We start from the raw sequence: 62424 nt of genomic DNA on the forward strand, positions 1-62424 counted from the left end.
TAATTATGACTATTATTTAAAGGTTTCTTCATAAATACATTTAGATTTTTTATAACCCCTAAAATATAAACCTGAGCTGTTTCAGATTCTGACCTCTGACCTCAGTGACCTGGCTGTGTCCTCACTGCAGCTCCCTCTTGGAAGTACGTCTGCTTCTTGTCTACCCCCAGTGTTGACCGCCTGCCCTTGATATCACGTACTGTACCTGAGGAACAAAAAAGGACAAACACTTGCCTTCATTTAAGAAGTACATTCATACAGAGGTAATCTATGGAAACACACTAGTTCACCCTTTGGGAGAAATCAGTTCCTGTGAAACATTTCTGTAAATGAACATCATGTGGAGAATGAATGAAATGAGTTCTTCAGGTGACTCAGCAGTCCCACACTGACAAATGAAATCTAGTTAAACTATTAAGCATATTTGCTCTTCTGAAATCTGTGTTAAACAACAACAAACATAAATTAGTAACAAAAATACAGCTGAGAATAGGCTTTACAAACCACCAGCAGCCATAATGCTAAATTTTAATCTTCAAATGTTTCTGAGCCGTCTTCAACCTGCTTTTAACACATTAAAGTCCCACAGTCAATGCAGCCTGACTCAATCCTAGATGTTCAGCACACAGAGACACAGAGGTGCCGTTTAAAGTTTAGTGTTAACTTGAGTCACTGATCATTTGCAGTATTACAGAGTCTGGCAGTCTTTGCATGATGTCCACGTCAAGTTTCTAGCTGACTCTCAGGTGTGACAGGTGTGCCAGCAGGAAAGAGTAATAATAACCTGCATCCTGAGGTTTTTCATGCAGGATTAAAGGAGCCAGGCTTTGTTCACACAGCTAGGATTGTATTTTACACTGACCCTGGGTCAGTATAAGTATCATACAGTTTAAACGAAGCACTGAAACTTGCACATATTTATTACAGATGCACTGAAGCTAATCGAGATATTTGCTGTCAGTCTGTGGCTGCGATTAAACACTTTACTGGAAACTTTATTAACCAGTAACTTCATCAGTCATGACAGAAGCTAATATTTCTGTGCTAACATCGTTTAACCAGTAACAGCTTTACTCCAATATAAGCTAACGTTTACACCGTAACTTTAAGCTAGCACCATAAAGACGGTAAAACACGTAATAATGTCTACAAATGCATCTTAAAGCTGTTATATTAGCACTCGGTGTATTACTAACATAACCACATTAACATTACTGACACTCGCTGACTTTTAATAGTCATTCTATAAATGCTGTCCGTTTAAATGGTCTTACCTGTAAACACTGCATATCCACCGGATTCCAGCCAGAGTGGATTCTGGAGTCTTCCACGCTCCTGTTAGTGATCCTCCATCTGGATGGATGAGAACAACCTTCTGAACAATCTAGCAGGAGATGGCCCATATCTATGGGACTGGTTTGTGCTAATGACGCCCATTGTATGGACTGATAACAGCCGAAGCGGGTGAATAAAGTCACCCAGTAGCTAGCTGTGCCATTACCCAGCATACATCACTCCCTCCGTAAATGCAATAAACCATACAAAAGTATTGTTCTACCTGTTTTTCAGGTAGTTGTTTACATTATATAATTTATTGTGTTCTGTATACGTCACTACAATGTGATTTGGAAAATGTCTAAATATACCGACAAAAGGCACTTCCGCGGCAATCTCTTCAATCGGAGGACCCTTCACGTCAATTCCCGACGCGAGAGGGGTACCCTGCGCGTCCATAAGTGCAGCAGAGGGAGCCTGACCATGCGTCACACGTTTGACGAGTTGGGAGTGAGAACGTGTTGAATCAGTCAGTGTTTATTCAGCAGTCAAGGACATCAATATTTGCATAGTATTTTTAATGACATGTAGTGCACATATGTTTTGGGCAAAAACATTTTTGAATATTAAAATACGAACATTTTTAACATACAATTGGCAAATTTATACTCCTCCCCCTTTGTGAGTGTGGACGCTTCATCTCTTTGCTCTCTAAATGCTTTGCTTCTTTTATTGATTTTTACCGATTTTTATGCTGATTTTTTCCCTTTTTTCCATATGAGCTTACCTGCGATAGCTTCTGGACACTTATAGATCATTAGGACTAAAGTGTTCTTAACAGAAACAGCAACATTTTTATAGTTACCTTATCCTCAGCGCTCCGTGTGTCTGTGGCCTAGACACAGCTGAAGCCTGATTACAGCGTCTGGGCACCGAGCAGCCTCGATAGCCTAGAAAGGTGCTAACCGCTAGGCTAACTAGCAACAAGATGCCTTCCCTCTCCACAGATGACTACCACAGCCTCCTGCAGAAGATTGCAGCACTGGAGACAAAAATTCATCGCTTAGAAGTAAACGTGGAGGTAAATGGACTGTGTGGAAATGAAACAACCTTGCCTTTGACTCAAAACAATGGCTATGAGCAAGCTAGCACACAGCTAAGGAGCACAGATAACATGACCAAGAAAGTAGACTTTGTGCACTATTATAAATCCTCAAGCGATAATCCCCCCTTGGACTGTCTTGGTGCAAAACCAAGACATAAATCATGTCTCCTGGAAGGGGGAGGACATACTACAGGCAGGGCACAGCGAGCTGAAATCTCTGAAACCGACTGGCCTTCACTTCCTACGAGACAGAGAAGCTCTTCTACCCCTGTACACGAGAGGAAACAGGACTGGACAACCGTGAATAGGAAGGTTAACAACAAACCTTCAAAACAACTGAATGTGAAACTGCAGAACAGATTTGCTCCACTATCAAAGGACCCTGGATCTATATCGGACAACCATCCATCTAAAAGTAGCGAAGTAAGGCCTAAAAATCCACGGGGAAAGCTAAAGGCTAGGCCTGAAACGCTGATTGTGGGTGACTCTGCCGTAAAGGATGTACAAAGCATGTGCGGTAAGAACACTAAAGTCCTCTGCTTTCCTAACGATATGGTCAACATCCTGAAGGAGAGAATTCTTCAAATTGCAGATGAATATCCAACTGTGACAAACATTGTCCTGCATACAGGGTCAAACGATGTGTCCAAACAACAATCGGAGGTTCTGAAACGGGACTTTATTGGATTATTAAACACTGTAAACTCTCTGAATGCAGCTGTATTCATCAGTGGGCCTGTACCGCCGGTCAGAGGAGGAGACGAGAGATTCAGCAGGCTGTTTACACTGAATAAATGGCTTATATCAGCATGTGCTGACCACTCAGTGCATTTTATCAACAACTTTAATATTTTTTGGGAACGCAGGCATCTGTTTAAAGCAAATGGATTTAATTTTAACAAGTCAGGGGTGAAACTGTTCACCTCCAACTTGTTTTATTCCATACGTCATCCATCTGTGCTTGGAGCCAAGGCTGAGATAAACAAGGAGTTATCTCATAAAGAGGAACAAACAGTACTCCAAGAACAGACAAAGCCCAGCAGAAACCTTGAGGAGGAGCTCCATCTGCCCCCACCCGGGAAAAGCCTCAGAAAGGAGAGACATCTGAGGCAAGAAGAGGCAAGAAGAGGGGTCCCTATTTGCCTCCAACTCTCTCAACAACACCAACGACCAGGACCAGGATCTTCCCCAGTCCCCCAAACCCCTGACAGGCCATCACCCCCATCACCCTCCTCTCCCTCCCTTTCTCCCTCCTCCCCACACCTGAAATTCACTGAAGAGATGATGGAGCGGGTCAATGCTGGGCTCAGATCTACCCCCCGGCCCAATCCCTCTTTGTCCCCCATAAACCCCCCACCAAAGCAGCCAAAGGTTCGCCACCGAGCCCCACCCTCAACAGAGCAATCGAAGTCACATTGCCCAGCCTCGCCCCCCTTAGTTCCTCCTTACCACCTTCATGCTTTGTCTCCGCAGTCTGATGTGTGATGTGTGGAGGGTCCGGGCTGCGAGGATTATGGCAGTGGTGACTTTTCCCAGGAGAAGCTGGGACCCTGTTTACTAGAAGGTTTTAAAATTTCTGTACTTTTAGGTGACAGAAGGAGACATGTGGCCTGGTCAAAACACAGAGAGCTGCACTCTAAAAGATCTTTAAATATAGTAAACATACCTTGTGTGCCACAGACTGCTCCCAAACACGAGGGGACAAGTAATGCCTCTAAAACACTTAAGTTGGCTTTATTAAACGTTAGATCTTTAGCTGGGAAAACATTTTTAATTAATGATTTAATCACTGAGCACAGCCTTGATTTTATGTTTTTAACTGAAACTTGGTTGGACCAAAATAACAGTGGAGCTGTTCTCATCGAGACGACCCCTCCTAACTACAGTTTTATCAGTGAGGCCAGGGTGAGCAGGAGAGGAGGAGGGGTTGCTGTCTTATTTAATGAATCATTTCAATGTAAGCAGCTATCTCCTGGAAGTTTTCAGTCTTTTGAATATGTGGCTTTACAGCTGAAGGCCCCATCCAAAGTTGTGTTTCTTAATGTTTACAGGCCTCCCAAATACTGCACAGACTTTTTTAATGACCTCAGTGAACTGCTGTCTGTGATCTGTGTTGATTTCGACTGTGTAATTATTGTTGGGGATTTTAACATCCATGTGGACAACCCTCAGGACAAAGGGACTAAAGACCTGAGTAACACTCTGGGCAACTTTGGGCTGACTCAGCATGTAACAGAGGCCACACATAATAGAGAACACACTCTCGACCTACTGATCTCCAAGAGCCTGAGCATTTCAAACATTACTGTGTCTGATGTGGGCTTATCTGATCATTACTGTGTTTTCTTTGAAAGTAAAATCTCAGCCCACACAAATATATCAACAGCAGTGATCACAAAACGGTGTATAACTGAAAACAGTAGTGAGATCTTTAACCAGGTCTTCCCATTAACACCTGACCTGTCCAAAGGTTCAGTCAATGAGCTCGTCAATAGCTTTAATGCAAAAATGTTAAATGTAATGGATACTATTGCCCCCATTAAGGTGAAGGTTATCTCTGGAAGGAAAAAGTCTCCATGGAGAAACTCCACACTAGTGAAAAATGAAAAAAGAGAGTGTAGGAAAGCTGAGCGCAGATGGAGAAAAACAAACCTCCAGGTTCATTATGACATCTATAAAGAGAAACTTCACAATTATAATTTACAACTGAGGAGTGCAAGAAGGTCCTACTTCTCTGACATCATCACTAAAAACAGCCATAATGCTCGGGTCTTATTTTCTACAGTTGACAGGCTAACAAACCCTCCTGTGCCAGTGGCAGCTGAACTTCATTCAACCATGGCCTGCAATGACTTTGCCAAATTCTTCACAGACAAAGTCCAAAAGATTAGACAAGCAGTTAGTACATCAACAGCAGATCCAGGATATGTACTGTGTCCACCGAAAAACTGTTTAAACACCATCAAACAGTTTCACCCGATTAACAGCAAAGACCTGGAGGAAATCTTAGGTAAACTGAACTCCTCCTCTTGCTGTTTAGATGTCCTGCCAACAAGTTTTTTCAAAAAGGTCTCAAAGACTTTAGAGTCAGACCTGTTACAGATCGTCAACTTTTCCTTAATGTCAGGTGTGTTTCCAGAACCACTAAAAACTGCTGTAATCAAACCTATACTGAAAAAGGACAATCTTGACAAGACACAAATGAAAAACTACAGGCCGATCTCAAATCTCCCATTTTTAAGTAAGATCATTGAAAAAGCAGTTTCTCAACAGCTCAGTTACTTCTTAAAACAGAATAACTGCTACGATGCCTTCCAGTCAGGTTTTAGACAGAACCACAGCACTGAAACCGTTCTGACAAAAGTGTTTAATGACATATGTCTGAACACAGACAGTGGAAAAATGTCAGTCCTAGTTTTACTGGATCTCAGTGCAGCATTTGATACAGTTGACCACAACATATTACTCAAACGACTGGAGAACTGGGCAGGTCTTTCAGGAACTGTACTAAACTGGTTCAAAACATACTTAGAAAACAGGAAATACTTTGTATCAATAGGTAACTTCACATCTGAGCAGACAAGTATCACATGTGGAGTTCCCCAAGGTTCCATCTTGGGACCCCCTCTGTTTAACATTTACATGCTCCCACTGGCACAGATTATAAAGAACAACAAAATAAACTACCACAGCTATGCAGATGACACACAAATATATATCACAATGTCACCAGGAGACCGAGGCCCTGTACAGGCTCTTGGTAAATGCATTGAGGAAATTAATGACTGGTTGTGCCACAATTTTCTCCAACTAAACAAAAACAAAACTGAAGTAATAGTCTTTGGCGCCAAAGAAAAACGATTACAGGTCACCAGAGAACTTCAATCTATACATCTAAAAACCACAAACCAGGCGAGAAATTTGGGTGTAGTGATGGATGCAGACCTAAACTTAGAAAAACACATTAAGACAATAACAAAATCATCTTACTATCACCTCAAGAATATTTCAAGGATTAAAGATCTGATGTCTCAACAGGACCTGGAAAAACTAGTCCATGCATTCATTTTTAGTAGGCTTGATTACTGTAACAGCATCTTTACAGGTCTACCTAAAAAATCAGTCAGACAACTACAGCTCATTCAGAACTCTGCTGCTCGAGTCCTCACTAAGACCAAAAAAGTGGACCACATCAGTCCAGCTCTGAGGTCTTTACACTGGCTACCTGTCCGTCAGAGGATAGACTTTAAAGTTCTGATGCTGGCCTATAAAGCTCTGAATGGTTTAGGACCAAAATACATCAGTGACCTCCTGACCCAGTATGAACCTTCCAGATCCCTCAGGTCATCTGGATCCGGTCTTTTATCAGTTCCCAGAGTCAGAACCAGACACGGAGAAGCTGCATTCAGCTTTTATGCTCCTTATATCTGGAACAAACTCCCAGAAAGCCTCAGATCAGCTGAAACACTCAGTTTATTTAAATCCAGGTTGAAGACTCACCTATTCTCAGCTGCATTTGAATAAAGCACCAAATCCACACTTTTAAGCTTAAATTTCAAAACTTACACTAACTACTGATCTTATCTATTTCTGATTTTATCTGTTTTGATTTTATATACTGTTTTGTTTGTTTGTTAAGCTTAAATTTCAAAACTTACATTAACTACTGATTTTATCTACTGTTCTGATTTTATCTGTTTTGATTTTATATACTGTTTTGTTTGTTTGTTTGTTTGTTAAGTGGGTTTAGAGCTCTGGGTAGCTCCCCAGCTGGGTCTAGACTGGGTCTAGAGAGTATTTTAAATTCAGGGAATTTAAAATAGAAAGTAGCTCGTCCACAGAAGGACTGGTAGCTCCCCTTACGATAAGGGTTCAGATCGCGCGAACAGGTGTGGGATTAGAGCTCTGGGTAGCTCCCCAACTGGGTCTAGACTGGGTCTAGAGAGTATTTTAAATTCAGGGAATTTAAAATAGAAAGTAGCTCGTCCACAGAAGGACTGGTAGCTCCCCTTTCGATAAGGGTTCAGATCGCGCGAACAGGTGTGGGATTAGAGCTCTGGGTAGCTCCCCAACTGGGTCTAGACTGGGTCTAGAGAGTATTTTAAATTCAGGGAATTTAAAATAGAAAGTAGCTCGTCCACAGAAGGACTGGTAGCTCCCCTTACGATAAGGGTTCAGATCACGCGAACAGGTGTGGGATTAGAGCTCTGGGTAGCTCCCCAACTGGGTCTAGACTGGGTCTAGAGATTTTAAATTCAGGGAATTTAAAATAGAAAGTACAGTGGGGCAAAAAAGTATTTAGTCAGCCACCGATTGTGCAAGTTCCCCCACCTAAAATGATGACAGAGGTCAGTAATTTGCACCAGAGGTACACTTCAACTGTGAGAGACAGAATGTGAAAAAGAAAATCCATGAATCCACATGGTAGGATTTGTAAAGAATTTATTCGTAAATCAGGGTAGAAAATAAGTATTTGGTCAATAACAAAAATACAACTCAATACTTTGTAACATAACCTTTGTTGGCAATAACAGAGGTCAAACGTTTACTATAGGTCTTTACCAGGTTTGCACACACAGTAGCTGGTATTTTGGCCCATTCCTCCATGCAGATCTTCTCGAGAGCAGTGATGTTTTGGGGCTGTCACCGAGCAACACGGACTTTCAACTCCCGCCACAGATTTTCTATGGGGTTGAGGTCTGGAGACTGGCTAGGCCACTCCAGGACTTTCAAATGCTTCTTACGGAGCCACTCCTTTGTTGCCCGGGCGGTGTGTTTTGGATCATTATCATGTTGGAAGACCCAGCCTCGTTTCATCTTCAAAGTTCTCACTGATGGAAGGAGGTTTTGGCTCAAAATCTCACGATACATGGCCCCATTCATTCTGTCCTTAACACGGATCAGTCGTCCTGTCCCCTTGGCAGAAAAACAGCCCCATAGCATGATGTTTCCACCCCCATGCTTCACAGTAGGTATGGTGTTCTTGGGATGCAACTCAGTATTCTTCTTCCTCCAAACACGACGAGTTGAGTTTATATCAAAAAGTTCTACTTTGGTTTCATCTGACCACATGACATTCTCCCAATCCTCTGCTGTATCATCCATGTGCTCTCTGGCAAACTTCAGACGGGCCTGGACATGCACTGGCTTCAGCAGCGGAACACGTCTGGCACTGCGGGATTTGATTCCCTGCCGTTGTAGTGTGTTACTGATGGTGACCTTTGTTACTTTGGTCCCAGCTCTCTGCAGGTCATTCACCAGGTCCCCCCGTGTGGTTCTGGGATCTTTGCTCACCGTTCTCATGATCATTTTGACCCCACGGGATGAGATCTTGCGTGGAGCCCCAGATCGAGGGAGATTATCAGTGGTCTCGTATGTCTTCCATTTTCTGATGATTGCTCCCACAGTTGATTTTTTCACACCAAGCTGCTTGCCTATTGTAGATTCACTCTTCCCAGTCTGGTGCAGGTCTACAATACTTTTCCTGGTGTCCTTCGAAAGCTCTTTGGTCTTGGCCATGGCGGAGTTTGGAGTCTGACTGTTTGAGGCTGTGGACAGGTGTCTTTTATACAGATGATGAGTTCAAACAGGTGCCATTCATACAGGTAACGAGTGGGGGACAGAAAAGCTTCTTACAGAAGACGTTACAGGTCTGTGAGAGCCAGAGATTTTCCTTGTTTGAGGTGACCAAATACTTATTTTCCACCCTAATTTACGAATAAATTCTTTACAAATCCTACCATGTGGATTCATGGATTTTTTTTTCACATTCTGTCTCTCACAGTTGAAGTGTACCTCTGGTGCAAATTACTGACCTCTGTCATCATTTTAAGTGGGGGAACTTGCACAATCGGTGGCTGACTAAATACTTTTTTGCCCCACTGTAGCTCGTCCACAGAAGGACTGGTAACTCCCCTTACGATAAGGGTTCAGATCGCGCGAACAGGTGTGAAATGTGTGTGTTTAGTTAATTTGTTTGTTTGTTTTAATCAATTTTAAATCATGCTTTTTATTTGTTTTTGTTTCTAATGTCTCTGTAAAGCACTTTGAATCACCTTGTTGTTGAATTGTGCTATACAAATAAATTTGCCTTGCCTTGCCTTGCCAAATTAGCCAATGCCAATGCAAAACCAATGCCTGTTAAAAAAAAGAAGATAATCTTCTCACAAACTGGTGTTTGATTTTGAAACAGGAAAAAAGTGGGGAAACAAATGAAAAGACTAACATTTGAATAAAACCTGAAAGCAAGTAAATACTTTATATGCTGCCTTATGGTAAACTTTGGTAATATTGATGTATAAAGAACAACACTGGCTGATGATGAAATACAGTCAGCTGGCATGGTGACACTGCCAGTATTAACCTGCAGGGCTGGACTGGGACAAAAACTCGGGCTTTTGACTACAGACCGGCCCACCAGGTATTAAAGCCATAAAGCCTTTGAATGAAAACAAATGCTGTTGTGACAGTGATGTACACTGTCTTTTTGGTATATGTATGATTTCTATACATTTTATGTCAGATAAAAACTTTGTTCGCAAGATTCAGATAATTATTTAATAAAAGCTAAATATTTGAATTGAGAATAAGAAAGAAAAGTATTTCTTTGTGCCCCCCTCTCCCTGTTAATGCCCTACCTGGCCCCCTGGCAACACTTTGCTAGATCCGCCCCTGCACAGTTACCAGCTGTCAGCTACCTAAAAAAGGATCCTGGTGTTATTTGTCTCTCAGCAACAGTTCATAACTTCCCTTCAACTCATTCATGTCACCTAAAAGGTAAACCTGTTTCTCCATCACTGTTCAGCTCTGATGATTCAGTAAGGACATCTCCTGGTTTCATCTTCATGTTTCCCTCTCACCACATATCCAAACCGACATCATGACCAGCAGCTTTACAGCTGTGGCTCCAGCAAACATCAGCTGATAGTAGAAATTAATGTTGAATAAATTATAACAACAGCTGATCAAGCTTAAACGTGCTGCTGTTGTTTAGCGCGACATTTGCTGGTTTCCTGTTTCTGGCGCAAAGTGGGCGATAAACAAACAAGAGAGACGATCAGCTGATCATTGATCAGTTTCATGATTGAAGTAGCAATAGAAGAGGCAGCTGTAAAGACAGAATAACTCCAGCTTTGTGTCTTTTTCCATTCTAGCTAAAGTCCGGGACAAACTGCGTCTCTTCTCAGCTCAATACGAAACGCGTAATATTTTCTCTGAATGAGGGACCATTCCATTTTTTAAGGAGCTGTTGGCAACTCTACTAACTAACCTTATGAATAAAATAAAGTTCACTATCAGTAACATCATAGCAACCGAACAGCTGTATAGAAACTCGTCATGCTAGCTCACGCAGTATGAGGTATTGTAAGTGACTGTAAAAAGTCAGCACAACGAAAATAAACTACACCTAAACTTGGTTTATATCTGACCCAGATAGACTGCAGGTCATAACTTCTTACCTGAAGTTCAGTTCACCTGACACTTGGACCGGCGGCCACCTCAGGTCTCTCCTCCTGCCTCACCTTCCCTCATCCACCTGTTGCCTCTGTGGAAGCTCCGCCACAGCCACCACCAAACAACTGAGTTATTTTTACACATCGGCCAGCATCTGGCCAATCCACCACCTCTCATTGTTCATGCCATTACAAAAATAAATAAATAAGTCATCAGCCCACCATGCAAACGTCCGATGGCTAGTCCAGCTATGTTAACTTGTTAATCTTTTGCCGAAAAAATGTTTTCTGCGGTGCTGTCTTTCGTGCTTGGCTCTCCTACCTTTGCTAACATGATGCTCATAGTGCAGAAGCCGGTGCTGCATTCACTTACCCTCGGATATTTGAGCTTCACTGTGAAACCATAATCGTACATTTGATATTTCATTAAATTTTATTGCTTCGGGGTGGCCAGTCTGGTTGGGAGGGGTGGCCTGTGCCGCCCCCCCCAGGCCACCCCGCTGGACACGCCACTGAGTACACCTGTTTTTTTTCTATGTCTTTGGTAATTAACTGAAACTCATTTGAACTCACTCACAATACTCATTTGGGTGCTGTTGATCTATACGCACAGTGCAGTTGTCAGCAAACCACAGTAGGTCCAGCAGTATAAAAGATCACCCACACACAAATGCTGTGCAGTTCTCACCTTTACCCATTTCCCTGCATTGCCTTTTGTGAGCCATTATAAAAATCCCAATCAGCTGGACCAAATCATCGAATATGTACTGCATTTTGAGCACGGTAAGCTGTGTAATATCTTTTCTACTAAATTGGGAGGCCCGTAATTGCTTCTCTGTGAGACGATGTCACAACAAAGTCTGGCAATTGCAGCTAGCTGTATTACCTCCTGTACCCAGGAAACATCTGCTTTTCTCAATGAAGACTTCAAAGGGGCTGTAGATCTTGAATTGCATTTTAGCTGCTATTGTGGCCAGCCCAGGTAATCTTGATTAGGTGTTTAGACTGAGGCAGGGTATACAGTGGCCAAGAGCTCCCCAGAGCTTTGGTCTAAAGCTATTAAAAGATTGTACATTATGTTCCCCTGGCTTTGAAGTAAGGGCCTGCAAGAGGAGTAGGGACTCTGAGGGCTGAGTGCAATAGCAGAAGATTGATCTGCTACTTCTGTATTCTATCAAAGGAGGCACAAGCCCCGATGAAGCCAATCATCGCTACTGCCACTCTGGCACTTGGCCGGGCTAAGCACTCGCTGCATTAGGAAATTGTGTACATTTAATAACGTTTCTAATTATCATAGGCTGCCTTCAGATGGCTGCTCTCCTTAAAAGACCAAATGGGCTATTTTAAAGAGGATGGTAACAACTAGCTTGTCTGTACTTGTACTAATTTGTGAAACTGATGCAGTTTATACAAAGAGTGGTCGTATCTTTGCAGTAAGAAGTCGGATAAATATTCTGTAGCTACTCTAATGATGTTGTTTCAGTTTTGTTTTTTTAACGATGAAATTGACATTGATCATAATCCATAGTGTAATTTAATTTAGCCTCGTAAATAATGATCCCGTGACAATGGCTAACAGGGTCCTGTGCATGTTTATATGTCAAGAAGCATACATTTCATATCTGACTGTTTGACTTCATATAAATCAAATAAACATTTTCAGTCCATATAAACATTTTAATAACAATGATGATATCAATGGCAGTTTTGATATTATGATAGCTTACAATTTGTTTTGGGTTTTTCAATTAGGCCTAGGTCTGTAAAGCTTTGATATAACTGTTCCCTGAACACACTAAAACTAACACTGATCCTTTGAAATGGCAAAGAGACTTCATGCAAATTGCTGCCCTTTCTTTTATGCCCCGTGCCCCCCAATAAGTAAGACATGTCTTTGGGGAGATTTGGCAATGGAAAACTAATAAGCAAATTCACAGGGAAGATGACAAAAAACAAGGGTTCAGGAGAGGGAAGGGCTCTGTCTCTGTTTACCATTGCACAAAGCTAACGGCTCTTGACTATGTAAATGGTGATGATATGAGACATTGTAGAGGGTTGGGGCTCAGATGGGTGAACAAGGCTAGGGGTATTATAGCCAGCAAACAGTCTTGTGGCCCGACAAATGGGGAATGTGGGCCATCCTGACCAATTATGCCACTGTGCCAGGTGCAGGGATCTCTAAGAGCCTAACCATGTGGCTCTGATGTTCTTGTTGTACACATCAATTCATAATAAGCACTACATAGCCAGACATGTCTCTTTCTGTATAGTGAACAAGGCAGATAAAAACAGCAAGGCTCCTTTTCCAAATTAATTTCACAGACTATACTAAAGGAAACATCACAAAATATTCTCTTAGTTATTGTCTGAGATGGCAAAAAAAAAAAAGGCACAATATCATTACTAGATGAATATAAGCTTAGTTAATCACACAACACAAATTTTTGGCTTATATTCTGTTTATGAAAAAACAACTGAGCCTTAAAAAAAAAACTGAGCCTTAAAAGTGTCAAGACTAGAGGTATGATGAGATCCTATTTCATCTAAATACAGAGCTCTAAACAGTATAAAGAAACAACAGAATGTGTTTCATTATAATTAGAAGCTCATTTCTGCATTTTGTTTAAATAAAATGATGAAAGCAATTAATGTGCAAATCAAGTGTGAACTGATACACCTTTTATTGGGATTAGAAAATAATAACTCTCTCATTCCATATTTTTTTAAAAAGCCTGTCCCCAGTCATTTAAGTATAACAATAGCTTAGCGGTCCAAGATTCATTGTCAGTGCTCGTGCAGCTCCTAGTGTTGGTCCCAATAACTGCAATTGGTTTGGAGATTAGGCCTGTTCCTCTGAATGAGGTGACAGCTGTGACAGAGTCCACTGACACATTTCATTTATAACATTATGATTCCGTGATTTTAACCGTAAGCTAATGCTTCTGGTTTAGCAATATTTCTTGGAACCACCTTTTTTACACTGTGAAGCATTTTTTTGTTAAGTGCATGTGCCTTCACACAAGCGCAACATTTGGATTCATTATACCCCAGGGTTATTATGTTGCATTCCACTGTGTCCTCCATCAGATTTCCAAGCTTTCTGTTTGATAAAAACCTGGGACTCATCAACAATGATGCTCTCCTTTGATGAGTTTGAATAGCTCTCACGTGTATGTGGCCCTTGTTCTTGTTGGCAGTAGACTGTATCTCTCTCTCTCTCTCTATATATATATATATATAGATAGATAGATAGATAGATAGATAGATAGATAGATAGATAGATAGATAGATGGATAGATGGATAGATAGCCACTTATTATTATTTTCACCAACGCTGTCACAGTTATTCACAAATTTGTGACTTTTATTGTTTGTTAGCAGAAATGCTAAGAGGTGATGTAAGCTTTAAACCATGGTTGAGAGAGCAGTGTGGCCGCTCTCAACTGTGGGAGTGATCAGACACTCACTTTAATTAGCAGTCCCGTGGTGACCACCTCACTGAATATCACTGATGCTCATTGATAGAAATGTGTGGACTATCACTGTAGCAGCTAGCTCCCTTCAGTTTGGTATTTTGGTGTTGTGCCCCTCAACTCAGACCTGCATAAGGCCAGAACACGCTATAAAACCATCAGAAAGAAGCTTGGTGAGGTGGAAGAAACGTTTCTTCAATCATCAGTCTTGGTTGAATGCAGATTTCCCCAACCTTAAAAACAATAAATCTGCATAATTACTGAAACTAGCACTACTGACAAACAATGGGCCATGAGGTTAGTTTCATGATCATTAATATGCAAACTGTCATGACCACTGATCGCCACCTAACCAGGCTCTACCAATGAGTGGGCTGAAGCAGTGTTTGCTTGGTTATGTTAGTGATACCTAAACAGCTCTACTTTGCTAAGAACCAAAACAAATCCAGTTATTCCTCTCATTTCATAAATATGTGATGTGTAATTTGGACAAGAACCTTCCTTCGGCCAGAACGGGTTGTAGAGGTGGGTTTTCCAGTATGACAATGACCCCATAAATACTGCCAAGGCAACAAAGAAACAGTTAAAGGAGCACATTAAGGTTATGGAGTGGCCTAGCCAATCAAAATACCTTAGTCCTAAAGAAAATCTGTGGAGCAAGTGTCTGTGGAGGAAATTTCTTGGCTGCTGCATGGCACATCCTGTAAGTTTCTTGTTGTAGAAACTTGCAGGATGTGCCATGCAGCAGCAGATTTAGAGAATTTTAAAGAAGAGTTGGCCAAAATCCCTCCTGAAATGTGTGTGCCAACCTGGTGACCAGCTACAAGAAACATCTTACCATTGTGCAGGCCAACAAGGGATTCTCCATCACATAAGTCATGTTTTGCTTGTGGTTCAAATACGTATTTCAAAAGTAGTAGCCTTTAGGTCCTTCTTCTATGGAACCAGCTCCCAGCTTGGATTCAGGAAACAGACATGCTCTCTACTTTTAAGAATAGATTTAAAACCTTCCTTTTTAAAAACGCTTATAGTTAGGGTTGGATCAGGTGACCCTGAATCCACCCTTAGTTATGCTGCAATTGACTTGGGTTGCTGAGGGCTTGCTATGACGCATTGAGCGTTTCTTCTTCTCTCACCCATTTTCAGACACCACTCTGCATTTTATTGTGGCTTATTATTATTATATCTGGTTCTCTTCCACAGCATGTCTTTTGCCTTGTCTTCTTACCCTCACCCCCAGGAGCCATCTGCCCCTCCCTGAATCTGGCATTGCTGGAGGTTTATTCTTGTTATAAGGGAGTTTTTTGTTCCCATTGTCACCAAAGTGCTTGCTAATAGAGTGTCATCTGGTTGTTGGCGTTCCTCTGTAAGGTCTTTACAATATATGCGACTGATGTTCTGATTTGTTGCTATATAAGTAAATTTGAATAGAACTGACTTGAAATCAACTTTGGAAATCAAGAAGAGGAAGCAAGTGAAGGTAGAGCCAAGGATTAAATAGTGGAAGTTGATGAAGGAAGTTAAGCAAATCAATGTATAACTTTGTGTTATTTCTGGATTTTTTTTGTTGATATCGTGTCTTTCTCCATTAAATTTAAAGTACAAAAAAAATTAGAGACTTTTAATTTGCCACATAAGCAAGTACATTTACAAATTCAGCAGGGGCTAAAAGTAGTCTCCATTGTTGATTTAATTAGTAGTAGTTTTTTTAATGACATTTATTAAAAAAAAGAAGGTTTAGTTTTACCTGACAGACACATATGTCTGTCAAGAGAGGTCAAAGGAACAAGAGGCATTACACAATTATTAGAGTGATGATGCCCTCAAACAAAAAGAGCTAGGCCTTATCAGAGACTTCTGAAATTGAAACAGATGAGGGGGATTATGAGCCTGTATTTACAGATAATTTTCGTATTTTCACCTCCAGGCTCACTAATGAGAGTGTATTTGAGAGCTACTAGCAGGAGAGTGGTTCACAAATGGCAATTTTCAGCTTATGAAATAGCTTGAAAATTGCAGACTAAAATGCTCTTTCTGATGGTGATGAAAAGATCTCATTAAAATAAATAGTAGAGAGCCTCTTTGTTGTGCTTACTGGGAGGACAAGGGGAGCCTAATTCTCCCGCCATGATGTTGTGCATTGTAAGGGAGGGTTGCCTAGGTGTAGGGCCCTTCACTTTGATGAGGCCAAAAAGGGTAAGGGATGTCTGTTTAATGACTCAGACTCAAACAAGTTAGAAAATGAATTATATGCAGCTAGGTGTGATGCTTCCAGCACTGGCTACACAGCCAATTTCTTTCCCAAGATTCAGACACCTAAACACAACAGGCAGGAAGCTATTATGACCGATACTAAATGAGAAAACAGGAGGGAAAATGGACATACAGACTGAAAAATGAAAGAGCTGCAAAAATATTGTGAAGAGAATGAACTGAATGGAGTTGCCTAAATAGGAATCTTTTGGTTGAATGAGGAATGCCCACTGGATTCATAAACTATGCCGTGGTATTGTGTAAAATGGTTTAGATGTTTTGGGGAGGTAGTAGAGAGGACCATGATGGGAATGAGATTGTGTCCACTGCCTCGCCTCTGGGAAATTGAGCCTTTTGTAAGAATATGTTGTGGTCATTTTCCACTGAAACAATGCACTTTGTAAGATGACTCACACTTGCCAGGCATCACACAGCAAAGGTTAATGACGGATAAATTGAAAACGACGGCCCTATTTCGGAGGGAAATTACTGTGTGTCAGTGTCTAAAGAAAAAAGAAGAAATAACGACACAAAAACAGATGTGGCGTTGTTCCCACCACAGATGCCAAACCCTGCTCCCTCAACAGAAAGAAAGAGAAAAAAGAGATCTCTTTTACAGCAACAATGATCCTAGCTAATGGAGCACAAGTGACCACTTATTGTGATTCACCCAAACAAAACAAAAATCTAATTTCACTCAAATAAAAGCTGAATGCACCTGAATTATACCCTTTTCTAACTATATGAAGCATCGGTGCCTGCATCTCATTAAATTGCTGACACCATTTTATTGTTTGGTGATGAATGAAGGTCTTTTATCCTTTACCATCTCTATTAAAGTAAAGACTTTAATTTCTTTTGCCAGTCTCTATGATGTATTCAATCAAAGCAGCGTTATTATCTCCTTTAATTTTAATTAATTTGGAGCAGACAGTAAAAGTGACAGACTGGTTCAATAAGAAAAATGAAAAGAGCTCTGAGCTTATAAAACATTTCTAGATTTATTGTGGTAAACAAGGCTTTTCAGACTTGTGTTCCAGCACAATATCTATGCTGTTTTGAACATGCTGTTAAATCAAATTTAATATCAACATTGAAGTTTAGACTCCACCTTCTAGTTTAATACAAAGTCCTTAGCGAGCATTAAATGTCAATTACTGCCATCTACTGGCCAAACTGTTTAACTGTTCAGTTGAATATATTATGCTTCTTACAGGGAAAGTATGGATATATTCTGTTTTTCCTTAAAAGAAGAAAAAAGTATTGTTCATCCATGAAGCCTGATAGTTCATATCGTGATCTGCCAAACAGCTTCAGTGTATCTGTGGCAACTCAGTGTTACACCAGGTCATATGTTTTTCCACTAACACATACGCGCGCACACACATTATGTATCAGTCTGACCACTTCTGACCACTGCTAAAGCTGTCTGTATATACTCTGATATTATCTGCCACACTAAATTAGTTACTATTTGCAAGACAAAGAAGAAAAGTTACCTTGTTTCCTCTCAAATTTTCAGTGTCAAACAAAGCAGAATTATTCTTGGTTTGGGAGTCAACCATTTTCCCTTTCATCTTCATTCATAGTCCCTCCATCTTGCTGAGGTCAGCTGTCAGCATTCTCCAACCATAAGAAGGATACATACAGCATACAGTATGAATCTGATCACAGTATTAATTTTTAGCTGTGTTTGGCAGGCTTTCGGTCTTCTTACAAAAGGACCAACAGGTTGATTAAAACTGTAAGTCCTGTAGAAGTGCGCCACTTTTCCTCAATCTTTAATCCGTGACCCATTTTTCAATGTCTGAATCCTTTATCCATGTCTGAATAGTGTGGTTGACAGTAGGGCTGCCACAAACGATTATTTTGATAGTCGACTAGTCACCGATTATTTTTGCGATTAGTCGACTAATCAGATCATCATCCATTGAACGTAAAAGTACAGCTTATTGCACCAGCAGCATCTGCTCTTATATAACTATCATTAGCTTACAGCTTTAAGTGTTTAAGGTCTGTGCTAACTAAAAATAAAGACAAGATGATAGTTAATTGAATTCTAATTAAATGTGCAGATTGTTTCGGTGGAGTTTAATAAACTCAGCCGATTTACTCAGGAACAAATAAAATACTGAAAAAAGCCAAACAATAACATTTTTAAGTTATCTAAGTGACTTGTATATGTTTAACCTGAGTAGGGCGGTGGGTTTGAAAACGATCTGCCGGGAGTCCGGTGCTCTCATGGCCCCTGGCTAGCTATCGAGCTAGTGGGTAACAGACGCCTCCGAAAACGTCGGAGCGCTTTTGAAAATATGTGGTGTCTTGATAAACTGAGCAGATATTTGAGGTTTACACAGCTACATTCTCGCCTGAAAATATGTTAAACGTTTATTTTGTGACCCAGAAAGAATAATAAGAGTAATATTAAAACTAACTAGCTGCCGCCATTGTTGACAACTGTGCTGGGCCGCGCTATGAATTCTGGGACACAGTTTCTTCTTCTTCGGGGTTTAACGGCAGCTGGCATCCTTGTACATGCAGTGCTGCCATCTTCTGTTTCAGTCCGTTATTACACTCTTAAATCCTGCTACTTATTCCTGCTTTTGGGATCTTACAAAGCTTCAAATGACGTGTCGACTATTAAATCAGTCGTCGACGATTTTGATAGTCGACGTAATCGTGACTAGTCGACTAATCGTGGCAGCCCTAGTTGACAGTGATTAATAAAAGTAAGTTGCATCAGGGTAATCATGTAAAACAGTGCAACCAAATAACCAAAAACTAACTTTATTGTATAAGTGACTGAAGTATAATGATAGAGATAAGTATGCTGATCATAGTTTACAATTAACATTGTATATGTGTCATTGCTTTGAAGTACGTATTTGTACCTTGGAAAAAGTACTACGCGTTACTAACGGCGTTACTAACAGCGTTACGTTTTTCAGTAAGGAGTAATCTAACTAATTACTATTTCTATCGTTACAACGTCGTTACCGTTACTAACAAGAAAATTCGGTGCGGTCGCGTTACTATTTTTCAACAAACAGACGGTTTAAGCTGTGTTCAGTTTAACGCATCTTATATCAGTTGCACCGAAATAACTGTAGGTAATCTGGGCGCTACAGCTTTAAGCAGCTGCGCGCGCTCCCGTGGACGGCTATCACTTTCTGCCCGATCACTTTTTGGCACAACTAGTGATGGGATTTCCGGGTCTTTTTAGAGAGTCGAACCAAGCCAGCTCTTTTGGTTCAACTCTCTAAAAAGAGCCGGCTCTTTCGGCTCCAAAGCGGCTCTTCAGGTTGTTTTGTTGCTTTCATTAATTTATTATTAACAATAATATAAAATTATGCACAAAAGGAATTACTAATGTAAAAAAAAAGTGGTTTTATTTATATATGTTTATATATAAATATATGCAATATTTCTTCCAAAACAGAGCTAAATTACACAATTGAAAACATATGTGTATTGTTTGTGTATTTATACACAAGCACTCATACGTCTAGCATCCTGGAGCCCTTCTTTTGTCGTTTGTACGTGTTTTGAGTTTTTATGTGCTTCTGAGTTTTTACGTGCTTCGGAGTTTGTACGTACTTTGTCTCTAGGGGCCACCGTAAGTATACTTTTATTTATTCACTCCACATAAAATGTAATAAATAAATCATATAATACAAAAACCAACTATTCACATTTCAACTTTTAACTATTTAAATTTTCAGCTTTTTCAATTCATTAAAATATGAAAACAAAAAGAACATGCACATTCTCTGTCATATGGACCTGCATGAATAAACTTTCTGAATCCTTTATCATCTGCAACTGAAAATAGTTGTGGATGATTACTATACCTTTCTAATGTGACGTTGTTGTCCCTGGCTCTCTTTCTCTGTCTGTCTCTCCCTCCCGCTCTGTTCCTGTGCTACTGAGTGTAACTACCGCCCCTCCCCCCTCATCCCAGCTAAAGCACAAGGCTCACATGCTCACAGGAGTGAAGGGGCAGATCCAGCCAAAGCCCTTCATACTTCAATGGAGGGAAGGCTAATCAGTGCCGTAGCAAACAACCCGGAGCCGTACGACACCAGCTGCTTTCTGTACTGAGACAGGAATATAAAGGACCGAGCTTGGAGGAAGATATGTAAAGAGATCGGGCAACCTGGTAAGTTCATTCATTTCTCTTAAGTTTTCTCTAAAGTTTTCGCTGACCCGGGGAAGCCGCACAAAAACTAGCAAGCCCCTGCTATTTTCCCACTGACGTGCAAATACCGTTCTGCTTTTATGCATGTTGTCATTTAGGAATATATTTTATTGTTTATTAATAAACAGTACACAGTGGTCCCGCTGTTCATCCGTCACTGCTTCGCTTTTTCGCTGATTTTCTTTTTCTTTTCTTTTGCACAGTACAGCATTGCATTCTGCAGCCTGATTGACAAATCTCCTTTGTGTCGTGTCTCCTGCGCTTGCCAAATTTATCATGCTTGGTTTTGATAACCATCACATCCAATAGGAAAAACAGCACAAAAACACCCATAACTATGAGCCTCATTCGGAAATAGACACCTGCACCGCGAGGGAAAAAGGCGCACGAAAGTGGCAGGCAGATGAAGACAAAACGCGGCATAATAATACTTTTACGTTTTGCAATCTACAAAGGTTTGTACTTTGAGAATCAATTGTGAGAACTGTAACCAATGTTCATATGTGTGGGGAAAACAGTGTATAAAGTGCGTGACCAGGGGCTAGTTATTCTGAGAACCCCTGCTGCAATAAAGGAGGGACCACTGTCTACTCTATGATTATTATATTCAACCTGTTAACATTTAATACTGTATTGATAGAACCAACTGATTCTGCAGCAGAGCATCCCCAGTCCCTGAGCTCCTGCACCCACAGGTATGTACAGCAAGCACTGATACCTTTTTAGTCGGTGGGATTGCCTTGTGATCACCTTTACTAAAAATCTACAACCAATCTGATTATATCCTGTTTTTGTTTTTTTCAATGTTGAAATTAAAATCTAGTAGCAGCCTTCTAATTTCTTTGTGTTTTGTGCTGTTTTACAGGCCCACAGGGGAGGACGGCTCCGAGGCAGATGAGGGACGGGTCCCAGGACGGTCCATCGGCGCTGGAGCTGGCCATCCTGGTGTCCCTGAAGCGTTCACACCAGTCTCCAATGGAGCATTTCCTCCTCAGCCTTGTTCCTGCTCTGGAGAGCAGCTGGTCCTTTTTATTCCTGTCTCTGTAAATTCTTATATTTTATATATTTATGTTTAATGTTTTTCTGTTTGAGAATTTTAATATTATTTCAAATAAATTTTTATAATGACTAATGTCTCAGTTCTACTACACAGCAAATGTTGGCACACGACTTGACACATGTAGAATTTATTTCATATTATACTAATGACAAAATATACTAATACAGTGGGATGCAAAAGTTTGGGCAACATTGTTAATAGCCATTATTTTCCTGTATAAATCATTGGTTGTTACAATAAAAAAAGTCAGTTAAATATCATACAGGAGACACAAAGTGATATTTGAGAAGTGAAAAGAAGTTTACTGGATTTACAAAAAGTGTGCAATAATTGTTTAAGCAAAATTAAGCAGGTGCATAAATTTGGGCACCACAAAAAAGAAATGAAATAAATATTTAGTGTATATCAATGTGTGTGTCTCCTATATGATATATGGGGTGCCTTTGTCTGGACGTGCTTCCCATCCAGAGCTGCACAGCACAGAGGGAAGTTCCAGCGCTCCTGGAGTCCCTCTGTGATGGACCGCCAGTCTCCAGGTGAAGGCACAGCCATGAAGTCTCCACTAGACAGTCCCAGATGGCCGTCGTTACTTGGGGGGTGATCTGGCTCACCATGGACACACTGACTCTGAAACTGAACGCGATGGTCCTGAAGGAGTCCCCGGTGACAAGGAACCTGGACAATATCTAAAACAGTTGTGTTTTGTTTTAACTTTAACATATCATAATTTGATTGGTAGCAACTTTTACAACTACAGTGTGCCAATCACTCATAATTCCTAAACATGTCAATCAGGTAGGAATGAAGTAAGACATTAATAGAAATAAAGAGTTGTATGTTGACATGTAGCCCTTTCCTTGCTTAAATCATTAATCTTTTTGAAAAATTAATCTGTGATAAGACATAGCTTATCAAGATAGAACCATGTAACTAAAGATGAACCAAACTGTTCAGTTTTATCTAACTCTGTATTAATAAAGGCTGGTGACCCCTGCTATAGAGTCTGACAGCTGCAGGGATTATATACAAATATTCAACTATACCAGAATTAAACCAGGTCTAAATAAAAAGGAGTGAGTATCACTACAAAGGTTAACTCAGTGGTCCTAATGCTACAGTTTGATATCAGCAAGCACCGAGCGCATACATTGATGTGACACCACAGCCATGCTATCATTGCAAACACTGATAACAGTAGGGATGGGTACCGGTGTCCGGTGCCATGATGGCGGTAGTAACCAAACCGAAAAGCAGCGCACATTTCGGTGCTTTATTTCGGTGCTTTTTTTTCTTGAGCTGTGATACACTTCTAGCCAATCGTTTTACGTTTCCGAGGATAGTAGGCGGGCCCAGGTACGTACGTTCTTTTAGAGCAGAGCTACAGATTAAAAATGTCCAAGGCGAAGCGGTCAAAAGTCTGGCTGTACTTCACAGCAAAATATGCAAACTCAGCAGCCTGCAACAAGTGCTTTAAGCTGATACTGTGATACTGTCAAAGGAGGTAACACCTCGAATCCGATGAAACACCTGGCGACGCATAGCGTTTTTTTTAAAAGCCCAGAAATGCGCCGTATTTGATAGCTTGCTGCGAGACCTCACACCGAGCGCATCTACTGCGGGTGGGTTGCCTGTTATGCAACATCCCCCAAAAACACGAAGAGGAGAGTCCTGGCCCCTAGCCCTGCCAGTGTAGCAGAAATGATGAGGATGATGATGCAGCAGCAGCCGTTCTTCTCTGCGTGAGTAGCTTCATGTTGTTCGAGTGTAATTTACGTTGAGTAGGCTAACCACGTTATTACATTAATGCATGTAAGGTGAACTAGCAAACATCATAGCTACATGCGGCTGTCCTCTTGTTTGATGGCAGATACTCCCTTCACCCTGGCCAAAAAGGCTAAAATGACCAAAGAAAAAGTGGAAAACAGTTAAACATGAGGTTTTGGACAAAGTTTGTGTTTTTTTCCATTGTTTAAGCACTGCTTCCAGCCAAGAGTGATACCATATATGCCCCATAGCTGCAGAAAAGGCTAACATTGTTATCTTTTTACAAAAAACAGCTGAACATGAGAGGTTTTTGGACCAATTTTGTGTTCTCCATTCTTTAAGCACCGGTTTGAGCACCGTTTGAGCACCGGCACCGTTTCAAAAGTACCGATTTGGCACATCGGATAAAACCTAAACGATACCCATCCCTAGATAACAGCATAAATTGAATTAAATCGGGACTTGATGAGACCTTCTGAGTATCACTAGAAATATTATAAACAGTAGTCTCCGTACCACAGTTTGCTATCAGTAAACACCAAGCGCATTCACTGTTAGCATAGCACATCCATGTTAGCAGTGTATAAACGATAGTTTAGCATATATTAGCACAGGTATCAATAAAGGACTACCATATTAAACACTTTTACTAACCTCAGGCAGATGGACAGGCGCTCTGCAGGTGGGATTGAGCGCTTGTAATTGGTGTCTAGGCGGGCGATTCTGGGACCAACGCGGGAAAGCAGGTCCTCAAACTGGCCAAGTGAACATCGGTGATAGCGCTGGAATCCGCCGTCATCCAGGCGCAGCTCCTGGAGCAAGTGGTGAAACTCACCAAACTGCTCACGCCTGAGGAGGACCTGATGGACCCAGGTACAGCGAGGACGTCTTTTACGCCGCTGCTCTGCTCTCCACAGTACATAGAGAAGGGAGACTCTCTCTTCAAGCTGTCATGGTCGCTGTGTGGCAGGCAGGATGAGGACCCAAAATGCAAACTCACGGACTCAGGGGATAAACTCAAAATGCAGCTTTATTGCTGACAGGTGACAAACGAAAGCAGTGATACCAAAGCAATACAAAACTAAACTACACTGGGAAAAGCTAATTGTAACATATACCAGAAGACACGGGGAGAACCACACACAGCATGAGGGAGAACGCGATGCCGAACAGAGGGAGACGCAGACAGAAATACACAGAGGGTTAACGAGGAAAGTGGGAACACACGGGGAACACAGCTGACACAGATAACCCTAACGAGACAGGGCGGGGTGAACATAACACTGACGGGAGACGGGCAGAGTCAAACAGGAAGTACACAGAGGTTCAGACAGGAGGAGAGAGCACGGGGAGAACACAGACATAACAGGCTGGGGAAAACATGGAATAAAACACGAAAGGGGACAAGGGCTCATGAATACATAGAGGGGCACACAGGGGGTGAGAGTCACAAAGGGAAAGCACACAGGGAACAACATAACAGGGCAACTCGGGAAACAGAACCTAAACAGGGAACTGAATACAAAAATACAAGAGAACTAAGAATACTGGGCCAACACGGCCCAGGACCATGACACAAGCGCTAGCTCGACAGCTGCCATCTTGCAAAGACACCGGTCTGGCACAACTTCCTCCCACATTCCTCCCACATTTCCAGTTCACGCGCGTCAAAATGCGCTATGGATTTTTCTTGGACACTCGTTGAGACGCGAATGTGCACACGTCAAATTTGGGGCGTTTTGTTCGCGTCCATCGCGTTCGGTGTGAACACACCTTAAGAGCCATTTTGTTCGCGACCGACACATCACTAGGCACAACACCTGGAGCTAAGGGGGCAAAACAATCGCATGAGTGCTGCTGTTTGACTGGGGAAGAATAAAGTAGTCGCGGTAAGCCAATCACATAACCACTTCAAGGTGACAAAGCAACAAGGTGATATATACCAGTTTTCAAATTGTCTTGATAGGCCACGTAAAACCAGAGTCACGATAAACAATATATACGTGGTGTTTTTTCGTTAATAGTTTCATCACGTTTACTGTCTAAGGATAGCACTAGCAAGCACTCTCTGCTTATGATCAAAAAATGATAAAACAAAACAAAAAACAGGCCTGTGGTGTTTGTGTAAAAATGCACCGTGTCGACTAATCAAAAATGATATGGCAACATGACATTTGGTTGTTTAGGAAGAGTCAGAAGTTTTAGGAGTGACGGAGAGAGAGAGAGAGAGAGAGAGAGAGAAAGACAGCAGAAAAGAGAGAGAGCAAGTTTTGAGATGTGAGAAATTTGTGACATTTAGCGTGTTTGGAGTGTGTAGTTAATGTGTTGTCTTGTGTAGTTAGTGTGTGTATTATCGTTAACGAAAACTAACGAAATAACGAAAACTAGAAGTGAAAAAACATTTTCGTTAACGGAAATAAAAATAAAAACAAAAAAAGGAAAACTAGGGCAGCACGGTGGCACGGTGGTTAGCACTGTTGCCGCACAGCAAGTGAATTGGCAACTGAATTTATAGCAAAAATGTGTTTAGTTTTCGTTGATGTGTGCGTGTCATACAATAGTCAAGGGTGAAAAAGAAGTTTCGTTTCCAGATTTTTTTTTCTTGCTGTCTAATTATGCCAGCAGGTGGCAAGCACGTTAGTCGAGTCGTCTGTGTCGCTGCTCCGTCCACGCGCAGAATCATGTCAGGAAAAGTCGGGAGAAAGCGCCAGAGTCCAATTTGGGATTACTTTGAATATGACTGTGTTTTGGATAAAGCAAGTGTAGTGGAAAGAGACAAATTATGAGGGACATTTCTAAAGGGAAAAAAATCCCACAAACCTTAAAGTGCGCTTGAAAAGCTCGCACAAGAAGGCTAACCTAGCTTAACTTGAGAAGGGAGCACACTCAACCCTCATCCCCAGAAACAGAAGCTAACACCAGGCAAGGCAGCGTGATGCATCCCGAGACAACAGGACTGGGATATCTACATAACTGTGTGAGTCAATTGCCTTAACACCCGGTGCTGCAAGAGTTAATAGTCTCATTGGGGCCAAGATATACATTTTATAGTTGCCTGGTATCAATGGTTGTTCATCTGCCTTTATTTATTTATTTAAAGAACCCATAGGTGGGAATGTGAGTTGTCTGTCTCTGCGTGTTAGCCCTGCGACAGACAGGCGACCTGTGCAGGGTGCAGGGTATGGTAGCTGGAATAGCAACATACCCAAGGATAAGCAGAAGAGAATGACTGATGTGATGAAACTGGGATTTTGTTACACTTAATTATTGCAAACACAACTAAAACTATAACTGAAACTAATCAAAACTAAACTGAAACTAATGATTTTCAAAAAAATAAAAACTAAACTAAACTAGCAAACAATTGGTAAAAACTAATTAAAACTAATATAAAATTGAAAATCTGAAGTCAAAACTAAATAAAAATAAAAACTAATGAAAATTGCAAAACTATTAAAACCCTGGTGTAGATACTACTGTGGAAACTACTGTGGATAGTTTTGTGTTGTGTGTCAGAAGAACAATGAGACAACTTCTGAATGAAAACAGGAGGAGTGATACACCTGCTGCCTTCAGACCTGCAGGTATCAGGCTTGTGATGTTCTCCTTTATACTGGACCAAAATTTTTGGAGTGGCTCAAATAATTTGTGTGGCATCTTAATGAATGCAGAACAGCTGATTGTTATGTAAATGGTTTGAAATGGTTATTTAAAAAATAGGTAAAAGGTAAATGGCTGCAAATAACGTTGTTGTTTGCAAAACTTGTGCATATGAATTTAGGGTGGCTGTAGCTCAGGTGGCAGAGCAGGTCAGCCACTAATCAGAAGATCGGTGGTTCGATCCCAGGTTGCCTCCTGGCTGCATGCCAAATATCCTTGGGCAAGATACTAACCCCATGTTTGCCTACTGGTGGTGGTCAGAGGACCAGGTGGCGCCAGTGTCCGGCAGCCTCGCCTCTGTCAGGGCAACTGTGGCTACGACGTAGCTTGCCATTGCCAGTGTGTGAATGGGTGAATGACTGAATGTAGTGTAAAGCGCTTTGGGCTCCTTAGGGACTGAGTAAAGCGCTGTACAAATGCAGGCCATTTAAAATTGACAATTTATATTTGCATTTAAAGTTATGAAATGTGATTCATTAAACATGTTTGTGGTTGTTACAGTAAAAAATATAACTTTTTCTACTCGGATTTTATGTTTTTTTGTCTGATTTTAGATCAATTGTGTTAATATAGTATGTCAAAATGAAAACACAACTGTAAATTCAGAAATGTGAGGTTGTGCTGAAAAGGATGATACCAAACAAGGCAAAGTAAATCGTTTTTAAAGGTGAAATTTAGAGGGAACATCAAAAGTAGTTAAAAATGGCCAATTATACCCTGGACCCCAGCGGGTTAAACATTTTTATTTAAAGTAATGCAATAGTTACTTTTCTAGTAATTAATTACTTTTATAATCTTGTAACTCAGTTACTAACTCAGTTACTTTTTTGAAGAAGTAACTAGTAACTATAATTAATTACTTTTTCAAAGTAACTTGTCCCTATTGCCAGTCTTGGCAGCTGGGGATCAGTCCGCTAGGGCCTCCGCATCTGCACGCATTCTTATTTTAAACTTAATCTGGAATTCATTGCAAACTGTTTGTGCGGGATATGAATGACAAGATTTTGTTTTTCTACAAGAGTTAGTAAAAAACATCTCCAGTGTGATCAAATCTTCTTGCCAAACATCTGCAGCTTGGCAGTGTATACAGCAATATAATCACCAGACCTAATTCTTTCAAAAACCATACATCTTTCCACAGGTCTCAACTTCATCAGACATCACCTAGACTCCGAGCTGAATGAGACCAGCACAAACAGCAGCCTAACCGACTAAGATGATGGATCCATGGCGTCAGGAAAGCCAGAAGCAGGGAAGCTGGAGAGGTACCTTTCATGTCCATTCACTGGAGGTGTGGATCTATTGCATGGCGTTCCTCACATCAAGAAGCTGTTGATCAAAATCAATACAGCTCTTCATGCATCTGAAGCTTGTGAAGGACTTCTCAGTCATGCAGGACTCCTGTTCACTGCTAAACAGTTACAGCTTCACAGCAAGAACCTTGAGAGCAAACTGCTGCTGAAGCTTAACCATCACTTCACTGAGTGAAGAAATGGCACATTTTTCCTAAATATGCAGAAATAAATGCAAACCCATACAATTTATGTTAAACTGAGCTGCCTTGTATGTACATATGTTGAAGTGGCCTCGTTCTAATGTTTTCTCTGAGGCTGCTGTGCCATTTGGAGCAAGTTTACAGCATATCTTTTCATTGTTTGTACTGTTTATATGTTTATATTATTTACTGTAGGTATTGGTGAAAAAAGCTTTATGTTGTGAAAAACTGAAATCTGGAAAAAAAATTGTTGATATTTTTACATATATTCCTGTTGAAAATACTAAAATTTGTATATTTATTTATTTATTTTTGTTTGTCTGATAGCATTTATTTATAAAACAAATCAGACATTTCAAACAGTTACTCGCTACTTGAGTAGGCTTTTCACTAAGTACTTTTTTACTCTTACTTGAGTAACATTTTTGAAGACTACTTTTCACTTTTACTTGAGTAATAATATTTTAAAGTAATGCTACTCTTGAGTACAATTTTTGGATACTCGATCCACCTCTGCTTAAACTTTACCAGAAGAGTTGTAATTGTCACAGGAGCCAACAACCACAGGACCTGTGCACCTTGTAGTCATTGAGTCGACCATGAATTTCTTTGTATAATAAATGTGATTTCGACTATCCAACAAGAAATGCTTAACCCTAAATTTAGTCTTCCAATGGAACAATGGGCCCAAGGAGATTAGTAAAATCTACAACAGCTTGTTTCCACCACTTAAAAACTATATGTGACTAAATAAATATAATAGTGGCCTGAGAGTCAAGTTCAGCAGAGGAGAAATAGCTGTCTTTTTCGACGGTAAAACTGCCAAATGAAAGAAGAAATGGTAGAGAAGCTACTGTAAATAGTTTATGAAACAGAAAATTCCATGTCTGTCTTTTTAACTTATAATGCATAGAATAAGATAAAATTATATGGTTGTATTTAATGATTCCTGTTTAGGCTTTTCAAAATAAAAGGCCGATTGAAAAAAATATAACGTAATCCAGGTACAATTTCAACCATTCCATTTGGGATTGGACAGGTTGTGTTAAGGTTAGGTGACAAAAAGACAATCCTGTTATGCCAGTATTCTGCTGCACAGTAATCTGCTCTACATAATATAGCTTCCTACTAGAGCTGGGCGATATAAGATTTTTTCATATCACGATATGTTTTTTTCATTTCAGGCGATAACGATATCTATCACGATATAAGCCAAATAACTATATTTGTAAGATTTAAATGTGCCGTTGCTCACAAGTAAAATGTGAAATAATCAGCAGCTTGTTTTTATTTAAATATTTATTTCCCATAATAAGTTCAACAGGGTAGATGTACTTAAGGAACATGAGACTTTTTCAGATAAATAAAGGCAAATATTGCAAACTACACAAAAGGCAGCCGCTAAAGCGTTTAAGTTTCAAAATAGAACAAATGAAACAGACTAAATTGTCAATTCCACTTAGAAACAAAATATTAATTCTAAAAATAAATCTTAGTTTGTTTTACAGAAGAACAGACAAAACTGACTAACTTTTGTCAATATCAAATAAACTGAGAACTAAAAGGAAATTCTCAATCTCTCCTTGTTGTATAGCTTAGCTTTTCAAACAGTTTTAACAGTTACTTTAGTCTGACAAAAGCCGAATGACGAATTAGCGCTTCCAGTCAGAGACTGAGGCTACGTCCACACGTACACAGGTATTTTTGAAAACGGAGATTTTCCGTTTTCGTTTTAAAAAATAATCCCGTCCACACATAAAGGCAGAAATGAAGGAAAACGCTGCTATGAACATGCCAAAGCAGCAGGTGGAGCTAGATTTCGTGACGTGACGTGACGCTGCGGCTGTGATTGGTTCGGCTCTGCGCTACTTAATTTGGATTGGCTGTCCTTTTTTTTTCTTTTTTTTTTTAAGAGGACAAGAGCAGCGAGGTCTATTGCAATAGTTAAATTTTTCTATCGAGAAAAAGTTATATCGCAATACATATCGTTATCGTTCTATCGCCCAGCTCTACTTCCTACCCACCATTATAATTACGGAAACGAGAATTATTTCACTTGAACACTAATTTGATCCATATAATTCTGTTAAAGTCCCAATTATTTTTGGTTTGTGATAGGGTAATATTTGTTTTAAAAATGTGTTTTAACCCTTAGATGCACACGTGAGGTTGTTTTTCTAGCTTCAAAATCTTTCAAATGAAAAGTTGTAATATATTCATATTCCAGGTATTGCTCATAAAATATGTTTGTAACATGAGGTCGTTTGCATTTTTATTTATTTTTTCATTAATTTAAAAAAAATGCAGTTTTTGTATCACTACCCCACTCTTCCACAAGTGGGGTCAGAAATGACCCCAAACAGGTCCTATGGAGCCTTCTATGAAACTTTCATTCTTAGCAACTCTGACTTACACTTGTGATGGATCAGGAATTCATTTTTACACAATAACATACATGATTTATAGTTTTCTGTACATTTCAAACACTGTCCTTTCTGATGTTTTTTTCTTCTTCTTCTTAATAGTCTATACTATAGACTCTATACTATAGAGTCTATAGTATCATGGCTGTTATGAGGCCAGCTAGGATCCCTGTGGACCTTGCCCTACAAATGATTCAGGACGGACGGATGGGATGAAGAGCCCATCGGAGGCATTGACTCAGAATGTGACATCTCAGATATAGAGGACCCAGACTATTGTCCCCCCCCCCCCCCCCCCCCCCCGCTGAACAAAGCCAGTCAGATACAGAGGCGTCCTCTGATGAGTCCTCTGAAGAGGAAATGGATATTGTGTCTAACAGAATGAGCCCCTCTTACTGCTCTAGCCACAATATTCTGAATAATCGGCCAGGGCTTGCACCTGGGTTTACAGGGAGTGCAGAATTATTAGGCAAGTTGTATTTTTGAGGAATAATTTTATTATTGAACAACAACCATGTTCTCAATGAGCCCAAAAAACTCATTAATATCAAAGCTGAATGTTTTTGGAAGTAGTTTTTAGTTTTAGCTATTTTAGGGGGACATCTGTGTGAGCAGGTGACTATTACTGTGCATAATTATTAGGCAACTTAACAAAAAACAAATATATACCCATTTCAATTATTTATTTTTACCAGTGAAACCAATATAACATCTCCACATTCACAAATATACATTTCTGACATTCAAAAACAAAACACAAAACAAATCAGTGATACCAATATAGCCACCTCTCTTTGCAAGGACACTCAAAAGCCTGCCATCCATGGATTCTGTCAGTGTTTTGATCTGTTCACCATCAACATTGAGTGCAGCAGCAACCACAGCCTCCCAGACACTGTTCAGAGAGGTGTACTGTTTTCCCTCCTTGTAAATCTCACATTTGATGATGGACCACAGGTTCTCAATGGGGTTCAGGTCAGGTGAACAAGGTGGCCATGTCATTAGTTTTTCTTCTTTTATACCCTTTCTTGCCAGCCACGCTGTGGAGTACTTGGACGCGTGTGATGGAGCATTGTCCTGCATGAAAATCATGTTTTTCTTGAAGGATGCAGACTTCTTCCTGTACCACTGCTTGAAGAAGGTGTCTTCCAGAAACTGGCAGTAGGACTGGGAGTTGAGCTTGACTCCATCCTCAACCCAAAAAGGCCCCACAAGCTCATCTTTGATGATACCAGCCCAAACCAGTACTCCACCTCCACCTTGCTGGTGTCTGAGTCGGACTGGAGCTCTCTGCCCTTTACCAATCCAGCCACGGGCCCATCCATCTGGCCCATCAAGACTCACTCTCATTTCATCAGTCCATAAAACCTTAGAAAAACCAGTCTTGAGATATTTCTTGGCCCAGTCTTGACGTTTCAGCTTGTGTGTCTTGTTCAGTGGTGGTCGTCTTGGCCATGTCTCTGAGTATTGCACACCTTGTGCTTTTGGGCACTCCAGTGATGTTGCAGCTCTGAAATATGGCCAAACTGGTTGCAAGTGGCATCTTGGCAGCTGCACGCTTGACTTTTCTCAGTTCATGGGCAGTTATTTTGCGCCTTGGTTTTTCCACACGCTTCATGCGACCCTGTTGACTATTTTGAATGAAACGCTTGATTGTTCGATGATCACGCTTCAGAAGCTTTGCAATTTTGAGACTGCTGCATCCCTCTGCAAGATATCTCACTATTTTTGACTTTTCTGAGCCTGTCAAGTCCTTCTTTTGACCCATTTTGCCAAAGGAAAGAACGTTGCCTAATAATTAGGCACACCTGATATAGGGCTTTGGAGTTGACGTCACGCCGCAATGCATTATGGGAGCGCAGCGCCATTTTCGGGGTCTACGAATCAAAACAAACACACTGTGTTGGAATGATGACTACAAGAAAGATGCTTAAAAGCAGCTCAAAAGAGAATGAACTGTATAGAGACCGATTGCGTCCAGAGGCAAAGCAGTGGTACTTGCAGAAAATAGCGTGCATTGGAAATGTGGACCCGTATGAAATACGGCCGTGGAGTAGAAACCCTGAAGACCAACCGCTATTGACATAGCCTGACCTTGTCTGTGGAGTCAGCGCGTACAAGTCGTCATTCAAACAAAGGTAAGTCAGCTTGAGTACTGCGTGTGAAATGCGTTTGATTTCCCTGCAAACATTCAGATTAGTGCACCACCACTCCCGATCATATTCCTCTCCAACGCCCGTTCAATCCGTTACAAACTGGATGAAATACGACTGCAGATCGCCACTCGACGGACTTTTAATAACTGTTCGTGCATGATTTTCACTGAAACCTGGCTGGACAGCGCCATTCCGGATGCGGCTATCGATCTAGCAGGCCGCACCGCCTATCAAGCCGACAGGTCTGCGGACTCGGGTAAGAAGACTGGCGGGGGGCTGTGCATCTATATTAACAACCTTTGGTGCACGAACGTCACGGTAACGGAAAAACTGTGCAGTACAGAGGTAGAACTGTTGGTGTTAAAGTGCCGTCCATTCTATCTCCCTCGGGAATTTTCTGCCGTTTACATCTGCGCTGTTTACATTCCACCAGATGCTAATGCTAAGCTAGCGTTAGCACAATTGAGCAGCAGCATCAATAACAGCCTGGTAGCACACCCGGACAGTGTCTTTATTGCGGCTGGGGATTTTAACCACGCGGACCTGAAATCTGTACTTCACAATTTCCACCGTAATGTGAAGTGTGCTACCAGAGGAGATAGAACGTTGGACCAGGTGTACACCAACATGGCGAATGCGTACAGAGCCCAGGCTTATCCCCACCTGGGTCTGTCAGACCATCTCTCCCTTCTGCTACACCCAATATACACACAAAAGATCAAGAGCACTGGGATTACAACCAAAACCGTGAGAACATGGCCGCAGGACGCTATTCCGATGCTTCAGGACTGTTTCCACTGCACAGACTGGGATGTATTCAAGGTGCAGGACACTGACAATCGTGTCGCATTGGACAGTTACACCTCCACTGTCTTGGACTACATCTGTTTCTGTGTGGACAATGTAACAACTTGGAAACGATTCCGTGTGTTCCCTAATAATCCACCCTGGATGACACACGGAGTTCAACAACTTATTCGAACAAGGAACAACGCTTTCAAATCCGGGGACCAGGAGGCATACAGTGCTGCCAGGGCCAACCTGAGAAGAGGCATCAAGACTGCCAAGCAGCAGCACAGGAGGCGTATCGAGGCCAGGTTTGAGAACAACACAAACCCAAGGCAGGTCTGGGAGGGCATCAGGGCTATCACGGACTACAAAAGAAGAACACCATCACCCTCAGCTGACAGTTCTACTCTGGCTGAGGATCTAAATCTCTTTTATGCCCGTTTTGACAGGGAGAACACCGACCCTGTCCTGTCCCCTCTCCCCTCAACCGACCCTGCTCCGGTCCTGAGCACTCATGAGCTGAGGCGTGTGTTCCGGAGCATTAACACCAGGAAGGCGGCCGGGCCGGATGGAGTGCTGGGCCGGGTGCTAAAAGACTGTGCTGCGGACCTGGCGGACGTCTTCACCTCTATAACACCTCGTTGTCCTGTTCACTGGTACCATCCTGTTTCAAAGCAGCAACCATCATTCCCATCCCAAAACAGTCAAATGTCACATGTCTGAACGATTTCAGACCTGTGGCACTCACCCCCATTCCCGCCAAATGCCTGGAGAGACTGGTCATTAAACACATCAGAGCTGCTTTTCCACCATCCCTGGACTCGCACCAGTTTGCATACAGGGAGAACCGGTCAACCGAGGATGCGATCGCCACAGTGCTGCACACATTACTGAAGCACTTGGAACACAGGAACACCTATGCACGGCTCCTCTTTGTAGACTACAGCTCGGCTTTTAATACCATCCGGCCATACAAACTCCGTCCCAAACTCCACCAACTGGGACTTAACTCCTCTCTGTGCAACTGGATTGTGGACTTCCTCACTAACCGTAGACAGAGTGTCAGAGTGGGTAAGAACACCTCTTCCACCCTTGTGGTCAACACCGGTGCCCCTCAGGGGTGTGTTCTGAGCCCTCTGCTATACACTCTCTTCACCCATGACTGTATTTCCTCCTGCGCATCCAATCTCATTGTTAAGTTTGCAGATGACACTACAGTGCTCGGACTTATATCCAACAATGATGAGACAAACTATAGGACAGAGGTGCAACAACTAGAGTCATGGTGCCACGACAATAACTTGGTCTTAAACACCAAAAAGACCAAGGAGATCATTGTAGATTTCCGGAAGAGGGGTCATAACAACCATCTGCCTCTCTTCATTGGCAGTGAGGCGGTGGAGAGGGTGAGCAGTTTTAAATTCTTGGGGGTAACTGTGACCGAGGACCTGTCCTGGGGCAACCATATCACCTCAGTTGTACGGAAGGCCCAACAGCGCCTCTACTACCTGAGGAGACTGCGGAGCGCACACATTCCCAGATCTCTGATGTTGAACTTCTACAACTGTGCCATCAGCAGCGTTCTGACGTATGGATTTCTAGTGTGGTTCCCCAGCTGCACCAAGGCCGATCAGCAAGCACTCCAGCGGGTGGTGAAAGAAGCTGGCAGAATTATTGGAACAAGTCTGCCAGAGATCAGTAATATCTTCCCCACTCGCTGTCTGAGGAGGGTGCACAGTATCCTGCGGGACCAACATCACCCTGCGCGCCACCTTTTCCATCTGCTGCCCTCAGGGAGAAGGTACAGGTCTATACAGGCCAGAACATCCAGACTGGCCAACAGCCTGTATCCACAGGCTGTGAGGCTCCTGAACTCTCTGCCCCCCTCTCAGGGACAATAACCATATCCAACTTCTTAATAGCAATGAACTGGTCTGCATTGGTGCATCATATCTTTATTCTCTTCCCCCTCCTGCCACCCCCCCCCCCCTTTCTTAAATAGATAACTATCATATCTGATATCATATCTCACAGTACAATAATATTGAATGGGTTGCATTGTTGTATTTTGTCATGTTTCTCAGGTCTTTGTCTGAATTTCTACGAACATTATTGCTAAGGATTGTCTTATTGCATTGGAGTCACACTGGGTTAAATATGTACACTTGGGTTTTAAGGGGTATTTATTATTTTCTTCTTTTTTTTTGGGGTTGTATGGAAGCCCCAAACACAATTTCATTGTTCTTGACAATGACAATAAATAAATAAATACTAAATACTAAATACATAAATTCATTCATGAGGGGGAAATTACAGTGAGAACATGTGGAGGCTGTTAGGTGGATAACATAATGAGTTCAGTGCATTGATGTGACATTGTCCTGAAGGATTGTTATTCTTTATGGTTAAAGAAATTGCACTAATTTATTCATATTTATTATAAATAATCCTAATTATACATCTTGCTTCCATGTTTGTATCCTGTGTCACTAAAAATACATTTTATTTTAGTTTTATACATTGATTAATGACCTGCAGAATCTCCTTATCATATTAAGTGATTCATAATTGTCACTTTATGCTTTCTCCATCTTGAAAGTGATTACATCCTTGCATTACATACTTTAGGTTCATTTTTCTGCAGGCAGGTTTCTGACAGAGAACAGGCAGATTTAGAATATAACATGCAGCGTTCTATAGATGGATACATAAAAAAATCAAAAATTACATGTATGTGCTAACTTTCTAAACACTTTGTTACATTTATGATAAAGTAGATAAAACACATTTATGTCGGCCTTGGCTCATAGTTCTTGTCTTTAAATGAACTTTGTCTGTGTGTGTTTCAGGTACTGCACTCTCAAAGACTGACTGAACCAGCATTGCAGTCATGGGTCACTGTGAGCATCACAGGGAAGGTTGAAGCAGCCCACTGCACCTGTATAGCCGGAGTCGCAGAGACCTGCAGCCATGTTGCTGCTCTTCTGTTTAATGTAGAAGCAACAGTGTTGATCCGTGGCACAAGGGCAGTTACAGATGAACCTGCATACTGGGTTTTGCTGGGTAATATGACCAAGATACAGCCAGAGGTTGGCCATAAGATAGACTTCTCCTCTTCAGCTGCCCAAAAAAAAGGCTCTTGATCAAAATATAAACAGACCATCCGTATTGACAGGTAAAAGGAGCCGTCCTCAAAACAGAAAAATCCCACCTGCTACTTTGGAGGAGTTGTCACTGCTATTGGATACTTTGCTGGAACACAGTAAAGCTGTGGGTTGTGGGAATGACCCATAATGTTTTATCTAGGGGTCTAGATTTATGCCTGTAGTGCACTGCCGTGTAAATAATTTGCATTTACTGAATATATACTGACTGAGTACCACTGTTCAAAAGTTGAATAAAGAAACAAACAAATTTTTGCCTCTTTTTTTTTTTATTAAAACCACCTTAAAGAACATCACATCAGTTACAATGTAGAATCCATGTCATTTATAGTTTACAAATGACAAAATGTTTACACAAAATCATGAGTGTTTACATGATATCACCCACTACTAACATTATTTACTGTATCTTTTGAAAAAATACAGCAATTTTAACAGCACAATACTTAAGAACATTTAACAGGAGCAGGTTTCATTCTTCTCTGGTTTTATTATCACACTGTTCACCAAAACGCAGCAAACCTTCACCATCTTATCCAGGAGGGTCACCTCTTCACCCTCACATGGAAGAAGTAATCTGATTGGCATGGTGGTATGTTTGAAGCAGGTCCCTTGTGTAGCACTGGAACCCAGTCACGATGTCATCCATTTCATAGGCTGGTTTGCTGCAATAATGCCAAATAATTAGCAACTCTATAAATAGAAGGTAGTTCTGCAAAATCACTCAGTAGGATGTTTGTTCTAATTTGCTATGACCTCAGAGCGCATAGAAAATAAAACTAATAGGCTATAAAGAGTGATATGAACATATTTAAAACTTACCGGAATGAAAATGTCTGGAGCACCAACAGATATTTGGAGATGGAAGCGAACTGCACATCAGCTCGTCTCACAGCTGCTATCCAGGCTAGACGCCTTCGTTTGGTAACATCCGATACACGAGCTGCCTCATGTTGCTTCCAGGTTGGGAAAGAATGAAAAGATAAACCATTTTCAACCTTATTCTCTTGCCGGTCGTGTGATCGAACATTGCAGCAAATACGAACCATGGCTGTTGTGTGTGACTTCGCTCCCTTTTCACTTGCGCTAGACCCCCAAAATGGCGGATTGGGCCAAAATCCTTTCCACGCCCACCCCCGTGACATCACGCTCCAAAGCCCTATTGGGTGTTGATGTCATTAGACCACACCCCTTCTCATTACAGAGATGCACATCACCTAATATGCTTAATTGGTAGTAGGCTTTCGAGACTGTACAGCTTGGAGTAAGACAACATGCATGAAGAGGATGATGTGGACAAAATACTCATTTGCCTAATAATTCTGCACTCCCTGTAGTACTGTCTCCCCAGTAGATGCATGGAAGATGTTCATGTCTGATAATATAAGGCTACATTCACACTGCAGGTCTTAATGCTCAATTCAGATTTTTTGATCAAATCTGATTTTTTTTGTCTGCTCGTTCACACTACAAATAAAATGTGACCTGAGTAACCTGAGTAGCGAAAGACGGAAAGACGATTTGCCGGGAGTCCGGTGTTCTCACGGGCTCTAGTGAGCCTTGCCCCCGGCTAGCTATCGTGCTAGTGGGTAACAGACGTCTCCGAAAACGTCAGAGCGCTTTTGAAAATATGTGGCGTCTTGATCAACTGAGCAGATATTTGAGGTTTACACAGCTACATTCTCGCCTGAACATATGTTAAATGTTTATTTTGTAACCCAGAAAGAATAATAAGAGTAATATTAACACTAACTAGCTGCCACCATTGTTGGAAACTGAGCTGGGCTGCGCTATGAATTCTGGGACAGAGCTACTTCTTCTTCTTCGGGGTTTAACGGCAGCTGGCATCCTTGTACATGCAGTGCTGCCATCTTCTGTTTCAGTCCGTTATTACACTCTTAAATCCTACTACTTATTACTGCGTCTTTTGTGATCTTACAAAGCTTCAAATGACGCGTCGACTATTAAATCAGTCATCGACGATTTTGATAGTTGCTGTAGTCAATTAATCATGGCAGCCCTACAGACAGTATTGTTTGACTGACGGCCCTTAATAATAATAATAATAATAATGATAATAATAATAATACATTTTATTTTAGGGTGCCTTTCAGAAACCTAAGGTCACCTTACAAAAAACACAATTAATAAAAGGAACAGTAGTCATAAAATAGATAAAATAAGTTAAAATTACAAAACGGAGCATGACAACAGATAAAATCAGCATTAAAGTGAATAAGCCAGTTTAAACAGATGTGTTTTGAGCTGTGTCTTAAATACGGAGAGGGAGTCAATATTTCTTAGTGCAGGAGGAAGAGAGTTCCAGAGCCGGGGAGCAGAGCGACTGAAAGCTCTGTTCCCCATAGTAATAAGGTGTGAGGACGGAACAGTAAGATGAATAGCAGATGATGACCTGAGAGGGCGAGAAACAGTGGTGATATGGAGCAGGTCACACAAATATGAAGGAGCAGATTTATGGATACACTTGTATGTAAGAAGTAAGATTTTAAAATTTATCCTGGCTTCGATGGGCAACCAGTGAAGCTGCTGAAGAACTGGGGTAATATGAGCACTTAACGGAGTACGGGTTATAATCCAAGCTGCAGAATTTTGAAGAAGGAGTTTATGAAGGGACCTTTTAGGGAGACCAAATAGGAGGGAATTACAGTAATCAATACGGGATGTAATAAGACTATGGACAAGGATGACGGCAGCATGGGGAGTAAGGAAGGGGTGGAGTCGGTTAATATTACGTAAATGGAAGTAAGCAGACCAGGTTATGTAATTAATGTGAGACTGGAATGAAAGAGTATTATCAAGTGTGACACCCAAACTCTTAACCTGAGGGGAGGGAAGGGTGGGAGAATTTTCAATGTTAATGGAAAAACTGTGGGATTTGGTTAAGATAGATGGTGTACCAACAAGTAAAACTTCAGTTTTATTACTGTTAAGTTTGAGGAAATTGGAGGAGAACCAGGATCTAATCTCAATAAGACAGTCTGAGAGGGAAGTAGGTGGGAAGGATGAAGAAAGGTAGAGCTGGGTGTCATCGGCATAACAGTGAAAATTTATATTATATTTTCAGAATATATAACCAAGAGGAAGCATATAAATAATGAATAGAAGAGGCCCCAATACTGAACCCTGGGGCACACCAGCAGAAACAGGATAGAGTTGAAGAATGGGATTTAAGTTGGATAAACTGAGTGCAGTCTGAGAGATAGGAGGTAAACCAGGCAAGGGGGGTGTGACTAATACCAATGGAAGCTAACCGGTTCAGGAGAATATTGTGAGAAATGGTATCAAACGCCGCACTAAGATCAAGAAGGATGAGAATGGATAGGAGACCAGAATCAGCTGCCATCAGAAGGTCATTGGTAATTCTTAACAGAGCAGTTTCTGTGCTATGATTGGGGCGGAAACCAGATTGAAATTGTTCATAGAGATTATGGTCATTGAGATGTAAATGAAGCTGGGCGGCGACAACTTTTTCAAGAATTTTTGAAATAAAGGGGAGATTTGATATAGGGCGAAGATTATTAAAGTTATTGGGGTCTGCACCAGGCTTTTTGAGAATTGGGATAACAGAAGCCGTTTTCAGTGCTTCAGGAACAATTCCAGTGTTCAGGGAGGAATGAATAATATTGGTTATGAGAGGTGCTAACGAGGGAAGACAGGCTTTAACTAACACAGTAGGGAGAGGGTCAAGTTGACAGGTGGATGACTTAGATTTTTTAATGAGATTAGATACGTCAGTTATGGAGAGAAGAGTAAAGCTTGAAAATCACTGACAGGACGACAGTGGGGGAACCAGGAAGTCTACTTCAGAGTCAGGAGCTCCTAAAGAGTTAAGTTGACGGTGAATGTCTGAGATTAACAGTGTTGGGAAGGTTACTTTTAAAATGTATTCCATTACAGAATACAGAATACATGCCCCAAAATGTATTCTGTAACGTATTCCGTTACGTTACTCAATGACAGTAACGTATTCTGAATACTTTGGATTACTTAATATATTATCATGCTTTTTACAACAACGTGAATGTACTATTGCTGTGTGATTTATTACTATTACTGAAGGTCCGCGACTCCGAACTGTAGTAAAGGGACCTCTGACTAATATGTCGGCTCGTAGCCGAAAAATAGCTTTACTTTGTTGTGTGGGTCAACTTTTCTTGCGAGAGACAGAGAGAGGCGTTGAAAGGAACGCTCAACGCTCAACTCAACGGAACGTATTGTTTTCGGAGGAAAACACGAACTTACTTACAACTGGGCTCGTCAGGCTCTCTTCTTGGCTTCAGTGGTTATAAATGGTAAATGGCCTGCATTTGTATAGCGCTTTTCTAGTCCCTAAGGACCCCAAAGCGCTTCACACTACATTCAGTCATTCACCCATTCACACACACATTCACACACACATTCACACACTGGCGACGGCAAGCTATGGTAGCCACAGCTGCCCTGGGGCGCACTGACAGAGGAGAGGCTGCCGGACACTGGCGCCACCGGGCCCTCTGACCACCACCAGTAAGCAAACACGGGGTTAGTATCTTGCCCAAGGATATTTGGCATGCAGCCAGGAGGCAGCCTGGGATCGAACCACCGACGTTCTGATTAGTGGCTGACCTGCTCTCCCACCTGAGCTACAGCCACCCATAGGCTGTAAATATAATTATTATTATATTTACATGCTTCCAGCTCCCGTTTTTCCTCGATGACAACTCGTACCTTTCCACTCCCCTTTTTCTACCTCCTCGCGCTCACAGACCCATAACGTGTATGGCAGTCCATTCTCCCTGCAACACGGACTACACTGCCCATGATGCTACATTCTTTAGAGCTATGCTTGTAGCATTCTGCCTGTTAGCTTAGCACAACAACAACAACAACAACAACGAAAAGGCGCTCTCTCACCCAGGAAACACACAGTCGCAGAGAGAGCGTCGCCCTGTAACCATGGCAACCGTAACGCTGCCGCCTGGAACAACAGAACATAGCTGTCAAACAAAACCCAAACAGCCCTGACCCGCGACAATATGAAACAGGAAAGTACCGCAGTGTAATCCATTTATTTCAACAAAGTAACTGTATTCTGAATACCACCCTTTTAAACGGTAACTGTAATGGAATACAGTTACTCATATTTTGTATTTTAAATACGTAACGGCGGTACATGTATTCTGTTACTCCCCAACACTGGAGATTAATATAAAGATTTGTTTCCGACTTTACGTTTCCCAATTTTGCTTTTGTTATTTACATACGGTCTAATAATTATCCTTATTGATGTTTGAGAGAGGAGCGGTGCTTCAAAGGATAGTTGCAGATTTCTGTCAGAATCTGCAGATTATACAGTACAAATAAAATGTTCACGTTTCTCCAACGTTGTCTTCACTAACATCTACAAGGGATGCCCAGGAAGCATTCACGATGTCTTATCAGGCGCTGATAATTGGCTTCTGTCTTGTGTCAGTGACATAAAAGACGGATTTAATGCGACATGACCATTCAAACAGCAGTCACTTTCTGAAACATCAGATATGTATCCGATTCAGCAGGGCCGTGCAGAGAGGTTTAAAGGGGCGGGTGCTCAAAGTTAAAAAGGGGCGCATTGAACCAGGCTGAATAACAACAACACACAGTCATCAAGAATCTAATATGGGCAACAAGGCAAAGCAAACGTAGCCGATGTTTTACCTGATGGGTACAATGTTGCTGTTGAGGGGTTTCTGCTGCTCCTGCTGCTGATAGTGCTGGAGGGCAGGGCTGTGCTGATCTGAGACTGTAGACATTAAAGAGTCCATAGGAGAGATGGTAGCTGATTAAACAAGTGTCATGAGATAATAACAAAATGCAAAGATTGGTGACAGCGCTTGGAACCATAAGGCAACAAAAAATTATCCACACCTAACAACTCTTGCACTTAATCTATAATAAAATGATGAGAGAAAAATGTTATAGCACTGCCTTTAGTAGCCTCACATAGCTCTACTGTTTCCTCCTCATGTCCTTACCAGCCATGTCTGGACAATGTTATATCATGAGTATTTTTTTTAAAAATCCATCTAAATAAAACACACACATGCACGCACACACAGTGACGTTTTAGACCTTCTTCAGAATACTGTATATACTGTGGGCATCATGGTGCTGATCCAGAATCTTTACATTATTATTTATTACTAGAGCTACAATAATAAAGCAAAGAGGAGGGGGAAGTAATAAATATGAAATAATGTCATTATGATGATTCCATTTGTTTCACTATCCACTCTGTGCAGGGGCAAAGCTTATTACATTTTTAAACTGTAGACATACAATAATTTCACTGCTGTAAAATCCAAATTTTGTCTTATTTAAAATATAAATCTAATATAATCTGCTTCTTAATGTATGTTCTTTAAAATACAGCGTGTGTTTTTTAAAATATTATAATAATGCATAATTATGTGGACATGCATATTAGATCGTTTTTAGTGAAATATAATCCCTCCAGAAAGACAGGAAAAGCTCTGTAACTTACTTTAAAACTAAATATGTTCCCTAAAACGCTGACAGAGCTACAGACCCATGACAGCCTTACACAGGTAGCCAGCAGCTATGACCAGCACTACTTGTGCAGTTAATAAAAGGACAGGTAATGTTTGTCGCGCTGTTGCACACACAGCACGCTCGTTTGTTTCAGTTCGTCAGTTGCCACAAGACAGCTTACCAACGTGTACGTAATAAGCTAATACTCCTGTGTGCTACACACTACAGTGTACGCTGTACACCTACTTACTGGTTTTGTCGCATCAGTCTGTATCTCTGAGTTAACTTGTGTTTCTCCTACGGCTCTGGACCGCAAAAAATGCGCGTGCTTTTTGTGAGCTCTTTCCCGTCTCATAACCAGCGCGTTCTGCCGTCAAGGGCGATCATTGGTTAAATGTGATCATGTGACTGATGCAAGCCAGATCCTTTTATTTAGCAAAACTGTGATTATAGTATATATTATTGTTGAGGGGCACAGACAGGACTCCGCACGCACGCACACATAAAAAAAATTAAACATTTTTTAAAAGTTTCCTCAACAAAAGGGCACTTTGGGCACCCATCAGGAAAGGGGCGGGTGCTCAAGCCCCTCCAGCCCCCCGCTCTGCACGTGCCTGCGATTCAGTACCAAATACGAAAGTGACTCAGATCGGATTTGTGCCGTTCACACTGTCCTACCATGATCGGATATGGGTCACATAGGGTCAAAACAGTCGGATTTGATGCGCTTTCGCCTGCAATGTGAACGTAGCCTAATAGAAGAGGTGCTGACATGCAGGCACAAAGAGTAGCCACAGACAGGGGAAAAGAGTGGAAAAATGTAATCAAACATAAGCTAATGGACTTCATTTGATTGGCCATTCTTGCAGGAAGTGAGAAGAACTGGGATGTACCAGTCTGTGTTTTTTGAGAGTTCTCTGCATAACCCATTGCACAAGGCCACTATGTCAATTCAAAGATTTGAAGATATTTGCAGTTTCTTGCACTTTGATGACAAGAGGACCAGAGCCTAAACAAACCACATGGCAGCTTTCTGCTACATATGGGGCCTGTTCCTGGTCAACTGCAGGCACAAATTCATCCTCACGTGATTGTGTTACAGTGGATGAACAACTTGTGCCTTTCAGAGGGAAGGACCCAGCTTCTGCAGTATATGCCGAACAAGCATACAAAAGTGATACAAGCGATACAAAAACTGCAGTTCCTTAAAATTAATAAAAATGCAAAGCGCCTCATGAGGAATACCTCAAATATAAAAATATTACAACTCTTCATTTTAAAGATTTTGAAGTACTAAGTTTACAGCAAAACACTGATTTTATTTGGGGTTATTTTTGACCCCATTTGTGGAAGAGTAGATATTGGTAGGCTGTGCATCCAAGGGTTAAAACATTGTTTTAGTAAATTTGTTATACAAAATGCTTATTTTCCTCCTTTTACCATTTAATAAATTGTCACTTAAAACTTTAAAAAAAAAAAAAATTTAAAAAAAAAAGCTGGAGTGTATTTGTTAGAAATCTTGAGCCCATTCTGTAGATTCATGTTCCATAGTGGTAAAGTAACAGGGAGGATACTTTCCCTGTTTACTTTGAACCTACCTACAGGTAAGCCATAGGAATTTCTAGTTTCATTTCACATTTGACAAAGAATCCTGAGAATTTCACAAATTAGTCAATAGAGCATTAAGACAGTGCCCACCCCACCCCAAGATATTTACAGATCCTGCTTTGAGATAAATTAAGAGCTTCCAGTTTCAAGTTAGAAGTTAATGTACAACACATAAGGGTTGCAAGATTAATTTATTGTCAAGGCAGTTACATCTCCATACACAAAACACTTTGACATTTGAAGACTCTGCTCAATCATGCCAACTACAAGTTGTTCCCTTGCACCTGTGTTGCAAACAATGGCCATAAATGACATCTCTGAACCCTGTTTTTAGGTCATTAAATTTCACTCCTGCATTTTACTTGTTCTAGGAGGGTTACTTTATTAGAAAACACGTCAGGTAGCAGCTGGTATAGCTGAATGTTTAGTCGACCTCCTCAATGGTTGGTCCAGAGGATCCACCACCAGGAGCGGCACCACCGGCTCCAGGGAAGCCACCAGGCATGCCCTCTGGCATTCCTCCAGGCATACCTCCAGCACTCTGGTACAGCTTGGTAATGATAGGGTTGCACACCTTCTCCAGCTCCTTCTGTTGATGCTCATACTCGTCCTTCTCAGCAGTCTACAAAATATAGATATTGTATAAGCCCTTCAGAGCAATTGATACTATTGTGATTTTTTTCTGGTGTGTGCTTGGGGGTGGGGTTACCTGGTTCTTATCCAGCCAGCTGATGACCTCATTGCACTTGTCCAAGATCTTCTGCTTGTCATCATCGCTGATCTTGCCGGCCAGCTTCTCATCCTCCACAGTGGACTTCATGTTGAAAGCATATGACTCCAGGCCGTTCTTAGCAGACACTTTGTCACGTTGAACATCATCTTCTGCCTTGTACTTCTCTGCTTCCTGAACCATGCGTTCAATATCCTCCTTGCTGAGCCGACCTAGAAGGACAAAGAGTCACAAGTTGTGCCAGAATTTTGATGTCATCAATCAAAACTGTCATCAATCAAAACCCACCTTTGTCATTTGTGATGGTAATCTTGTTTTCCTTGCCAGTGCTCTTATCAACAGCAGAGACATTCATGATGCCATTGGCATCAATGTCAAATGTCACTTCAATCTGGGGAACGCCTCGAGGAGCAGGAGGGATTCCAGTTAGCTCAAATTTGCCCAGCAAATTGTTGTCCTTTGTCATGGCACGCTCACCCTCATAAACCTGTTGAAATAGAGGTCAGCCAATAATTTTTCCACTCCACATCTACACAAATGCTAATGTCTGACAACATGAGTCTCAATCTCTAGTGGAATGTGAATGGCAGAAATTAACATAACTGCAATTAAAAGGCCAAGATAAATAAGGCTACACTTACCTGGATGAGCACACCAGGCTGGTTATCAGAGTAAGTGGTGAAGGTTTGGGTCTGCTTGGTAGGAATTGTGGTGTTACGTTTAATCAGGACAGTCATAACACCTCCAGCAGTCTCGATACCCAGAGACAAAGGTGTGACATCCAGAAGGAGAAGGTCTTGCACATTCTCAGACTTGTCACCAGACAGGATGGCAGCCTGGACAGCTAAAAACAAAAAAATTATTTCAAGATAAAAACTAAATTCCGATTATAATAGGGCAGCTATCATCAGTAGCTTTTTTCTCCTCTGAAAACTTACCAGCTCCATAGGCCACAGCTTCATCTGGATTAATGCTCTTGTTGAGCTCCTTTCCATTGAAGAAATCCTGGAGAAGTTTCTGGATCTTCGGGATACGGGTGGAGCCACCAACCAATACAATGTCATGAATCTGCCCTTTATCCATCTTGGCATCGCGGAGTGACTTCTCCACAGGATCCAGGGTGCCACGGAAGAGGTCAGCATTGAGCTCCTCAAATCGAGCCCTTGTGATGGAGGTGTAGAAGTCAACTCCTTCATACAAAGAGTCGATTTCAATACTGGCCTGTGTGCTGGAAGACAGGGTGCGCTTTGCCCTCTCGCAAGCAGTGCGCAGACGACGGACAGCCCTCTTGTTGTCACTGATGTCCTTTTTGTACTTGCGCTTGAACTCTGCAATGAAGTGGTTGACCATGCGGTTATCAAAGTCCTCCCCACCAAGATGAGTATCACCAGCAGTGGATTTGACCTCAAAGATACCATCCTCAATGGTCAAGATGGATACATCGAAGGTGCCACCACCAAGATCAAATATGAGAACATTCCTCTCTGATCCAACCTGAGAACAGATTTGATAGTGCTTAAGAACAGACAGTTAACAAAAAAGTAGTATAATCCAGAATAAATTTTTACCCATTTACCTTTTTGTCCAACCCATAAGCAATGGCAGCTGCAGTGGGCTCATTGATGATGCGCAGAACATTCAGGCCAGAGATAGTGCCAGCATCCTTTGTGGCCTGACGCTGAGAGTCATTGAAGTAAGCGGGCACTGTGATTACAGCGTTGTTGACAGTCTGAAATGTAAAAAAAAAAAAATATGGACATTAAATTGATGAGTCATGTGAAAACTTGCGACTATTCCACAAAGGAAAATTCAGAGCATACTTTTCCGAGGTAGGCTTCAGCAATCTCCTTCATCTTTGTCAGCACCATGGAGGAAATCTCCTCTGGGTAGAATGATTTTGATTCACCCTTGTACTCAACTTGAACTTTAGGGCGACTATTGTCATTGATGACATTAAATGGCCAGTGCTTCATGTCTGATTGCACAACTGTATCGTCAAACCTCCGGCCAATAAGGCGTTTGGCATCTGAAAGAGAAAGTTATATTTAGTTTTTTTTTTTTAAAAGATGCAATACACTTCTGCAATAGTCTTATCATTCTTCCCTCAAATCCACAAGGCTCAAGACTGGTCTTTAACAGAGATGAGTTGCTTCAAGACAAGCTCATGGGTGGTAAAACTGAGGCGTTAACTTAATTTGGTTGATGAATACCAATTTTTTCAAGGTGTCCTACCTTGAAAAAAAATTGGTATTCATCAACCAAATTGACTTTTACTGTTAAGTAAAATTTTAACCCTTACCGAAGACTGTGTTTGTGGGGTTCATGGCAACCTGATTCTTGGCTGCGTCGCCGATCAACCTCTCGGTATCTGTGAAGGCCACATAACTGGGTGTGGTCCTGTTGCCCTGGTCATTGGCAATAATTTCAACTTTGCCATGCTGGAACACACCAACACAGGAGTAGGTGGTCCCAAGATCAATACCAACTGCTGGTCCCTTTGACATGTTTCCTAAAGAAATGCAAGAACAGTGTTACATTTATATTGGTCTTCTAGTTACCTGTAACTTTTTTACTTCAATCCTTTATAACATGCTTAATGTCAAATTCAATTGAACAACTACATTTTACCCAATTATTCAATTTAAGGCAATTTAGACTAATAGAACTAGAATGTACAACAAAAACATATGGTTTTAGTTGATTTGCTTTAATTATCCTTCAAGTTTAATTTAGAGTTGTCTTTTAAATTTATATTGATTATATAAATTTGATTAAGAGCTTTTATTTTCCCCTTGGCCATAAAACATTAAGCATTTTAACAACGTTATTGGGCTAACAAACCCCAATTCCAACAACCCACCCACTTACAGAAAAAAAATGAAGGAACCCGCCTTGAAAGAGCGTGGCTCATGGCCAAGCAATAGCCATGCGTCAGTCATAAATCACGTGCACAGCAAACTGGTACAACCGGAAATCTAAAAGCTAGAGTGCTTTGATACTAAAACTATTGTATTAAAATGTGTCTAAAGCACAAGAAAATATTTAAAGAATTAAATCTGAAAAGATTTACAAAACCTTTTACTTTTGCTCTAGAGTAAAAAAAAACAACAAAAAAAGAAAAAAAACAAAAACCGGAAGCCTGTATATTCCGGGTATCCGGGTAGCTTAACAGTTGTTCGAGAACATTCTCGAACGCGTCAGGATTTCTCCACCCCCCCTCCCCCTCCGCCATTATATAGCCTTAATGCAGCATTTGAGCCGATGATTACGCCTCGATAACAAGGATATGAATACTTTCACCTTCATAATTCACTATGCGATACATATTTGTTAATAAAATAACCGTCAAGCATTTAACACGAGGAGAAAATTCAGCATTCCCCAGTGAACATGCACATCAGTCATACATAAAGCAAATCCTGCCAGCAAATTCAACTAATATACTAGAACTTTTTGTTAACACCAATGTATTTCAGAATGACTTACCGAGTTACTGAACTGAGGTTGACTGTGGGTATTGTTGGGCTGGAATGGACTAGCGCCACGGTGACTCAACCCTGCCGGTATGAGAAGCGAAAGGAGGTTGAACCTTTAGCCGAACCCTTTATATCACCGGCACAGCATCCAATCGGCGCAGTCACTGAGTCTTTCCTCATCGGTTCACCAATGAGGCTTTGGTGAACCGATGACGCGAGACACAATCCATCCCACTTCCTGCTTTATTGTGACTGCTTCATAATGGTTGTGAATACCCGCATGCCATAAGATGGAAGCTTTGTGTGAAGTGTAGAAGGCAAATCATCTCTCTCTTCTTCTTTTTTTAGATTTTACCGTTAAGTATGTCAGTCATGTTCGGTGCTTGATTTGGCTTCTGTTTTTTGTAAGCTACATAACGCTCTTTAAGTTCATACATAATTGATATATTATGGAGCTATTTTTAAAAATATGCATATAGACCTTAGTGTTATATTACCGTATTAATGCTCGACACGTTTTCAGAGACAAAGCCACAGAGTGCTGATAATATGTATATGATATGAATGTTTCCCATAGCCTGTTATCTATGCTCAAAAACAATATATTATAGCAAAATATAATTTATTGCTACATGTTCAACCCAAACATACAAAATATATACATACAAGGCAACATATATGCTATATTCACACAGTATATATTACAGATATTATGTTGCCACATTTGATCCTGTGTAGACATTCAAACAGTTCATTAGGAACACCTGCAGACATGCTTATTCTTGCTGATGCTGGTCATCCGCCAGTCATATAGCAGCAGTGCTATCTACTATTGTAAATACAGGTCAGGTGCGTTACATATAATGTTCATATAAAACAAAAACATGGCATGACTGATGATGTAAGGGGGGGGAGGGGATTAACTTGTCGTCAATTGTTAGACTGAATGGACCTCGACAGTCCAGGTTATGTATCGGTATGGGGAAATGTTTTCCTTTGTCTGACCATGAGCATATGTTTATGAGATCTTCTACTGACCATTACACACAGGAAATCTAACCCTCATGAACATAACAGTGAGTTCAGTGGACTTCGGTAGCTGTAGCAATGTAACAGAATGAAAACAAGGATAAAAGTACAGTAGACAAATGATGTGATGAATAATGTCAACATAATGTAGATACTTTAAGTCGTTTTTTTTCAACATCTTGTGGCATTCATGGCACCAAGAACTGATGCTGCTGAAGATCAAAGGTAGGTTCTACCTACCATAAGTAAGCACATATTCCTAACAATAATAAGTGAATGATTGCCCTGTATTCTGCCATGCAAGTGCAGAAAAAAATGGAAAATTGCTGATATCATGAAAACTGTGTTTTCAAGACAGTTATAGCGATGTCTCCTTCGCATCACATTTGGCTAAAGTTTGTGCTGTAGTTTGATGTTGAGAAGTTGTTGCTGTGATCACAGCTGTGTTTTGCACTGAAGTCATCGTCTTTGCTGGTTCTTCAACAACATACTGTGTGAAGGCTGTATTGAAGAGGCCTGTAACAATAAAGAATACCAATAAATATCCCATTTTCTTTTTTAAGATAGGATAAGGCAGTTTTTACAGTGTACTGGGCAAAATGTGTCAATGAAAGCACTCCCTGACCATTAACTGGGATTCAAAATATGTAAAGGTTAATTGGATTTTTGAGTTTGAGTTCCCTAAGTAAGTGAACTTTATCCTCTGGTTGACAAGTGTGCTGTTTCTCTAAGCTGCCAACATGACCCTAGTCATGTTTTAGCAAATGCTACATTTTATAATATTCACATTTAAACAGAAGGTATAATACAGTCATAGATGCGAACAACCATCTAATTAAAAGGTTTTGTACCTCTTCTCCGTTGTGCTTGTGAGGTCTTTTCTTCATGGCTTGATTTAGATTTACTGCTCTCCTCTGATGGATTAGAGTCTTCATTTTCTGTAACAATAAAAACTGTCAAATCTTTTGTAAGATAAATAAAAATACATTTAGATCACAATTCCTGAAAGTACAACACACTTGCTGCAAGAATGTATGATTTTTAGCCAGACTATAGTCAAGTAAAATTGTAAATAACAGCAACTTTAGTCTGACATCAAACAGAAAACGTGACCTGCTTACCTCTTTTCCAGGCAATGTGTGCTCTCCTCAGCTTGATAGCAAAAAAAATGACGACCACTAGAAGGCCACAGATCAGGCATGTCACTAGCAAGACCAGCAATGATGAATTTTCTTGGTCTTTTCTATGCATGTTTAAGTCAAAATTCCCTGGAAATAGAGAAAACCCCAAACCTTAAGGATTTTAAAACACATGGTGTTCTCTGTGATTCTCAGAGAAGAGGAACTGTTATTTTAACTATTCAAGCTGAGTGTAAATGTACCTGTTGTGTTACTGTCCATGTTATCAATGGTGATGTTCTCTGTGGTTTCAGGAGAATATGTCCAGCCTTTAAAGGTGTAGTAAAGAAAAGAGGTACAATAATTAACACAGACTCTATGAAGCTACTACAGTCCAGGTCTATTATGTTTTTCAAATGGAACCATTTTTTTGTAGTTTTCCAGAGTAACCAATAGGTGGCATCAAACACACATATTTGAAGAACCTGTTGGGCCTACTGCCTCAATGGTGTCATTGCTTACCCTGTTTGAACACGATAGGACTTTTTTTTAAATTAATTTTTAGTGTTTGTTTTTTTTTTACAGTAATTTTCTGAATATATAAAGCTCAGGTAACATGCGAAAATGGAAGACAAATAACTGTTTTGCACACATTCTGCTTAAATTTTAATATTACACTGAATTTACTGTGTGAGTAAATTCACACATATATAGTGCATTTCTAACCAATTACATGTCAGTAGTGTTCAAGGTTTGAAACACTGAAGACAGAAGACGTAAACTGCTTTTTTTGGAGCATATCTGACGATCAGAGCAGATATGCTCTCGGAACAGTTTTTGTTTGCCCACAGAGCTGCAGCCTCCCAATCAGTGAATACATCTAACATGACAGAGTTTCATATAGCTCAAGCTCTCCATTGCAGGAAACACATCTGGTGTTATATCAACCACAGTAGTGGTTAAGAGACCTTTTAGACACTGTATGTGATCACTCTTGTTTCCACCCCATAGGCTCACAGTTAGTGTAATATGCTAAACACACAATACTAAGCAGTAACAAAGAGATGTATTGTAGGCTAATTTCTCCACTAAAGTTCACTTTCCTTTTTAGCAGATCGAGGGATTTAAGTTTCATTTAAAATATGATGTATGGCATAACTTAAAATGTAAAATGGGGTTTTATTCATTGTGAACTAAATAAAATGTATTTCTTTTTAAAACTTCCATTTCTCCACTACTTTCTTTTGTGTCCCTAAGCTCATCCTAAGGTGTGTTATCTAATATGAAACCTTATGTTTCTTGAAATCCACGGGGCATAAAAAACAAATAAAAATGCAGACAGTTTCCACTCACCACTAGTGCTGAGATGTGGGTCTGTAGGGCCTGTAACAGGGATCTGAGGAGATCTAGTGATAGACATCTCTGGGTCACTGGTGGAAGCCTGCAGACTGGAGGGAACCGTTGAGCTCTCTGATAAGGGCTTGTTCTCATTTCTTGTGGTGGAGTACACTGCTGTTCTATTATGTCTGATCCACATGGTTGTTGTCCCTGGCACTTTTGTTGATCCTTTAACAGTATGTGGACTGACTGTGGATGTGTGGTGGGATCCTTTTGCTGTGACAGAAATTGGACTTGTGTTACTACTGAGTAGAAACAACACTCAGTTCAGAGAAAGTTAAAATTCATGATGTCATGAAAACTATCTGCAAATCACACTTCATTTTTATTAGAATAGAGGAAACTAGATTTTTTTAACAACACAGAATGGGGAAATTACGTGGATTTGCCATTTTTTTTTGTTTTTATTTTTGGTCAGACAGTTTCACAGTCTGGTTCTATGGACTGTTTTGTGGCGCAGTTCATGAGTTAAAAACCCCAGTGCTTTCCCTGTTCTGTGACGACACAACTACACAGTCACTGTTCCTCAAATTGAACATTTTATGTAGAAGTTATTCACTGTACACAAGTCATGGATAATAAAATGGATGATTTTACTCTTTTAATGTTTAAAACTGTTGCTATAATGTGGTGGTGTTGAAAAACTAAATGAATGAAATATACTCACAGCCTCGTCTAATTTTTACAAAGTTCATCAGATGTTTTGATTTCAATGCAGGGTGACGAACAAGACACTTCACAGTAACTCTTTTCTCTACTGAGAGAATTTCAATCATCCCAGTGGAGATGTATTTTTTAGCTTCCTGTTGGAATTGGTTACGAGCTGTAAAATGGGATAGATGTCATTAGCATCGATTGCATCAACTTACACCATCACAAATGCAACACTTGATCAAATCAACCCTTTGTAACGGAAACTACTCTTCTGTGGAATTCAAAATAAAATTCAAAATCCCCCTTGTTTAAAGTCTTTTTTTTTTAAAAAACATTTGAACGTTGTTCAGTCTCATCATAGTAGCAAAGATTCCAGAAAGTGTGGGTCATGCTATCATCATCACATGAGCCCACTCACTGGTTGCTGTCACTAATTTTAATACACCTACAAATGTCTAAATTCCGCAACGTAAGTGTTAACACCCATGTTAACCTAACCCTAACCCATCCATCCACTCTTAACTGCTGTGGTTTTAAGCACAGTAGTTAAGTTTTAGGAAGAATACATTGCATTTATTATCAAAAAGAATCAACCTTTCCTAGTATCAAATAAATTCACTTTTTGTGCTTATTCCTAGTTAACTGCTCTTAATTGAATTGAATTGAGTTCACAATATACATGTAACTTTTTTTATTTTTATCTATGTATAGAAATTAGCAAACATTTGTTTGCCAATTATGTATCATAAAACATTTTATGATACATAAATATGAGTAATCAGCAAGGGAATGATATCAAAATGGCATCCCCTTGTGTAGTCACCTCAATTCAGCTTTTTGGAAAATCCACTGGGAAAAATCCTGATTGAAGGGCAATTTTTCTAACTAACACCTCAAACTATCATTCTCACTTTCTTCCAACTTACCAAGAAATTCTGACCCATCGTCGATTTTCCAAGAAATCTGAGGAGCAAAGTGGTTCCCCACAGCAGTGCATTTTATGACAGTCTTTCCTTCATGCTTTGTTTTTGACATTTTGGGATAACCTTCAAAAGAATCACAAAAGACAAAGTTTTATGAAACAAGATCAACACAGTGGTAATTGTTTTGGTAATTAGTATAACTGTCAAAGTCTGATCCCATCGCTAGTAAAGATGTGAAAAGAAAGTAAAAAGAAAGACGTAAGATAATATTTACCCAACACTGTCACCTCCACTATCTTCTCTGTTATTTGGTCTCCATAATGAGAACATGTGTAATTGCCTCCATCGTTAAATTTGACGCTGGAAACACTGATGGAGAATTTTGACTCAGACAGTGTGTCGATTCTGTAGCGTTTGTCCTTTAAGGCTGGAAACAATTTATTTAAAGTTATTTAATGTTTGCCTTTCACCAAAGGTTGTTTGAATTTTGGCCCAAACATTTGCCACTTTTTAAGTTTTTGTTTTTACATTCATTACTGTGACTGAATATGCCATTTTCACCTTGATTGTGATTGAAGAACATAACAAATCCTTCAGGGTTTTTCCAGTCCACATTGGTCTTGTCAGCATTGGTAACAGGACAGCTTAAGCTGAGGTTCTCACCTTCCATGACCGTCACATGCTGCAATACTGCAAGTGAAACTGCAATAAAATAAAAGGAAGTTTGACTTTGTTAAAGTTTCTTTGAGAACGAAATGTGCATAACACATTTCCTAACATGGTAAAAACAAGTGAGCAACCATCTGCTGAAATTAAAAAGTCAGTGGCACACATACAGATGTCCAAGTTAAGTTTTAAACAGTTCAGTTAAACTTTTCACAGTCTGACTCATCTGCCACCACCTCTGCCACTGGCCTGTCACTGTGTATATATACAGTAGGTGTGTGGAGGAGGTGTGACAGGAAAAAAATGCTGTTCATTGCAGCTACAAAATAAGCAGCCCCCCTGTTATACATCTGATGCATTTCTGTTCTAACAGGAAGTAATGTGGTCAGTGCTTTCAAGGTGAAAGAGAAAGTAGGGCGGGTGTGAGGAAAAAATATATATTTGCTGTAGGTTGTTCATGGGGCCTTTGGGGGCTTTTTCTTTTCTGTGGGTTTCAAATAACACACGGAAAACACATTTGTTGGGGGCACACTGACACCACTGCAGAGGTCATAAAGCTATTTTTGCAGTTTGTGTGCTAGTCATGCCATTACATCAACTGACAACCACCAATATTTGTATTGATGACTTTTCATCAGTACAGTCATTTTTATGTCCCTCAAGGCTTTGGTTGTCTCTGTTTCTTTTTTAATTTTATTTGTATTGCCTGATCAATACAGAAAATGTAATTTCTCAGTAAGTTCTTAATGCTAACTAAAATATATACATTGTATACTGTGTATGTTACGTTGTTTGCTCTTATGCAAAGCTAAAGCCAGTCTCCTTTGTCTATTTTGTCTCATTATAAGGTTTTCATCTGTATCATTCCATTACTGACAACTATTAAAGGGCCAGTCTACATATATACTCTATGTCATAGAAGAAACTGTCCTAAAGAACTTTCATTTTATGTCAGTCATTTAACAGAGTTGAGAAGTTGGAACTGGTTCAACATACAACCCCAGTTCCAACAATGCCAGGGTACTGTAACATGTAAATAAAACACAATGCCACAAACCCTCATCTTATTTACAACAGAACAAAAACAATAACATATTAAAACTGAGAAAATCTATCATTTTAATAAAAAAAAAAATACAACTCTCTTAAGAGCTGTCCATAAACATAGGAGGACTTAAGGGAGCAGTTACTGGACTTTGGGGGAGGAATGTTATCCTGTTCTTTTATGACAGGATTATAGCTACTCCTGGGACTTCTTTGTTGTATTTTTTGTTTCACGATATGCTACATGTTCTCAACAGGTGAAAGGTCAGGATCCTGGTAGGCCAGTTCACCCAGACCTCCTCCTATCAAGCCAAGCTGTTTTACATGCTTTTAATAGCACTAATGGTGTCTTACCAGATGTGCTACGCATAGAGACTAATGTATTGCACGATAGAGCTTTAACCTGCATTTATGGCAAACACAAACACAGTGATAGGAAGTGTTCCTAAGTAATGTTGCTCCCATCAAATTCAAAATGAGCTTATTATTTTTATGAAATTGTACAAAGTTTCAGTATAAACAATTGATATGTTTTCTATGTTCTACTGTGCATACAATATGGGTTTAGCAGATTTCCAAATTACTGCATTCAGTTTATATTTACAATTTATGCAGCATCCCAACTTTCTAGGTTCAGTTGATGTGAACATGAGCAAACAGAAATCCAAATGCAAATTCCTCTAATGCATAACTAATGAAACAGAGTCTTTTACTGAAAATTGAAGCACTTTCTGTGTGAAATATGAGAGCTTGTAATTGTACCATAATTTTCTCTATATAATAAATTATCTAAATGTAAAAGATCACAAACAGCCTCAGAAGGAAGTTGTTTACTCCAAGGCATAGTCATCCTCACTGTGTTCATCTGCTTTTTCCAGTCATGTAGGTTACGATCCTATTTCAGCACTTATCAGATCGAACACTGCCAAAGAGTGTAAAAAGTCAAACACTCACCCTCAATGTACAGCACAAAGACGCTAAGCACAAGTTTTAGTTCCATCTCTGTCACGAAGAAACACACTGACTCTGGTGCACTTCCTCATCACTCATCTATATGTACTCTACTACGGGACCTTCCATGACATCACAGCTCTGTGGTTTCCCCTAACTTTTTGATTTGAGAGATTCTCATGTGACTCCTTACAGTAGAAGTGGAAGCTGACCATGATTGCATTTTATTCCTGTTTGTAGTTTTGCTGCCAAACATGAGTTGAATGTTGAATTTACAACTATCTATCTTGTGGATGGCTGTGGTTCATCAGAGCATGAATGTTACATAGAAAGTGTGAAAATGACATGTTGTAAAAAGTGCTTTGAGTATTTAAATAGAGTAGAAGAGCACTATATAAGGATCAGTCCAGTTACCATTTGTAGTAAAAGACCTGAGACAAAATTATCCTTCCTTATTTTCCAAAATTATGTTAATTCTGGAATTAGTAACTCTGGAAACAGTAGAGATGCTTTATCAACCAAGTAGCCAGCTAGTACCTATCATTAGTAACTGTGGTTTGAACACAGTTACTAAACTTCAGGTTGAATTGCCACTGCAGTTTTAACTCACACATCAACAAGATTAACAACTTGCCACCAATCTGTGGCTTACTAAGAGGAAATGGCTACTTTCTAAAGCAAAAGATGTTTGAGTTGGAAACTTGTGTCAGGTGGGTACCGAGGGGAAAATGAAAGCCATAGCCCTCATGGTTTTATGATGTTTTCCACTGTAGACTCGACACAAACATTTACTGAATTTAGTCAGATCAAAAATGTGGTATTGCAGTAATTAGGTGCCATTACAGTCTCCAGAAGAAAATGGAAGAATAATTTAAAAGCAAATGCAGAAACATACTTGTACTCACTAACTATATATAGAAGTGGAAACAAACCTGTGTGAATTTCTTTTGGGGAGGTTTTACTATGTGTCATATAAGTCAGGTTGCTTAAAATGTTATATCAAGCAGTAACTTAAAACATTTATCACATTCTGTTCACTTGTATGTGAACACAGAAATTAAATGCCTCTTACCCACTCTTAAAAGAACAACAGGAGAGGAATGGTCTTAGGGTCAGTCATCAAGTATGTTAAATCCTGAAAGACAAAAAAGTTAACTGGATAGAACACATAATTTACAAATCATTCACTCTGTAAAACTCCGCATGGGGTTCAGTGTTGCCTAAATATCCTCATTAACTTAACAACAGTGTAGCGACATAGAGGGGTTCACGGTTCACAGTCATACTAGGTTAACTGGTGATTCTAAATTGAATGCAGGTGTAAATACTGTAAATGGGAAATGGACTGGATTTATTTGGGCTCGGAAAAGGGTGGAGTCCCCACTCTGGGTCAGGACACCCTGGAGAGATTATATCTCTCGGGTGGCCTGGGAATGCCTTCTTGTTTCCCCGGACAAGCTGGAGGAAGTGGCTGGGGAGAGGGAGGTCTAGGCTTGTTTGCTTGGGCTACTGCCCCCGCGACCCGGCCCCAGATAATCGGAAGAAGATGGACAAAAGACTTTTTCTTTTGGATGGTAAATGTACTGGTTCTTTTCTACTCTGACCAGACAAAGCGCTTTACACAGCTTGGCTAATTCACTCTTTCACACCCACTGGCACAAGCACTTTTCTCTAAGTGCCTTCTAACATCGACATGCATTCATACTCCAATGGATGCATCTGACAGCAATTTGGGGCTAGTTTCTTGGCCCACAGTATCTTGCCCGAGAACAGGCATGGCAGTAATCAGGCCTGGATGTGGCTAGAGAAATTGAACTCAGGTTTCCAAAGATGTGATGCCCCACAGTTTTTTTTTTTATGTTATAATGGGGGCGCGCAATCATTTTTTTTTACACAGGGTCATGTAAGTTTGGATTTTTTTCCCCCTTAATAATAAACACCTTCATTTTGAAACTACATTTTGTGTTTATTTGTGTTATCTTTGTCTCATATTTAAATTTGTTTGGTGAGAAACATACAAAAAAATAGGAAATCAGGAAGGTGCCATACACCTTTTCACACCACTGTATATAGAAAAAGCACAGAAAAAAGTGCTTGTTTGAATAGCTGAATTAGGTAAGTTGTATAAAGTAGTGTGCACAGGTGCCCCATTTACCAATAGAGCAGGGTTTTCAGTTATTAAAGCCAGACATGAAACCAGACAGACCTACAAACAAGCAGCAACTAAAGGTGGCCTAGTAGAGTATCTCAAGAGAGGAAATGCAGCAGTCGTTATCTGCCAAAGATCGTTATCTAAGTATCAAGCAGAATCCTTACACTGAAAAAGATGTTAGTTTGTCCTTTTAATTTGGAGTCACTGAAAATGGAAGACTATTTATAAAAATGCCTGCATTTCCTGAACAGTTAATGCATTACTTTTGTTAAACATATAGAATCAAAGCTTAAAGCGTGTATTTCAATCATATCTTGTCATCAGATCCTGCTGACTTAAGGATGCCTGTAAGTTTTCACATGTCACATATGATTCATTAAATTTGACTGATTTTCTGTTTCTGTATGGGTTTAAACTAATAAAAGATCTATGGTGTGCATATAAATATAAAGTTAAAGTATTTGTATGTTATTAAAATACATTTTTCATTGCAATGAATTGGTGTGATTAAACATAATGTTTGTTGAAAATTGAAAAAGCATTAAAATTTTGCATCATAGAATATTTGCATCGAATTTTTGACAAATACCAATTTTAGAGCATCCAATTTGTCTTTCTTTTTTTTTTATTCCACTATTTCTGTTTCATTTGCATGATCTTCATGTGAGTATGTAACTTTCAACCATGCACAAGAAAAAAAATGTATGGTGTCCACTAGGGGTTTTTGTTTTATGGAAAAAGTAGGATGAGGTGGAGAAACTGTGATGCCCTATCTAATGTAACCTTATTTGTGAGGTCAACTATAATACCTGGTGAACAAGGCAAAAGCAGACAGCAACCACTTTGCATAAGTAGAAACTTCTTCAAGAATACTGGTCCATGTTTTCCAGGAATTTAACATTTAAAATATATATGTTTCACTAGAATTTTACACTGTCAATTTAGAGTTTGTGGTTTTGTCCTTAAATTAAATTGTGCGATTGATCTTTCTGAGTTAAATTCGGTAATCATTTCAAACCATCGACATGTCTATTCGATTCCATTCCTATAAGACTGTTCAAAGAAGTCTTACCAATAATTATTGCTTCAGTCTTGCTTCAGATATGATCGGCCTATCTCTATTAATGGGCCTCAGTGCAGCATTCAGTACTGTTAGCCATAGTATTCTATTACAGAGATTAGACCATGCCATAGACATTAAAGGTAATGCAACACAGTGGTTTAAAACAAATCCATCTTATAGACCCACAAAGCAAACTGGAGCTGGCTTTGTCCTTGTATTTTGTTTTTATTTTTATTTTTATTTTTTTCTCTGTGGGCAGGTGTGCTAGGGGTGGAGCTACTGCAAATGAGGTGCTCACCTAGCTGTGTGGGATCACTCTCATTAAGATGGCAGCTGGCACAGCAGTTCTCCGCCTGATCACTACAACCTCCATGATAACACTGTCTCATTTTCATGCCTAAACTAGTTTTTCTTTGTGAGTTTTCCAGTCATTTGATCCCCTCAGTTCCTGCATGCATTTTTGGATTTATACAGGAACCACTCAGACCCATAGATGCTGTTAGTTCTTTCTTTCTATTGCGATGTTATTCCTGTGATTTCCTTAGAGCACCCACAGCAAAGATTACATATTTTTATATTGGATTAATTTTGCTACTTTCTTTTTAATGCTATTATGCACATTATGCTATCATAAAATCTTGTAATGTAACTTTAGCTTTGTCCCAAAACCTAGACTGCATCCTTCAGAGGCTGCATTTGTAGGCCGATTACATCACAGCCAGGCGATGAAGGTTCTCCCAATTCTAAGGCTGCTCCAAACGCGGCTGACAAATGCGTCCTTCATTTCATTTCAATTTGAAGGATGTGTCAGGTGTATCCTTCATGGCCCAACCTTTCCCGGAATTCATAGCGTGGCCCAGCCAATTCCAGTTTCCAACATGGCAGCATCTACTTAGTTTTAATATTATTCTTTCTGGGTCACAAAATAAACTTTCAAGATATTTTCAGCCGAAAATGTAGCTGTGTGAACTTCAAATATCTGCTCGGTTTATCAAGACATCACATATTTGCAAAAGTGCTCCGACATTTTCGGAGACGTATGTTACCCACCAGTTTGAAGTTTTGCGAGATCTCGCAAACATTTTGTGAGATCTCGAATGCATTTTTTTTTCTCCAATGTTCTTTGTGGGGCTCCATACAGAATAGACAAGCCTGCATGAAATCTACTTCATTAAGTAACAACGATAAAAATCCCTCAGATGGCTCAAATCCAAGAACATCAGACACTTACCTATTCAATTATCCCAGCAATCACCTTAGAGGTGACAATGGCTGTCATTGTTGAAAATTCAAGGAAATCAACAGATTCCCATTGAAATAAATATTCCAAAATGAACTTATATTAGTGTTTGCTGTTAACCCTCTCAGGCTCAAATTAAACTTTTTGTTGCTAATGCACAATCAAGTCCTGCAGTGGTACTTCTGAGTAAAAAAAACTCATAAAACATGTATCTGAGGTAATCAGGTTGTTAGTTTTTAACTGTTGCAAATCTGCAACGCCTGCCTCGAGAGGGTTAAAACAGAAAATAGAAATAAAAAATCTAACACTACTACTTACAGAATTTTTCCAATATGGAATGGCTTGTTTGCATTAAAGGCCTTTATCAGCCCCTGCTGGAATAATACATCTTGTGAGCTTTTTAACTGTGTCAGAACATTCCTGTCCAAAGGGGCAGCAGTTGGAATTGATCTTGGGACCACCTACTTCTGTGCTGGTGTATTCCAACATGGCAGAGTTGAAATCCTTGACAATGATCAGAGCAACAAGACTACATACAGCTATGTGGCCTTTACAGATACTGAGAGGCTGATT

General features: G+C 40.4%; 2 protein-coding genes and 2 long non-coding RNA genes across 7 annotated transcripts in view; 1 reads left to right on the forward strand and 3 right to left on the reverse strand.

Moving 5' to 3' along the window:
* The window catches only part of LOC143420761 (uncharacterized), a 4469-nt gene extending 2677 nt beyond the window's left edge, over window positions 1-1792 (reverse strand). For 2 of the 3 annotated variants that reach the window (XR_013100482.1, XR_013100480.1), the window contains exons 1-2: window positions 1275-1792; window positions 94-205 (exon numbers count right to left, since the gene is read on the reverse strand). This is a non-coding gene — a long non-coding RNA (uncharacterized LOC143420761). The remainder of the gene's footprint in view (window positions 1-93; window positions 206-1274) is intronic. The other variant, XR_013100481.1, reaches the window with a different exon arrangement.
* Window positions 1793-20561: 18769 nt separating this feature from the next.
* Window positions 20562-22179, forward strand: LOC143420665 (uncharacterized). The gene is made up of 3 exons (XR_013100391.1): window positions 20562-20718; window positions 21398-21452; window positions 21623-22179. It is a non-coding gene; the product is annotated as an uncharacterized LOC143420665 (long non-coding RNA).
* A 23400-nt stretch (window positions 22180-45579) lies between these two features.
* On the reverse strand, window positions 45580-49781 carry hspa8 (heat shock protein 8). Its single transcript, XM_004574915.4, has 9 exons — window positions 49624-49781; window positions 48437-48646; window positions 47958-48163; window positions 47714-47866; window positions 47076-47631; window positions 46779-46981; window positions 46426-46624; window positions 46117-46349; window positions 45580-46029 (listed from the first exon to the last, which is right to left on the reverse strand). Exons 2-9 carry the CDS (start codon window positions 48639-48641, stop codon window positions 45832-45834), a joined length of 1953 nt encoding a protein of 650 aa, XP_004574972.1. The 5' UTR covers window positions 48642-48646; window positions 49624-49781; the 3' UTR covers window positions 45580-45831.
* Window positions 49782-50218: 437 nt separating this feature from the next.
* On the reverse strand, window positions 50219-57450 carry crtam (cytotoxic and regulatory T cell molecule). 2 transcript variants are annotated; one of them, XM_014413415.4, is made up of 10 exons: window positions 57400-57450; window positions 55297-55437; window positions 55010-55162; window positions 54739-54858; window positions 53826-53981; window positions 53114-53374; window positions 52024-52089; window positions 51764-51910; window positions 51494-51580; window positions 50219-51158 (listed from the first exon to the last, which is right to left on the reverse strand). In XM_014413415.4, the coding sequence occupies exons 1-10, from the start codon at window positions 57443-57445 to the stop codon at window positions 51001-51003; spliced, it is 1335 nt and encodes a 444-aa protein (XP_014268901.1). In that variant the 5' UTR covers window positions 57446-57450; the 3' UTR covers window positions 50219-51000. The 2 variants fall into 2 exon arrangements, with proteins under 2 accessions (XP_014268901.1, XP_014268900.1); XM_014413414.4 differs by having other exon boundaries at window positions 51494-51595.
* Window positions 57451-62424: the final 4974 nt, after the last annotated feature.

This window comes from Maylandia zebra, linkage group LG10, assembly GCF_041146795.1.
Source record: "Maylandia zebra isolate NMK-2024a linkage group LG10, Mzebra_GT3a, whole genome shotgun sequence".
Taxonomy (NCBI): Eukaryota; Metazoa; Chordata; class Actinopteri; order Cichliformes; family Cichlidae; genus Maylandia; species Maylandia zebra.

Coding starts and splice junctions, on each gene's coding strand:
- crtam (XM_014413414.4), bottom strand. CDS start 57,445: ATGGAACTAAAACTTGTGCTTAGCGTCTTTGTGCTGTACATTGAGG. Junction 52,090..53,113: donor CCCACATCTCAGCACTAGTG/GTGAGTGGAAAC, acceptor ACACCTTTAAAG/GCTGGACATATTCTCCTGAA. Junction 51,911..52,023: donor CATGGACAGTAACACAACAG/GTACATTTACAC, acceptor CTCTATTTCCAG/GGAATTTTGACTTAAACATG.
- hspa8 (XM_004574915.4), bottom strand. CDS start 48,641: ATGTCAAAGGGACCAGCAGTTGGTATTGATCTTGGGACCACCTACTCC. Junction 46,625..46,778: donor AGCCTGGTGTGCTCATCCAG/GTAAGTGTAGCC, acceptor CTATTTCAACAG/GTTTATGAGGGTGAGCGTGC. Junction 46,350..46,425: donor TACCATCACAAATGACAAAG/GTGGGTTTTGAT, acceptor TTGTCCTTCTAG/GTCGGCTCAGCAAGGAGGAT.